This window comes from Agelaius phoeniceus, chromosome 19 (genome assembly GCF_051311805.1).
Source record: "Agelaius phoeniceus isolate bAgePho1 chromosome 19, bAgePho1.hap1, whole genome shotgun sequence".
Taxonomy (NCBI): domain Eukaryota; kingdom Metazoa; phylum Chordata; class Aves; order Passeriformes; family Icteridae; genus Agelaius; species Agelaius phoeniceus.
This window is the reverse complement of record NC_135283.1, coordinates 420,995-489,443: the sequence shown is the minus strand read 5'-3', so window position 1 is coordinate 489,443 and position 68,449 is coordinate 420,995. Positions and strand designations below refer to the sequence as shown.

General features: G+C 58.5%; 2 protein-coding genes across 2 annotated transcripts; both read left to right on the top strand.

Moving 5' to 3' along the window:
- Positions 1–21,724: 21,724 nt before the first annotated feature.
- On the top strand, positions 21,725–27,397 carry TEKT3 (tektin 3). The gene is made up of 7 exons (XM_054645278.2): positions 21,725–22,300; positions 22,810–22,893; positions 24,160–24,230; positions 24,414–24,557; positions 25,751–25,973; positions 26,474–26,628; positions 27,166–27,397. The coding sequence occupies exons 1-7, from the start codon at positions 21,725–21,727 to the stop codon at positions 27,395–27,397; spliced, it is 1,485 nt and encodes a 494-aa protein (XP_054501253.1).
- A 7,047-nt stretch (positions 27,398–34,444) lies between these two features.
- PMP22 (peripheral myelin protein 22) lies at positions 34,445–52,049 on the top strand. Its single transcript, XM_054644962.2, has 5 exons — positions 34,445–34,556; positions 35,556–35,655; positions 36,825–36,915; positions 45,799–45,939; positions 50,878–52,049. Exons 2-5 carry the CDS (start codon positions 35,578–35,580, stop codon positions 51,042–51,044), a joined length of 477 nt encoding a protein of 158 aa, XP_054500937.1. The 5' UTR covers positions 34,445–34,556; positions 35,556–35,577; the 3' UTR covers positions 51,045–52,049.
- Positions 52,050–68,449: the final 16,400 nt, after the last annotated feature.

Here is a 68,449-nt window from a genome sequence, read left to right as displayed (position 1 = left end):
CAGGCAAACAGCCCCTCTCCTGTCCTGTCCTGGCTGCACAGAGGCTTTTCCAGGGTCTGCTTTGTGTTGAACCGTTCCCACACTGCTCCTCCTCAGCCTCAGGTGGATGGCCAGAGCTATTTACAGGCACTGCTGTGGCAGGAAACGCTGGAGGAAGAGGTTGGAATCATCCCTGGAGAGCCAGGAGCAGCAGCTGAGGTGGCTGGGAGAATATTCCTGTTTCCCTTGGGTGTGTGGAAGGGTTTGCTCGTGCGCTGGACTCTGTGGGAAGGTGTCCCAGGACACCTGGGACAGTTCCTGCAGGTGGGGAACCCTGTCCTGGCCAGCTCCAGGCTGATGGAGGTGCCACGGGCTGCTCCTTGCTCTCCTCTTCCTCCCAGGAGCAGATTTTGCTCTCGTGTTCCCTGCAGCAGGGTCAGTTGTGTGCAGCTGGATCATCCCTGCAGCTCAGGGGTCCTGCAGCTGCCTTGGAAATGTTCTGGCAGTGCAGCTGAACGCTGCAAAAGGCCAGGGCTCTGAAGGATCCCAGGCAGGGAATGATTTTAGCATTAAAAAGTAGTTGGGAATGCATTATGTCCTTAGTGCAGGCTGAAGCTTTGCTTCTCCAGGACAAATCAGAGTAAAATGGAAACAGGCGAAACCAAGTGTTCTGAAAAGCACAAAGGGGGGAAACCCACAATGAAAGCAAGAGAGAGAAAAACCCAAACCCCAAACCCCCAACCAACCCCAGACTTGCTGCCTTTGGCAGTTCCTAAAATGAGTTTTTCGGTAACTCCACTTTATGGGAAATGTTGATTTTCTGCTGTCACTGAGGATAAAAGGGGCCTCCCAGAGGTGCAGATGGCAGCGTGGTGCTTTGTCACTCGTGGGCATTCCCTGAGCCCCCAGGGCTGCCACGAGGGGCTGGGGGGCTCTGGGGCACCATGGGGCTCCTCACCCAGCTGAGCTCTGTGTTCCAGGCAGGCTGAGCCCCTGAAATACCCCCAGAGGGTTCCTTGGGGCCCAGCTGGGCAGGGCACGTCCTGGGGCACAGAACCCAGGGCTCTGCCTCCCTCCCAGCCCTGCCCAAAGCTGGGGCACTGTGCCAGTGCTGGGGGTCCCTGCTGCTCAACGTGCCTGGCTCCACAGACAGGGCTCCTGCCCTAGAGGGGCTCAGGGGGCTTTGGGGTGGGGAATTGAGGGGATTGTCCCACAGACAGGGCTCCTGCCCTAGAGGGGCTCAGGGGGCTTTGGGGTGGGGAATCGAGGGGATTGTCCCTGCCCATCACAGGGGTCCTGTCCTCAGGCAGCTCAGGGGGCTTTGGGGTGGGGAATTCAGGGGATTGTCCCTGCCCATCACAGGGGTCCTGCCCTAGAGGAGCTCAGGGGGCTTTGGGGTGGGGAATCGAGGGGATTGTCCCACAGACAGGGGGTCCTGCCCTAGAGGAGTCAGGGGGCTTTGGGGTGGGGAATTGAGGGGATTGTCCCACAGACAGGGGCTCCTGCCCTAGAGGAGCTCAGGGGGCTTTGGGGTGGGGAATTCAGCGGGATTGTCCCTGCCCATCACACGGCTCCTGCCCTAGAGGGGCTCAGGGGCTTTGGGGTGGGTGGAATTGAGGGGATTGTCCCACAGACAGGGGCTCCTGTCCTCAGGCAGCTCAGGGGGCTTTGGGGTGGGTGGAATTGGGATTGTCCCACAGACAGGGGCTCCTGCCCTAGAGGGGCTCAGGGGGCTTTGGGGTGGGTGGAATCGAGGGCATTGTCCCTGCCCATCACAGGGGGCTGGAGCTTTAAGGGTTCCCTCAGCTCAAGCATCACCACAATTCTGCTGGAGAAAACCTCCTCATGCCTGGCTCTGGGGCTGAGCTCAGGGTGCTGGAAGCCTCTTGGAGGAGCCCTGGCCCTCAGCTGAGGCAGGGCAGGGCTGGGACAGCCCAGGCTGGGCTGTGCTGAGTCACTGGTGTGGCATCACAGGGCAGGGAGAAGCTGCCATTCCTGCCTCCCCAGGCCCTGCTCCATCCCCCAGGACACAAAGGTGCTTTTTGCCTGTCCCAGCACCGTTCTGGGAGCTGCTGAGCTGCTCCAGCTCTCCCAGTGACTCGGCCCTGTAGGAGCTTGGTATGATGTCAATGTTTTGAGTGGGTGAAGCAGAGGAGGCAAAAATAGACATTTAGACATTTTTCCAGTTATGCCTTTTCAAAAATGAATATTTATAGCTCGGTGCTTCAACACAGGCTCTCTTTGTGAATCTGCTTCCAATTGCAGCCCAGCACATGCCCCTGCACCGTCGGGGTGTGTGCGGGCAGCCCTGGGCCCCTGCCTTGGGGAGGGGGAACCTCTGGGTCTGCTGCAGGCCCCAGGCAGGCAGGGATCCCTGCCCAGGGAGCGGGCACAGAGTGCCCTGCTCATCCCAGGACAGGCAGGGATCCCTGCCCAGGGAGCGGGCACAGAGTGCCCTGCTCATCCCAGGACAGGCAGGGATCCCTGCCCAGGGAGCGGGCACAGAGTGCCCTGCTCATCCCCAGGGCAAAGATCTGCATCCCCTGGCACACAGTGCCCTGCTCATCCCCAGGGCAAAGATCTGCATCCCCTGGCACAGAGTGCCCTGCTCATCCCCAGGGCAGCCAGGGATCCCTGCATCCCCTGGCACACAGTGCCCTGCTCATCCCAGGGCAGGGATCCCACAGGGAGCTGGCACACAGTGCCCTGCTCATCCCAGGGCAGGGATCCCACAGGGAGCTGGCACACAGTGCCCTGCTCATCCCAGGGCAGGGATCCCACAGGGAGCTGGCACACAGTGCCCTGCTCATCCCAGGGCAGGGATCCCACAGGGAGCTGGCACACAGTGCCCTGCTCATCCCAGGGCAGGGATCCCACAGGGAGCTGGCACACAGTGCCCTGCTCATCCCAGGGCAGGGATTCCTGCATCCCCTGGCACAGAGTGCCCTTATCATCCCAGGGCAGGGTCCCCAGGCAGGCAGGACCTGCTCCATCCCTGGCATCATCCCACAGGGATCTGCATCCCCTGGCACACACGGACTGCCCTGCTCATCCCAGGGCAGGCTGCAGCATCCTGGGCTCTGAGCCTGCATTTCTGGGACTCTGGAGCAGGATGAGGAGGGTGGTGAGGAGGGTCTCTGATGATGAGGAGGGTGGTGAAGAAGGTCTCTGATGATAAGGAGGGAGGTGAGGAAGGTCTCTGATGATGAGGAAGGTGGTGAGGAAGGTCTCAGATGATGAGGAGGGTGGTGAGGAAGGTCTCTGATGATGAGGAGGGTGGTGAGGAAGGTCTCTGATGATGAGGAGGGTGGTGAGGAAGGTCTCCTCAGGTCACTCCTTGCTGGCTGTGGAAGGCCCAAGTCACTACATTTCACTGTGGAATTTGGGTAAAGGGCTTCAGCACAGTTCTGAAATGCTTGGAGCCTCTCTCAGGGCGTTGTTTCACCCCAGCCACCTCTGAAGCTCTGATCCTGCTTGCCAGGAGCTGCTGTCACCAGCTGGAGCTCTCCAGGTCCTGCTCTCCCTGCAGCAGGAAGGGGAGCTGGGCTGTGGGTGCATGTGAGGAGGTTCCAAAGGTCAGGGTGGCTCTGCAAAGCCTTGGAGGAGCTGTGGGAGCTGTTCTCAGGCAGGTGAGGAGGTTCCAAAGGTCAGGGTGGCTCTGCAAAGCCTGGGAGACCTGTGGGAGCTGTTCTCAGGCAGGTGAGGAGGTTCCAAAGGTCAGGGTGGCTCTGCAAAGCCCTGGAGGAGCTGTGGGGGCTCTGCCCTCATGGGGCTGTGCCCTCATGGGGCTGTGCCCTCACTGTGGCTGTGCCCTCATGGGGCTGTGCCCTCACTGTGGCTGTGCCCTCACTGTGGCTGTGCCCTCATGGGGCTGTGCCCGCACTGGGGCTGTGCCCTCATGGGGCTGTGCCCTCACTGTGGCTGTGCCCTCATGGGGCTGTGCCCTCACTGTGGCTGTGCCCTCACTGTGGCTGTGCCCTCATGGGGCTGTGCCCTCACTGGGGCTGTGCCCTCATGGGGCTGTGCCCTCATGGGGCTGTGCCCTCACTGAGGCTGTGCCCTCACTGGGGCTGTGCCCTCACTGGAGCTGTGCCCTCATGGGGCTGTGCCCTCACTGAGGCTGTGCCCTCACTGGGGCTGTGCCCGCACTGGGGCTGTGCCTGCACTGGGGCTGTGCCCTCACTGTGGCTGTGCCCTCACTGGGGCTGTGCCCTCACTGGGGCTGTGCCCTCACTGTGGCTGTGCCCTCATGGGGCTGTGCCCTCACTGTGGCTGTGCCCTCATGGGGCTGTGCCCTCACTGGGGCTGTGCCCTCATGGGGCTGTGCCCTCACTGGGGCTGTGCCCGCACTGAGGCTGTGCCCTCACTGGGGCTGTGCCCTCATGGGGCTGTGCCCTCACTGGGGCTGTGCCCTCATGGGGCTGTGCCCTCATGGGGCTGTGCCCGCACTGGGGCTGTGCCCTCATGGGGCTGTGCCCTCATGGGGCTGTGCCCTCATGGGGCTGTGCCCGCACTGGGGCTGTGCCCTCATGGGGCTGTGCCCTCATGGGGCTGTGCCCTCACTGGGGCTGTGCCCGCACTGGGGCTGTTCCCTCACTGGGGCTGTGCCCTCACTGGGGCTGTGCCCTCATGGGGCTGTTCCCTCATGGGGCTGTTCCCTCACTGGGGCTGTGCCCGCACTGGGGCTGTGCCCTCACTGTGGCTGTGCCCTCACTGTGGCTGTGCCCTCATGGGGCTGTGCCCGCACTGGGGCTGTGCCCTCATGGGGCTGTGCCCTCACTGGGGCTGTGCCCTCATGGGGCTATTCCCTCACTGTGGCTGTGCCCTCACTGTGGCTGTGCCCTCACTGGGGCTGTGCCCGCACTGGGGCTGTGCCCTCACTGGGGCTGTGCCCTCATGGGGCTGTTCCCTCACTGGGGCTGTGCCTTCATGGGGCTGTGCCCTCACTGGGGCTGTGCCCTCATGGGGCTGTGCCCTCACTGGGGCTGTGCCCTCACTGGGGCTGTGCCTGCACTGGGGCTGTGCCTGCACTGGGGCTGTGCCCTCATGGGGCTGTGCCCTCATGGGGCTGTGCTGCTGCCCCTGGCCAGAGCTGCTGCCTGGCTCTGGCACTGCCCCTGTGGTGCTGCTGCCCGGGGCTGCCTGTCAAACCTGGCTTTGGGGTTTTGGGACACCTTGGAGAGCAGCCAACAGAGGGGTGGTCCTGGCCCGTGTGGGGGCAGAACTCCCAGCTGGTTCTGGTGATGGGAAGAGCCTCGTGGGCAGGAAGGTGGGGCTGATGATGCTGCAAGGCTCTGCAGGGCGTTCAGGGCCGGGCAGGGTCAGTGTTCTGGGATCCAGGAGGATTTGACTCCTGCGCCTCAGGGGCAGGAGGGATAATCCTGGTGAGCAGGTGGGTTACAGCCTGGCTCCGAGGGGTGCTCCCAAAGCAAGGCCAGAAATCCCCATCTCGCCTCAAAGCGCTTTTCCCCGAGCCCTGGGCTGAGCCCTGGGCTGTTCCCCGGGCTGCTGGAGCAGGACAATGCCCCCACAGAGCCCAGCCCTGTGCCAGTCCTCAGCTCCCCACGCTGCTGCAGCGTCCCAGCCCTCCCTGCTGCCATCCCTGCCTGGCTCCAGCAGCCCCTGCTGCCTCAGCACTGGCATTTGGATCCTCCCCTGCACTGGCAGCAGCCACAAAGGTCGAGTTGAGGAACAATAGCACTGAAAAGCAGTGACTCTTCCTCTGGAAAACGCAGATCAAAGAGCCAGAGAGCCACAGAAGGGGTTGGGTTGGAGGGGACCTTTGGGAACATCAATGCCAGCCCCTGCCATGGCAGGGACACCTCCCACTGTCCCAGTGCCCAGCCTGGCCTTGGGCACTGCCAGGGACCCAGGGGCAGCCATCCTGTGCCAGGGCTGCCTACCCTTCCAGGGAACTTTGGAAATTCCCAATTCCCAATATCCCATCCAGCCCTGCCAGGGCACAATTCCCAATTCCCAATATCCCATCCAGCCCTGCCCTGCTGTGCCGTCTCTCTGCCACATGTGCCTGCAGCAGCAGCACCACCACCACCCCATTTCCTGGAAGATGCTGCAGTGATTAAATCAGCATCGATCGATGCTGGGAGCCGGGAGTGGCTGAGCCGAGAGCCGGGGCTGCGAGAGCTCTCGGGGGGAGCTGCAAACCTGGGAGGGAACCAGAGCAGCAGAAGCTCTCAAAGGCTCAGAACCAGGGGCGGCTCTGTTGGCTGCCAGGCCCCTTGGGCTGCAATAATGGCAAAGTCCAGCCCCAGGAGCTCCGGTCCTGTGCATTGGGAGCTGATGGCAGCCAGCCGGCCCCAGAGCTGTGGTTCGCCCCTGGAGGATGCTCTGCCCCTGCTCTGCCCCTGCTCTGCCCTGCTTGGTGCCTGGGTGGGCTCCAGAGCTCTGATTCACCCCTGGAGGATGCTCTGCCCCTGCTCGGTGCCCGGGTGGGCTCCAGGGCTGTGATTCTCCCCTGGAGGATGCTCTGCCCCTGCTCTGCCCTGCTCTGCCCCTGCTCGGTGCCCAGGGTGGGCTCCAGGGCTGTGATTCACCCCTGGAGGATGCTCTGCCCCTGCTCAGTGCCCAGGACTGCTCTGGGGACATTCCTGGTGTGGTCACACTCAGCTTGGCCATGCAGAGCAGCTCCAGTCTCCCTTGGTTTGTGCTGGCTTTAACCTTAAACGGCTCCACTTTCCAAGCTTTGAGGGCCCCCCAGGGTCAGATCCAGCCCCTGCCCTGCCCCAGGCCTGAGCAGAGGCTCCTGCTGCTCCTCCACACCGAGACTGAGAGGTGACATTTCCGAGGGGCAGAGTGAGACTTCACCCAGAACTGAACTTCCCTGCAAGTTCTGGCCAGGCCCTTTGCTTCCAGCACTGCAAATGAGGCAGATCAATTATTGTGAAACAGAAAGTGGAAATTGCTTTCCTGGCTGCTCTGGCTTCGTTCCAGCCTCTCAGTTTGCAGGAAAGCGTTCCAGCTGATGTGCTCCACGCAGAGACTCCTCTGGGATCAGAGGCATCCCACTTGTTTCCATGCACATCCCTCCAGCCCAGCCCAGCCCTGCCCACGGCTGTGCTCGTGTTCCTGCAGGGCTGCAGGTGCTGGGGACGCCCTGGGGGCAGCCTGGGGACAGCTCTGAGCTGTCCCACGTGCCGTGCTGTGCTCCCTGGGCTCTGCTCCCCAGGACAGGGCTGCAGGTGCTGGGGACAGCCTGGGGGCAGCCTGGGGACAGCTCTGAGCTGTCCCATGTGCTGTGCTGTGCTCCCTGGGCTCTGCTCCCCAGGACAGGGACTGGAGCAAGAGACCTTCCCCACCAGCCCAGCTGCTTTTCCTGCAGCAGCCCAGGCTGGGACTGGCACAGGTTTCCTGATGGAGAAGCAGAGCCAAGAGTGAGCCCTGCCTGGGGGGACATTCCCAGGGGGAGCCTCTGCCCTGCTCCCCCCTCCTGCAGGGAGGAGAAACCTTTCCAGGGCTATGTCACAGGAGGGACGTGCTGAGGAGAGGCTTCACTGCTTCACACAGCCATGTTCTGGACAATTTCCAGCAGAGTTCTGGTGGTGAATAAGCACTTTTGCCCTGGAAAACTCTTCCTCCCCCCTCCCTGGGGCAGCACAGTTCCCCAGTGCCAAGGGCCGCATTGCCTGAGTTCCAGGTGTGCCACCTCCCCTCCTGCCGCCTCCCCATCCCTCCCTGGCACAGCTCTGGGGGTCTCCTGGGGCTCTGGGACCCTCTGCCAGCCCCACACCATCCCCTCGGTGGGGCTGTCCCCTGCTCCTGTGCCTGGTGCAGCCTGGGGTCACTGAGTGCAGCTCTCTCATGGCCTGCCCGAGGTCCCTCACACGGGGCTGTGTCACCTGCTCCTTTCCTTGGGGGGTGTCCCGATGGTCGCTGAGGCTGGGGCTGGTTCAGGATTCCGTGGGGCCCCAGACACATCCCAGAGGGCCCCTGGGTGCTGGGAGGTGCTGCTGCAGCCAGGCTCCGCTCAGCCCTCGCTGCTTCTCCTGTTTCCCTCTGGGGCTTTCTGGGCGTTTGGTGCAGTTTGGGCAGGATTTGGGAACAGCACCTTGGAAAGGGAGGGAGGGCAGGGGAGGGCTGCACACACAGCCCTGGAGCCCCCACTGCAGCCCCTCAGCAGAGCCATTGCCAGCTGCTCCCAGACAGCTCAGAGAACCCGTCCAGTTCGTTTCTCACTTTGGGTTTCGCTCTTGAGCCTCCACAGTTTTCTTGCAGATTCCAACCAACTTGGATAAATCTTTTTTCCAAGCTTTTTTCCCCCCGAAGTTTCCTCGCATCGAGGGGAACAGAATCTGGGGTCTGAATTCTTTCCTTGCCCAAACAATCAGTTTGATATTGACTCAAGCACAAATATGCTCTCTGCAATCCAAGGTAAAGAGCCACGGAGCCAACAGCTCCTTCCAAGAGCTTTGTGGTGTAGGAATGAAGGAGCAGCCCCCGAGCCCTGCCTGGCACTTGGGAGCAGCCACTCCAGTGCCTGCCCTGCCCCTGCTGCTCACCAGAACTGGGCACGGGGCTCCTGGTGAGCAGCACAAGAACGGGGCTGAGCCTCCCTGGAACATGAACGGGGCTGAGCCTCCCTGGCACATGAACACATGAACGGGGCTGAGCCTCCCTGGCACAGAGATGGGGCTGACCCTCCCTGGCACATGAACAGGGCTGACCCTCCCTGGCACATGAAAGAGGCATCAGTGGGAGCCCCAGTCCTTCCCTGGGTTCGTGGCTCTGTGTCCCCGGGGCTGCTGGCGCCGTGTCCCCGGTGTCACCGTGGCTGGTGGTGGCAGGGCTGTGTTTCCGTGCTCTCAGAGGCAGCGTTTGCTGCGGCCCTGGCAGCCTCGGCGCGACCTTCTCGCGTTACAGAGCTCCGTGTGCCTGCGAGCTATGAACAGCCCGCGGTGGGGCTGAACTGCAGCCCGCAGAGCCCCGGCTCTGCCCGGGGATGCTCCGGCTCCTTCCGAGGGAGGGGAGCGCGGGCAGCGGGGCGTGCGTGACACGGGAGGGACTCTGGGTGTGTCAGCGTGTGTGCCAGCGTGTGTGACACTGTGTGTGACACTGCAGGGATTGTGTGTGCCACGGGAGGGACTCTGGGTGTGTCAGCGTGTGTGACACTGGCTCTGTGTGTGCCATGGGCTCAGTGTGTGGGTGGGGTGGCACACCGTGGGCTTTGAGGGTGGGCTTTGAGGTCCCTCCCAACCCAAACCTCTCTGGAATTCCAGGATCTCCCGTGCTCCTGCCCTGCAGCACCAGGGCTGGGAATGACAGGGACCGGGGTGTCCCTGCACCAGGGGTGTCACTGCATTGAGAATGTCACTGCACTGGGGGTGTCACTGCACTGGGAATGTCACCATGCAGGGAGTGTCACCATGCAGGGAGTGTCACCATGCAGGGAGTGTCAGCAGCCAGCAGCACTGTCCTGGTGACTCAGGAGGGGCTGGGACTCGTGCCCAGACTCCGGCTGTAATTATCCCTCTCAGTCACTTGTGCAAGGCTGATAACAACGGATAAGAGTGCAGTTACTGCTCCCCATTCTGTCCGGGAGAGCTCTCCTGGCTTTGGGGCACGGATCCCATGGGGGGTGTGTGCTGGGAGGGTGAGACTGCCACAGTTTGATTCAGCCATTCAGAATAACACTGTTAATTGCAGAAAAATCACAGCCAGTTAAATGTGACTATTATTCCATTAGAAACTGTTTTGATGAAAATTGTTTGGAGGCAGGTGAAGCACAGTCAAGTCAAAAGAAAGCTCACAATTTTTACTTTATCTCTGTGGGGTTATTTTTCCTTGCTCATTTACCTATGGGATTTTTTTAAAGGTGTTTTCAGAGCGTTGCATAAAGGCCCCACCAGAACACCCCAGTGCCATCAGCTGAAATCCCAAGTCCAGGCTTGTTTAATCATGAGGAGAAGCAAAAGGGGATGGAATTGCTCTGAACCTTTTTTCATGCGAACTTTCAGGAATAAGAAGTTGGAAGAACATGGTCTCAGTTTCTGTCTTTGCTGCTTACCTGTGGCACAGCATTTTAACTGCAGCACATAAAAGATGGGTGGGGGTGTTGTGGGGATGAGTAGGATGGGAGTATCTCAGATATTAAAGACACTAAAAAATTATTCTCAGGATAGCTTTCCATATGAACCAGCAGGTTAATTGAACCTGAGCCATGCAGTAGAAATGTGCTGAGTCCAACAACATTTTACAGCAGAAGGGAAAAAAAAAAAAAGGTGGAAATATTTTGTTTGGACAGTATAGAAGCTCCGGCAGAAGCCGAATGTTTCTGTTCTGTCATTGAATTGATTTCATGTCATGTAGAGTGTGAATTTTCATGTTTTGTCTTTCTGGACCAGGTCACTCCTCACACATGAAGCGATTCAGGAAGGGCTCAGCAGGGACAGGATCGTGGGCAGAGGCACCGCAGTGAAGGCCCGGACTGGCCCGGAGCTGCTGCAGGAAATGTTCGTCCTTGGCCTTGGCACCAGGACCCCAGCTCCCGGCGCAGAGTCAGAGTCAATGTCCCCCTTTGGGCAGGGTTCCGAGGCAGTGGAAGGCACAGAGTCAGAGTCAATGTCCCCTTTGGGCAGGGTTCTGAGGCAGTGGAAGGCACAGAGTCAGAGTCAATGTCCCCCTTGGGCAGGGTCCCGAGGCAGGGGAAGGCACAGAGTCAATGCCTCCCTGCGGGCAGGGTTCCGAGGCAGTGGAAGGCACAGAGTCAGAGTCAATGTCCCCCTTGGGCAGGTTCCCGAGGCAGGGGAAGGCACAGAGTCAATGCCTCCCTTCGGGCAGGGTTCCGAGGCAGGGGAAGGCACAGAGTCAATGTCCCCCTTTGGGCAGGTTCCGAGGCAGTGGAAGGTGCAGAGTCAGAGTCAATGTCCCCCTTCGGGCAGGTTCCCGAGGCAGTGGAAGGCACAGAGTCAATGTCCCCTTTGGGCAGGTTCCCGAGGCAGGGGAAGGCACAGAGTCAATGCCTCCCTGCGGGCAGGTTCCCGAGGCAGGGGAAGGCACAGAGTCAATGCCTCCCTTCGGGCAGGTTCCCGAGGCAGTGGAAGGCACAGAGTCAATGTCCCCCTTCGGGCAGGGTTCCCGAGGCAGTGGAAGGCACAGAGTCAATGTCCCCCTTCGGGCAGGGTTCCCGAGGCAGTGGAAGGCACAGAGTCAGAGTCAATGTCCCCTTTGGGCAGGTTCCCGAGGCAGTGGAAGGCACAGAGTCAATGTCCCCTTTGGGCAGGTTCCGAGGCAGTGGAAGGCACAGAGTCAATGTCCCCCTTTGGGCAGGGTTCCGAGGCAGGGGAAGGCACAGAGTCAATGTCCCTCTTTGGGCAGGGTTCCGAGGCAGTGGAAGGCACAGAGTCAATGTCCCCCTGCGGGCAGGGTTCCGAGGCAGGGGAAGGCACAGAGTCAATGTCCCCCTGCGGGCAGGGTTCCGAGGCAGTGGAAGGCACAGAGTCAATGCCTCCCTTCGGGCAGGGTTCCCGAGGCAGGGGAAGGCACAGAGTCAGAGTCAATGTCCCCCTGCGGGCAGGGTTCCGAGGCAGTGCAAGCGCAGCTCCCAGCCGGGATGCTGCCTGCGTTAATCATTCCCTGCAGTCAGATGGAGCAGGAGATAACTCGGGGAAGCTGGAAAACGCCCCTGCCCTGAGCCATTCACACCGCGGGCCCCTCCCAGGACGGGGTGGCTGCGATCCCTGCTCCAGGAGCGATGGGAACTCCTCTGATCATTCCATGAGAAACTTGTGCTCACCTTGAGAAAAACAGCAGCAGCAGCAGCACCTTCCCAAAAAGCTTTCAAGGAGGAAAACAACTTTCTGTTTCTAATAAGGGCCTCCACCATCAGCTGAGCAGGCTTTATTTTCATTTTTCTTCTCCACAAAAGTTTCCATTGTGTCCAAAAGCCATTTTCTGTCAAAAGGGGTTTTGATGGAAAATATTTTACTAAATCTGTTTGCAACTGATTCAGAGCTGTGCCAAGACAGAGGGAAGGAGTGAACCCCTGAAGCTGCTCCTGGGCACGTTAAAGGGAATGTCCCAGACTCCCAGGGCCCTGGAGGGTGTTTGGGTGGTCCTGGTGGGGCTGGGCTCATCCCAGCCTCGGGCAAATGTTAAACCAACAAATAAATCTGCTCGGCTCAGCAGCCAGGGCTGAGCCTTGAGCTGGGGCGAAGCTTTTAAAAATCACCAGGAGTATTTTCTTTAAAGGAAGGAAGGATCTTAATTCCAGCATTCCAACCCAAAATAGACATCCCTAAGAATAGCCCTTCCCCATGGCAGGGCAGGATGCTGCCAGCAGGAAAAGGGGAAACCAGGGGTGCTGGCCCTGGACAGGCTGGGACTGGGATGGGGTGCTGGGGCTGGGATGGGGCTCTGGGGCTGGGAAGGGGTTCTGGGGCTGGGATGGGGTGCTGGGGCTGGGATGGGGTGCTGGGGCTCAGCTTTGATCAGGGGGATTGGAGCCTCCAGCCCCATGGGGACAGCTCAGAGCTGCTCCCGGGGCAGGGAGGGGATGCCCCAGGCAGGCTCTGTGTCTGTCCCTGGGGATGCCCCAGGCAGGCTCTGTGTCTGTCCCTGGGGATGCCCCAGCCCAGCTCTGTGTCTGTCCCTGGGGATGCCCCAGCCCAGCTCTGTGTCTGTCCCTGGGGATGCCCCAGCCCAGCTCTGTGTCTGTCCCTGGGATGCCCCAGGCAGGCTCTGTGTCTGTCCTTAGGGATGCCCCAGGCAGGCTCTGTGTCTGTCCTTAGGGATGCCCCAGGCAGGCTCTGTGTCTGTCCCTGGGGATGCCCCAGGCAGGCTCTGTGTCTGTCCCTGGGGATGCCCCAGGCAGGCTCTGTGTCTGTCCCTGGGGATGCCCCAGCCCAGCTCTGTGTCTGTCCTTAGGGATGCCCCAGGCAGGCTCTGTGTCTGTCCCTGGGAGTGCCCCAGGCAGGCTCTGTGTCTGTCCTTAGGGATGCCCCAGGCAGGCTCTGTGTCTGTCCCTGGGGATGCCCCAGCCAGGCTCTGTGTCTGTCCCTGGGGATGCCCCAGGCAGGCTCTGTGTCTGTCCCTGGGGATGCCCCAGGCAGGCTCTGTGTCTGTCCTTAGGGATGCCCCAGCCAGGCTCTGTGTCTGTCCCTGGGGATGCCCCAGGCAGGCTCTGTGTTCCCAGGGATGCCCCAGGCAGGCTCTGTGTCTGTCCCCAGGGATGCCCCAGCCCAGCTCTGTGTCTGTCCCCAGGGATGCCCCAGGCAGGCTCTGTGTCTGTCCTTAGGGATGCCCCAGCCAGGCTCTGTGTCTGTCCCTGGGGATGCCCCAGGCAGGCTCTGTGTCTGTCCTTAGGGATGCCCCAGGCAGGCTCTGTGTCTGTCCCTGGGGATGCCCCAGGCAGGCTCTGTGTCTGTCCCTGGGGATGCCCCAGGCAGGCTCTGTGTCTGTCCCTGGGGATGCCCCAGGCAGGCTCTGTGTCTGTCCCCAGGGATGCCCCAGCCCAGCTCTGTGTCTGTCCCCGGGGATGCCCCAGGCAGGCTCTGTGTCTGTCCCCATGGAGAGAGGCAAAGGCAAAGGCATCCCTGGAGTGGCGGGGCTGGGCAGCCTGGCCCCGCTTGCAGGGGGAGTTTTCCTGGGTCAGGAGCTGCCAGAGGGGCTGCTCTGGCCAGGGAAGGCTCATTCCCAGCCTCATTCCCATCTCTTGCAGTCTGAAAAGCCCAGTGCTGGGGCAGCCCAGGCTCCACGGAGCTCAACAGGAGACCAGAGGGATGGGGTCTGCATTCCCACCCCCGTTCCCTACAAGGTGCAGTTTTGCAGCATTTGAACATTTTCACTTGGATGTTCCCCTTCTGGGGTCACTTCTCTGTGCAGGTGGGAGCTTCAGAGAGGAGTCTTGGTTTGAGGGATGAGTTTCTCCAACAGCTTCATGGCCTCCAAGCTGTGGCTTTGAGAAAACCCTGAATTTCCATGGAAGTCCAGTGAAACAATAAAACCTGACAGCAAAGGCAGCTCCTTCACCCCATTTCCTTCCTGCAGGGGCTGGCAGTGCAACTGCAATTTCCCAAGTTCTAAACACCCTCAGAAGCCTGGGCTCAGCATCTCCTGCAGGTTCCAGCTCCTGCAGCTTGTGCCTGCCCCTGGGACGTCCCTCCCAGAGCCTTTGGGAGCTTTTCCGTGCAACTTCAGCGTCCCCCTGCACTGAGCTTCCCCACAAATCCCTCACTGCACTCTGGTGATGCTCAGCACTCAGTAACACCAACCCAAGGTTTGCATGAGCCTGTGCCAGACCTCAAATATCCCGATTTTGGCTTTTCCAGATTGCATCTTTAAGTTGTGAACAGCATTTTGAGGGCTGCATGTGCCTGCTGGGGGGTGGCATTTGTCCCAGTTCGTGTCTGCAGGGAAAGTGTCCCCATGGGAGCTGCTTGTGATGATTCCCTCAGCGCTCAGGGGGCAGAAAGGGGAAATTCTGGGGCAGAATTGCCCCTTTCCATGATGATATTAAATGTATAAGCAAGCAAATGAGCTGGCTCTGCTTTATAGCCCAGCTTTACAGCTGAGATTATTTATATATCAGGTGAGAGGAAAAATGTTGGTGTAAAACCAGGCAAAACCCACTGGGTTTGGCCAATTACTCACTTGGTTCTTTGGGGCCTCTCAAATAAAACTCCAGGCTGGTGTAATGAAACCACAAACCCCAAATCTGAGAGAGGCCTCACCCAACCCCTGAATCTCACACTCTGGAAAGGGGGGAAACAATCAGGTGGGAAAATGTGAGCTCCACCAGGCTGCAAACCTGAAACCTTCTGGTGCTTGTTTGTGGACTGTGGGAGGGCTGGTTCCTCCTGCCTCCTGCCCTTTCTGAGGGATAAACCCTGCACAGAGACAAGAGGAAAAGCATTTCCCATGGGGTAAGGCCTCAAACACAACTCTGTGAGTGCTGAGCCCTTCCAGGGCCCAAAGGGGCTCCAGGAGAGCTGGACAGGGACTGGGGACAAGGGATCCAGGGACAGACACAGGGAATGGCTGCAGAATGACACAGGCAGGGATGGATGGGAGATTGGGAATTGGGAATTGTTCCCTGGCAGGGCTGGATGGGATATTGGGGATGAGGAATTGTTCCCTGGCAGGGTGGGCAGCCCTGGCACAGGTGCCCAGAGCAGCTGGGGCTGCCCTGGATCCCTGGCAGTGCCCAAGGCCAGGCTGGACACTGGGGCTGGGAGCACCTGGGACAGTGGGGGTGTCCCTGGGACAGTGGGAGGTGACCCTGGGACAGTGGGAGGTGTCCCTGGGACAGTGGGGGTGTCCCTGCCATGGCAGGGGTTGCACTGGATGGGCTTTGGGGTCCCTTCCAAACCCTTCCATGATTCCAGAACTGTTGGCGATTGCAGATGATCAGGGCAGGCAGATAATGCAATAATTTCTCTGAGAAGTGTGGGGAAATGCAGATTTCCTGGCGTGCTTTTCCTGCTTTTATGATGTATTGCAAATGTCTTCTGGTCATTCTTTGCCCTGCTGTCTCTATCTGTTTTTATCTGCTCTCATTGTTCCAAGGGGCAGCCAGGGTGGGTTGTTTTGCTCTGTCCAGCTGATGGCTGAGGGTGCACCGCGCTCCCTGCCCACCCCAGGCTCCTCTGTGTGAGGAATTTCGGGGTGCAGGACCCTCCTTGCCCAGCCTGGAGCTCCTCACCCCCTCTGTCACAGCCTGGAGCAGGTGTCTGTGCCCTGGATTATCAATGGGGAAGGCAAAACTTGGGAAGGAGCTGTGGGAGACAGAGGAAGCCTGAGAGGCTGGGCTGTTGGGGATGCAGGCGAGAATCCCAGCTCAAACCCCTGTGAAGGAGAGCCCTGAGTGATTTCCATCCCTTCCTGCCATCTGAGTGACATCCACCTCTCCAAAACCAGCCAGAATTCACCTTCTCCTGCAGGCACGCGGGATACAATCACAAAACATCGTTTGCTGAAACTCCTTAACAATATTTGTCACTTCCAGGAGAAGCAGCCCATGGCCCCAGCCCTGGCTTCCATTTCCATGGGCAGCACCATGTGCTCAGCCTGGCTGAGTGGACACGGGCTCCAGGGATAGAAATGTGGTGTAACATGAGAGAAAGCATCAGCGGAGTATTTATGCAATGAAATGTTAACGATGCCTCCTGGGCCAGGGCAGGGCAGGGCAGAGAGGAGCTCTCCTCGTGTGCAGGGAGGGACAGAACAGCCCTGGCCGGGGCAGGAAAAGGGCCTTGATTGGGAAATGTGCTCTGCCTTTTCTAGCAAAACCCCACAGAGGACACCGAGGCATTTGCAGGATCTGATCTGATGGCAGCTGTCTGAATTACTTTTCAGCTGGGCATGGGAATGGCTCCCTTTGTTTTGGAGGATAAACATCCGTGCTGGAGCTCAGGGCTGGGCTGGGCACGGAGCCAGCCCCGTGTCCCCAGCCCATGGAGGATCCAGCCCTGGGAAGGGGCTGCAGGGACCATTCTGGGGCTGCAGGGGCCATTCTGGGGCTGCTGGGACCATTCTGGGGCTGCAGGGACCATTCTGGGGCTGCAGTGGCCATTCTGGAGCTGCAGGGGCCATTCTGGGGTTGCAGTGGCCATTCTGTGGCTGCAGGGACCATTCTGGGGCTGCAGGGACCATTCTGGGGCTGCTGGGACCATTCTGGGGCTGCAGGGGCCATTCTGGGGCTGCAGGGGCCATTCTGGGGCTGCAGTGGCCCCAGGGCAGCTGGGATTGATGTGGGATTGTTGAGCTCCTGTATCCATGATGCTGCAGGCCAGGATCAGGGGCACCCCTGCAGCAAAGGCTCCTCTCTGCTCCCGTCCTGGACGTGGGACACCCCCAGCCTGGGGACACCCCCAGCTTGTGCCAGGGCACAGCCCCTCCCTGCCTGGGGAAGGGTGTTGGGGTGGGGGCAGCACCTCGGCAGTGCTCAAGGGGAGCTGAAATGGGAGGAGAGACATTTGGGGCTTGGGACTAAAGGATCTTTAAGGTCCCTTCCAACCCAAACCATTCTGTGATTTTTATTGCTTTTTTCTAAAGCAATTTCCATGAATGCTGGTTTGGTTTTTTCCCAGGTGAGCTCTCTGAGCCCTTCCACACCAGGGCTGTGCTCAGCCCTCACTGTTTCCTGAGGGGCAGGAGCTGAGGCTGCTCCTGTCAGCTCTGCAGACGTTTTGATCCTTTTGCTGTCTGTGGAGTCACAGCCTGAGTACGATGACAGGCAAAAAAAAGAAAATACAGTAACTCTGCCTCCCTTTTCCAATGCAAGCCCTTTGCCAGAGCAATAAAAAACTTTAAACAATGGCCAGTCGTGACATAAACCAGCCCTGGAGCTGTCTGCCAAAATTCACCTCAAGAAAAGAGCTCCAGAAATAAACAGTAACCTATAAAAAGCCCCACAGACTCAGAGAGAGTCCTCTCGGTGTGTTAATTGCTTTCACATCTGGCTCTGAAATGAGGAGTGTGTAAGGCAAGGAGAGGCCACCAATAACTCACTGCAGCTGAGCACTAAAGCATGTGTGGAGCATCAATCACCAGAGCCATCCACCTCTACAGAGACCTCAGATGTGGGGCTCACTTTTAAATTTTGTGTTTAAACTGCCCTGAAATAATGGGGCTGATGTTAATAAACAGCACATGGCTAAGCGCTTTCACAGGTGGGATATTTCAAGGTGAATGGAGGGAGACTGGGTTCATTTCCCTTTCCCCCTCCCTCAGGTTTTGGAGCAGTTTGTGCCTGCGTTTCTTGGGCAGGACTCAGCCCCAGGGTGGGTGCAGGGTGTGACAGAGCAGGGCTGCAGTCAGGGGGGACACACCAAGAGCTGGGGTGGTTCTGGGATGGTTTCTGAGTGCCAGGGGAGTGACCCCAGGCTGTGACCCTGGAGAGCTCCTGTGGGATGCTCCCTGCAGCCCTGCTCAGGCTCCTTCCCCTCTCAGGCCAGCTCTGCCCCTTGTGTGGCTCAGGGGGCTCCTCCTGCCCCAGACCCGCTGGATGGAGCAGCTGGGGGGATCTGGGGGGCTCTGAGAGCCCCGTGCCCTGCTGGGGCTGGGGGGCTCTGGGGGCTCTGAGAGCTCTGAGAGCCCCGAGCCTGCTGGGGCAGTGCAGGCCACACCATCCCCACCGCCCTGGCCTTGGCAGTGCCCCCAGGGCAGGCAGCAAAGCCGGAGCTGCCCCAGCCCAGAGGGACTGAAAGGCTGCAGGGAGGCTCTCCCTGAGCTCAGTGTTTGATTTCTGGTGGTTCCTGGGCACTGCTGAGAGCGTCACCAGTAAATGATGACATTTTCTGAGGCCACCACTGCCGTAATTACAGGAGTGATCCCAGGCTTAACCTTGGGGATGAGCAGAGCCTGCCCTGAGCATCTGTGGTTTGGTGGTTGTGACTCACCACGAGAGCTTGGGGTGGGATTTGTGATGATTTATTCATACCACATTTATTGTTTGGAAAGCTCAGTCAAATGCTGCTCTGGTTGGACTGAATAATTCAGCTGCCAGTCTACTTTTGCTTTAGTTTTGATCTCTTTCTTGCTTTCTCTCTAAGAGCTTCATGTTCAGAGGTGAAAATCACCTCAGGGAATCATGGAATGGTTTGGGCTGGGGGGAGAACTAAAGCCCCTCTCATCCCAGCCCTGCCATGGGCAGGGACACCCCCAATTGTCCCAGGCTGCGCCCAGCCCAGCCACGCTGGGTTCTGGGGTTCTGTGAATGAGCAGCTGATCCCTCTCTGGCAGGTGCAGCATTCCTGGGAGCCAGGGGAATATTCCAGGGAGTGAAGGGAGCCAGGGGGATATTCCAGGGAGTGAAGGGAGCCAGGGGAATATTCCAGGGAGTGAAGGAGTGCCTGGGCTCTGCTGGGTACGTGCAGGCTCACAGGGCTGTATCAAGGATCTGCAGCTGGGTATTTTCAGCAGGGCAGCTTCTGGCCCAGTGTAATGCTGTATTAATAGACAGCAGAATGCAGAGCAGTGACACAAGGATTGACAGCTCTTGGCAGTAGATTTTGTACTCGGGTATCCAAATGTACCCCTTGAAATTCCAGTTTGGCCAGCCTGGGCTGCCGTGCTGGGATCTGGCACCTCTGCTTCCCATCAGCTTCCTGGGCTCAGCCTGGCTTTGTTCTTTCATTCTGAGCTGGACTGGTCGAGGCTTCAGCACAAGCTGTGTCCTCACGTGTCCACCCAAACTGGATGTGCCCCAGCACAACTGGGTGGGGACAGTGTGTAATTTCAGTGATGTTGCAGCTGTTGGAGTTGTAGTCAGAATCAAGGAACAAGGTTTAGTTACTCAAATAAATGGTGGTGGTGTAAACAGCCTGTCCAGTTCCCTGGGGTACTCAGAGATCTGGGATTCTGGGATCACAGGCTGTGCACTTGGCAGCTCCGTGAGAGTCACTGTGGTATTTGTCTGCGTTACCTGTGCCAATTCTTCTCTTTGCAGCTTTTAGGAGTGTGAGAGGAGCTCTAGGTCGGATTCTAGGAACAGGTTCCTCCCCAGAGGGTGCTGGCACTGCCCAGGGAATGGGCACAGCCCTGAGGCTGCCAGAGCTCCAGGAGCCTTTGGATATCCAGGCATGCCCAGGGTGGGATTGTGGGGGTCTGGGCAGGGCCAGGGGTCCCCAGGGATCCTTGTGGGTCCCTCCCAGCTTGGGACATTCTGTGATTCTGGTGGGATCAGTCCTGTCCCCCGTGATGTCCCCACTGTCCCCGTGCTGCCCCGGAAGGTCCTGCCCACCTGCACAGAGCACCCCTGGGCCATTTACACGTCATCAAATTATTATGGCCTAATTTAGCAAATGCTCCCAGAGCCCTGGGGTTGCCTCCCACAGTCAGTGGTGCCCCTGGCCGGGCAGTGATTCATCTGAACAGAATTAGCCAGGGGCAGGGCGTGAGAGCTGGGCTGAGCTGGGAGCGTGCAGGGGGCAGAGCTGGGCTGCTCCCGGGGTGGGTGGGTGGGTGCCCTGCTGGGGACAGGCTTGGCAGGACTTCACTGCCATCATTTCTCTGCTTTGGCTGCAGAAAAGCCAGCTGATGGCTGGATGGTTTGTTTCAGGTTGATGGAGCTGATTCCTGCCGAGGCAGGACGTGTGTCTGGAGTGACATGAAGATGTGCTGCGCTTTGTGTACACCAAGCACTCGGGTTCCATTTCCTGCAAGAGGCAGAGCTGCCGTGGGGAGCCAGCTCAGCTCAGGAGGGCTGGCCAGGGCTCACCAGAGCTGGGAAACCCTCGGTGCAGTCCCGGTCTGCAGCTGCAGGAGTTGGGGCAGTCAGGAGAAACTGAGGCTGTGAGAGGGCAGAAACACCAGCCTGGGTCCTCGATGAGCCGTGGGCACAGCTGGGCAATGAAGAAAACGAAGATATGGAGAAGGTGAGATGGAAGCAGCCACAGCAGAGCTGGTGTTCCCAGAAGCTGGGCAGAGACCCCTGGCTGAGCTGGGGTGCCTGGGTCACCCAGCGTCCCTCCAGCCCCTCCTGTGCCCGCTCCCAGACCAAGGCAGCCTTTGCTGGGCCATTCCAGGGCGGGTCAATGGCCAGGCCGGGTCACAGAGCCCGGCCAGCGTCACAGAGCCTCCCAGAACACGGCCCTGGGCACGGAACCCCGTCCATGGCAACGGCCCCACAGAGATGGGCAGTGCCAGCGCCACCCCAGAGCCGGAGACGAGCAGCAGCCCCCCCGGGCGCCCCCAGCCTGAGCCACCCAGGGGGAGCTGCGCTCGCCGAGGGAGGCCCCGCACGGCCGGTACCGACCCCAGCCCCAAACCCAGCCCTGTGCCCCTGCCCAGGGGGCTGGCAGCTCCCACCCCGGCCTGGCTTGTCCCAGGGGCGTGCGAGGGCGTTCCTCTCAGCTGGAAATGCTGGAAAAGCACTCCAGCCCCTTCCCAAGGGCTTCCCCCTCTCAAACACTTGTCCGTCGGTGTCTGAAGGGGAAGGATTTGTTGGCAGGGTGGGAGCCAGGGAAAGCATCCCCCACTGTCCAAATGCTGCTCCCTGGGTAAATAAGTGGCACGGAGGCAGGGAATGGCAGTGGCCCCAGCAGGGACAAAGGGCTGCAGGGACTGGTTTGTGGGAGCAGCACATGCAGGGGCCTTGGTGGAGCTGAGCACAGACCTCTCCTCCTTGGTGCTGTCAAGGTGACTTGGAGCCAGTCCTACCTGGAAAGGTTTTGTGCTGAATTTGGGGGTGTGAGTGTCCCACTGCCCATCCCAGAGCCTTTGGCCAGGCTGAATCCTGGGATCAGACTCACTGGCCTGGGTTGGATGGGACCATCCCTGCCATGACAGGGACACCTCCCACTGTTCCAGGGACACCTCCCACTGTCCCAGGTGCTCCCAGCCCCAGTGTCCAGCCTGGCCTTGGGCACTGCCAGGGATCCAGGGGCAGCCCCAGCTGTGCCAGGGCCTGCCCACCCTGCCAGGGGAGGTCATTAGATTGACAGGGAAAATGAAGGAATAATGGGAAATAAGGAATTAAGGAATAAGGAAAACAACAGTATAGATCTGTCATCCTTCTAAGCAGCCATAATTTGTCTCTCTCCTCATTTCAAGACTTGACACAAGATACCTACAGCAGAGCTGGTCTCAAATCCCTCCCTATCAGATGCCTGGGATGCTGTCAGAGGGGATTTGCATTCAGGAGATTTAGGGGCTGTGTGGGTGCCCTGGGCAGGGCTGGTCCCATCACACATCGGATGTTGCTGTAAGAGGTACCACAAGGACAGGAACGTTCTGAGCGAGGTTTTCCTCTGCCCCCTTTGTGCAGGACCCGCACCAGCAGCATTCCAGGATGGAACTCTACGGCTATCCCTTGAAAGCCAAGTTTAACCAGCCACGGCCACCCCCTCCCAAGGTCCTGCCAGCGACCAACGTGGCCGCTGGCTACAAGAACCGCATTCCCTATAACCCCTCCGAGAGCTTCAACATGCCATGGATGCCCAACTCCTACTACAAAGCAGCTGCCCTCAACCCCACCTTGTCTCCCCTCACCGAGAGCTTCCCGGGGCTGCCCCCCACCAAGATGATTCCTTTCATTTCCGAGAGACCCAGCGGGGTCTTCACCCGGCACACGCTGGACGACTGGCACAGGTCCAACATGACCAACTACAAGGAGTCGGAGACCACGCGGCACAACGCGGAGCGCCTGCGCGCCGACCTCACCCGCACCATCAAGGACGTGTACCAGCAGGCCAAGAGGACGCAGGGGGAGAGCACCAAGAACCTGGGCGAGCGCATCAATGACATCGAGTACTGGAAGTCCGAGCTCTGCATCGAGCTGGACGCCATGATCAGGGAGACCAACTCCCTGATGGACATGCAGAAACGGCTGGAGAGAGCCTTGGCCGACACCGAGGGCCCCTTCCAGGTAGGGACCCTGCGACCCCCAGCCCACACATCTGCAGCCTCTCAAACCTCTCATAAAGCCCTGTAACGTTGGAGAGGTTTCAAGAAGAGCCCATTAGTTGAGTCAGTGATAAACAAATCCCCTGCATCTGCTGCATCCTCCTCCAGCACATGCTGAGCACATCACTGCAGTGTTTGTTTAAGCAGATATTTCTGTATCCAGAATCCTGGCTTGGGACACAAACGCCTGTGTCTTACTACGAGGCTCTGGGGAGGTCCACACCGGGCCTGACAGGGGTCCCTGCACTCTGCTGTGGTGGCTGGGGACATGAGGGCTCTGTCCCTTTGCTTCCATGCTGATGTGGCACTCGGCTGCTGCTGTCAGCTGACCCTGCTGCCTCGGGCAGCTTTCTGCAGGCTGACATCCTGTGCCTGCCTGCACTTTCCTTTCCTGCATCCCCTGACTCAGGGACAGTCCCTGCAGGGACCCTGTCCTGCAGCCAGCGCTGATGTCACCCCTTGTCCCACCAGGTCGCTCACAAGTGTTTGCTCCATCGGGAGAAGAGGATGGGCATCGACCTGGTCAACGACGACGTGGAGAAACAGCTCGTCACGGTGGGTTTGGCACACACGTCCTGTGACCAAGCTGGTTCTACCCACACTCCCCTGAGCAAGTCTGGCAGCCCTGTTCCCTCACTGGCTCTTCAGTGCTGCTGAGAGAACCCAGCCTTCTTCAACCCCCCAAACCTGCTGGTGCTCCCACCCAGCAGCGTGTCCCTGGGACAGGCAGGACGAGCTGGAAAGGAGCCGGGTTTGTGTGGCTCATCAGGCTCCTCTGACCCCCTTTGGGGAGCCTGTGAGATGGCCCTGCCTTTCTGAGCCCTGCCTGCACAGATCTCCCTTTGTTTGTGTGATCTCTGTCTGTATCTGCAGCACATTCTGTATATTACACACACACATGGAGAGGGCAGGGTGTGCCCGACAGCTTGTCTGCTTTCCCCAGCTATATTAGTTGGGCTAATAAAAGATATTAACTCCACTTGCCCAGCTCTGCTTTGCTCAGGGCAGAGTGGCTGCAGCAGGACTGTCACTGCGTGCTCAGGCAATGGATTTGATTGGAATCATAAAAACCTGCACTCCTGCCTGTCTTTATCTAAGCTGCTTTAAATCATGAATTAAAAGCAAGCATGGCACAGCAAATGGGATCCTAATGCAGGGTACAGTGAAATATAATCACTGCAAAAGCCTCATGAAACTGGGAAGGAAATTGCAGCCCCTGGGCCTGTGAAGCCACTGCTCTCTTAGAAGATCTTTTGTTATGAGTCAGACCCTGAAAAATTAAAAGATTAGTTTGAAGGTCATGAGGGCTTAGGAAAATTATCAGAGCTGGTATCTCCATAATGCCATTTGGGTTTTTTAATGTTTGGGATGCATTTAGGCTGTGCTTTCAGCTGGCTCCTGCATTCAGGAGGAATTCAAAGTCCCTGTGTTTGGAGCACTGATCACCTGTCTGGAAACCCCCATGGGTGCAACAGGCTTGTGCTGCACCAAGGGAGCTGAGAGCAGCACCAGCCTTCCCCCAGGGGAGCTGAACCCTGCCTAGAACTGAAAACCCCTCAAACTGAAAACCCCTAAACCGGGTTTACACCACAGTCCTCTTGTCCCATACGGATGGGGTTTCTTGAGGGCAGGAAAATGCCCCGGGACTGGGGATGGGCACGTGTGGCACCACTGGGCCGTGCTCGCTGTGGGAGAAGGGGAATCCCTGCCGTGTGCCCCAGAGCAGGAGTGCCCAGCAGTGCCCAGCAGTGCCCAGGACTGCCCAGCAGTGCCCAGGATGCCTGAGCACCATGCTGACAGGGCTGCTCTGCCTTTGCCCAGGAAATCAAGATCATCAGGTCCTGCCGGGAGAGGCTGCAGCAGTGCCTGGACACGGTGAACGCCCAGATCATGTAAGGAGGGCTGGGGGCCCTCGCTGCGGGGCTGGTGTGTGTTTGCAGCTGTGCCCCTGCAGATCCCCGTGGGTTCAGCCCCTGCAGGCTCTGGGGGAGGCTCTGGGAGCACAGAGGGGCTGAGGGGAGCAGGATGGGCACAGAACCATCCCACGGCTCCATTCTGCTGTTTGTGTGCTCCAGGTGCAACAAGGAGGCCCGGCAGGAGCTGGAGAAGGACCTGGCTGACAAGCAGCTGGGCCACCACATCGACAACAAGTGCTACCAGCTGAAGAACACCTCCAGAGGCATCCACTTCTTCAAGGGCGTGGAGAGGATCGATGCCACGTGAGCTCTGGGGCCCGCAGAGCAGGAGCAGGGACTGCCCAGCCCTCTCTGGGGGCACATCCATCCCTCCTGGAGACACCAGCCGAGGGGTGCTCGCCCTCTGGGCTCTCCAGGGGGAGAAGAACCCTCTGCCCGACCTTATTAAACATTAGATCAGGGCTCAGAGCTCAGCCTGCAAACGAATTCAGCCCAGCACCTCTGCACAGCTCATTAAGTTTGTGCATGTTTCCAGAGATGTCTCAGTGCTTGCCTGAGTGCTCCTCACTGATGGGAGGTCTGGGGGCTCACCCCTGTATGGAGAGGGAGCTGAAATGACCCAGAAAATCAAGAAATGAGAGCGTGGTCCTGGGACAGGGTTCTGCTGCTTTTGGGTGCCAGGAATTCAGCTTTGGCATTGCTGTAAATGAACAGTGACCTAACCCAGCACTCACAGAGAGATGCCCAAGCGGCAAAGGGCTGAGAGAATAAATCTGCCCACACAAACCCATGAAGTTTATGGAGAGGCACAGATTGAGACAATTTTTCTAGTAGTTTGAATAATTATTCACAGCAGAGCTCAGACATATTTAGACAGGCAAATGGATTGCAGAGGATCGAGGCTGAAATTCAGAGGGGGGTAAAGTGTGCCAAGAATCAGCAGGTTTTAAATGGAGCTTATGTGGTATTTAAGTCTTTTGTTGATCTTGTTCTGGACTACTGCACAGGCAGGAACTTCATCCCAAATGCACAGACAGGGAATGGAGTGGGATCTAAAGCTTGTTTGGTTTAGTGGGACACTGAGATGGGCTGTGAGCAAAAGGAATTGACTGAAGTGTGATCTGTGTGTCCTTGTGAGGCTGGGAATTCCTTGCCACTTAATGCCTCGAAGGTGCAAATAGAGCTCCGATTGGAATCTCTGTTTTTTATGGGAGAATCTTTTGTTTGTCTGAACTTTCACAAGTTATCTTTGTGAGCACTTCATAAATATCGTCAAACAAATGGGGTCCAGCCCTCATTTGATAAATATCATCAAATGAATGGGGTCCAGCCCTCATTTGACAAATGTCATCAAATGAATGGGGTCCAGCCCTCATTTGATAAATACCGTCAAACCACCCAGGTCCAGATGTTTTAGCTCCCTGCAGTTTAATTCCCAGCACAGGTTTCCTTGCCTCGCTCTGCAGCGGGGTTCCAAGGCCGTGCTCTCCCCGCAGGGTCTCGGTGCCCGAGACGTGGGCCAGGTTCACGGACAACAACATCTTCCGCTCGCAGAGCGCGCGCGCGGCCTCGGCCAAGCTGCGCGCCAGCACCGAGAGCCTCCTGATGGGCACGGCCGACGAGATGTGGCGCCAGTTCAGCAAGGTCAACGACGCCTTCACCAGCCGCATCACCGAGATCGCCAACGCCAAGAGCAAGATCCAGACACACCTGGCCAAGGTACCGGCCCCGCCCTCCCCAGGGACGGCGCTGTCCCTGGGCTCCCTGCCCTGCTCTGCCAGGCATGGCAGGGGGAGAGCAGTGATGGGCCCTGGCTCGCAGCTCTGGCACCCTTGGGAAGCGTCTTGGGAACGGCTCACAGCCGTGAAGTTTGCAGGGGCTGACAGCACGTCCTTAAATAAGAGCCATTAAAACTTTTCCCTGATGGATGATCCATTCTTGCAAGCAGCAAATTTGGGAAGCTGGTAATCGAATAGATCCACCACTGCTCCTAAACCACCTCTGCTCCTAACTCTTCTCTGATGTGGCAGCAAGAGCAAAGAGATTTTCCCTGAAAACTCTGCTGGATCTGGGCCTTGATGTTGCAGAGCAACAGTGGCCTGAGCCCAGGGGCTGTTTATTGAACTTGGGTTTTTTCCTGCACCAGCAGGAGACAAGGGAATGATGTGATTGCTTGAGAAGATCTCTTTTCATCGATTCCTGTGTTTGTCTCACCCCAGACACGGCAGGAAATCTTCCAGCTTGAGACCAAGATCCAAGTCATCCAGAAGACCATAAGGGACAAAGAGGTTCAGCTGAAGGTGGCCCAGACCCGGCTGGATGAGCGCTCGAGGAGGCCCAACGTGGAGCTGTGCCGGGATGCTGCCCAGCTCCGGTGAGGCCGGGCTGCCAGGGGCTCTCAGGAGCATCTCTGCATGGCAAAATGGCTGTTTTCCCTAAATATTCCTTCCATAAGTGCCCTGGTCAAACCTAAAGCACTGAGCAGGTGTTCAGCATCTCACACACTGCTGGTCTTTCCATCCTCCACTTGTTCCACATTCCCTTTTACCTCTCCCAGTGTCCTGTCCTGCTGTGTGTGTGTCTCCTGTGCAGAACCCCTGCACGGGGAAATCCAGGAGGGTGAACCAACAAAGCCACAAACCCAAAGAGAAATGGGAAAGCAGAGCTGCTGGTCCCTGTTCTGGTGGCACGAGCTGCTCTGACAGACGTGGCTGAGCATATCCAGAGCTTTGGAACAAACTTCTCCACTCCTCCCCGTGGAGCTCGGGAGGAGCTCTGCCCTTGGCTCTCCCATACCAGGGCACGGGGGTGGGAATCACCTGAGTGTGCTGATGGGGGAACTCTGTGCCCAGAGGGCCCATCTGGGTGGGCACCACCCCACGGGGGTCTGACGGGTCCTGCTGTTGTCCAGCCTTGTCCAGGAGGTGAACGAGATCAACGAGACTCTGCGGAACCTGCACCAGTGCCTGCGTGCCTCCGAGGACATGCTGCAGATGCTGGTGCGCTCCAAGGGGGTCCTGGAGCACGACCTGGTGGTCAAGAACAACTCTCTGTTCATCGACCAGGAGCGCTGCATGGGCATGCGCAAGAGCTACCCCAGCACCGTGCAGATCCTGGGCTACGTCTCGGCCGGGCTCACCTGAGCGCCCGGCGCCCACGGCACGACGCGTCCCCCCTTTCCCCAGCTGCTTTGCAAATATATTGTTGCAATTTCACAACTTTGTTAGCGTCTCATTTCCTGGGGTAAACTCCGCGTGGAAATTAAATGAGTGTTTTGTTTGTTGGGTTACCAGGATGATTCTTTTTTCCTTTGTCGTTTTCTCTTTCACCGCGTGCCAGGAAGGAGCTGAAAATATCCTGTATGTCACCAAACCCACCCACGGGGATCCATCCCTACCCTCCCAGTCTGCGCTTTCAGGAGAAAAGCTGTTGTGTCTTCCTCCTTTTGAGTGTGTGTGATGTGGAGAAGGCACAAGGGGAAGTAAAGCCACTTGTCAGAATAATGAGCTGCTGACATCCAGGATGGATTTTTAATGGTGCAGCAGAAGAAACACAAACTGTCCCGGAAATAGTTGCAGTTTGTGCTGTTCCTGAAATAGAAAAATGTGCATTTTAAGCTGATTTCTAATGATAATTGTCTTGCTTTTGAAAAATGTTAAATGCCATCAAAAATGTCAGTGCTGCGGTTTTAAAAAGAGGAAGTAGACTCGACTTGGAGAAAGTTCATTGAAGAAAATGCTGTGGGTTTAATTTTGGGTTCCTGGTTTAACCTCTCACGTGTAGTTCCTTGGCAGGAGCACCAAAGCTCTTTGAAGATAAAGAGATTAATCGGTGTTTAAGCCCCTGAACCTTCTCTCCTGCTGCAAGTCCTGATTTTACCAAGTACTGGAATCTCCAGAGGGATAGGTCTTCAATCAATCTGAGGCTGAGTGTGAAAGTCATGTTGCAGTTTCTCTCCTTGGGCTATCGCAACTCTTGAGTCTTTAACCTCAGCTGCTGAGCTCAGCCTAAAGCCCGTGGGCACCAGGAACCCAAAGGGGCAGCAGCTCGAGTCCCTCCCTCCCCTGGGAATCCAGGGCAGGGACCCCAGCCCAGTGTGGGGCTCGCAGGAGCTGGGAGCCCTTTCCTCGTCTGCCAGCCCCGATGGCTCCTCCTCACCCCACGGACCCTCTGCCCTCCCTGGCCTCCCCATCCTGGCAGGATCTCTCTCCCAGCACCAGCCCTAAACAGGAAGCAATTGTCTTTCTAACCTTTTTTTTTTTCTTTACTAGCACTTCTTTTGTCGAGACTAAAAATAGATTTCCTCTACTTTGTGCGTGTCCTGGGGCTGGAGCCCGTCGGAGGCAGCAGCCACCCTTCCAAAGGAAAGAGACAGCCGTGAGCAGAGAGACTGCCCAGCTGACCTCACCCTCCCTCTCTGCCCTCCCCTGCCTCCCAAAGGAGCCAGGCCCTGCTGAGCTCAGTTTGTGTCAGCACCCTCTGGCCTTGGGCTGCCCCGTGCTGCTCTCTGCCTGTGCTCCCGTCCCCAGCCCCGGTGATCTCGGCTGCTCCCCTTGTCTGCAGACCCACTCCAGATGTGCTCAGGCAGAGCTGCCAGGCCTTTGGGCCCCAGGAGTCTGTCCCCAGCTGAGTGTGGGGCAGCAGAGGCACCCACAGCCCTTTCCTGGAAGGCTCCAGCCTTGGAGTACCCAGAGCCAAGTCCTGGCACCAGCCACAGCTTTGCCTTCGCCTCACTTCCACCTTTGGTTTGAGTCATGTCAGAAATATCTGGGCTCTGTGTTACAGTGAGGGCACACCAGGATCAGTCTCCACTTTTCTCCAAGTTTGCTTTCAGAGCTCCCCAAACACTGATCTTTCCCATGGCTAGCTCCTTTAGGGCTCTCTCCTAACTGCCAGCAATTATGTGGTGCTGCAATTACCCAGCTCCATTTTCTCTCGCTGTCCTGGCCTCTCCATGCTCCTTTCCACAGCACTGCCAAGGAGTTTCTTTCCTCTGTTTGAGCCATGACCAGAGGAATTTCAGCTTCAGCTCGTCTAATTTCTTTCACAAATACTTTCCACTTTCCTGCAGCAATTTCCCAGACGTTAGAGAATTCCCAGGTCCCTCTGGGGTTGCGTTCTCTCCACGCCAGTTTTCCATAAGTTGACAGAACTGATGTTACTTCTTCTGGCAGCTGACACCCCCCAGCCCCCCTGACACGTTGGTCAGGGCATCCTACGTGTGCTTCAGTGTGAGTGTCAGGGAGAGTTTTCTTCTTGCCTGAGGGGAGCCTGCCCTGCCACAAAGCCCTGTCAGAGGCGTCTCCAGGGACGCGTTTGGGTGCAGCTCCAGTGAGCACCAGGCTCTCCTGCACAGGGAGGGTTTTGCTTTCCATGACAGAGCTGCTGCTGAGTGAAGCTGCTCCATGTAATCCCTGCAGGGCTGGCTTTGGGATTTGAGCGGCCTTTGATGTGCTGGGGAGATGAAACAACAGCCCTGCCTCCTCCCACTGATGGCTGAGATGCCTTTGCTGCTGTGCCATTAAATGATTTCCTTTCAGAGATCATTTCTAAATCATGGCCCAGGCCCATCATCTGCCTTTCTGTACTGAGGGGATGGCTCCTTTCTCCACCAGAGCGACGTGTCTGCTTTTATTGCTATTTATTGCTGGTTTATTGCTGCCTCTATCAGCCAAGTTGCTGAGAAAGTTACTCTGTGGAAATTCCTTTGCATCTTACAACCATATTCCCACCCTTCTGCATCATTCCATTTGCATCACTGCTGCAGAGCTGGATTTTTTTAAAATTAATTGTTTACTGACTGGAGGAGAGACAATAAATTAATAAACCCAGGACGCTGTGGCTTTGTGTCAGTCCAGGATCCAGGTGAACATTCCAGGCAGGGCTAGCAAGAAACTTCTCAGAAAGGAGATTTTGTTGCTTAAGAAAACAAAAATCATTGAATGTCCTGGAAGGGTCTGATATGAATTTGGGTGAAATCAAAGCTTGCCAAAACCCATGTTAACAATGTATTGCATAACTAGTGCAGATTATTGAGCTCAAGGGAGAGAGAATTCCCCAAACAGCTTCAGCAGTCAGAAAAAAACCAGCCCTAAACTCATTGCTATTATGGAAAAAAAGGGAGAAAACTTTGGCAAAACGCTGAAGGAAAATTCGGGCAGTGTAGGATCCCAGAAATGCTTGTGCTGGCTCAGAGCACAGTGCAGCCTCTGGTGCAGCCCCTGCCAGAGCCAACAGGAGATGCTGAGATAAAAGCTGCAGAAGGCAGCAAGAACTCTGTGAGATTCTCCCAGCCCACTTTCCCAGCTTCCAGCGATCAGCATCCCAAGGACTTCCTGAGCCGCCAGGGCTGCCCTTGGGTTTAATATCCCCCAATGGATTTGTTCCACATGCGCTCGTCCCAGCTCTCTGGGAGCTCTGCAGCTTCCGCTGTGTCCCTCAGCGGGGATGCCCAGGGCAGCCGTGGCACTCTGGGGACCCTGCAGGGCACAGAGAAGGGGCCACCCCTGGCACTGCTGGGGCCAAAGGTGTAAAACTCAGCACTCTGAGCAAAGGTGTGGCTCGAAGCTGGTTTAGACCTGTGCCCTCCATCGGGTCTGCTCTGGCTGCCAGGAGAGAAGCACAAGGCAGCAGCTCAGAAAGTACCTGAGGATATTCCCAGTCCCAGCTGGGGAGCTCAGTGGGTTTTTTGAGGGTTTTGGGGTCAGTGGGTAAATGCTGGTATCCTTGAAGTCAGTGGGATTTCCTCCTGTGATTTCAGCCTGGCTCCATCAGTGTTGACACTGCCTGGGAGTGGAAAGCAAAAAGTTGGATGAAGTTGGTTTGGGGGCATGAACGCAGACAGGACCAAAGTATTTCATAAATTCTTCATGAATTGGTAGAAAACAAACCAGGAAAAATAAGTCAATATCTCCAAGATACATTAGACACCCTTTGTTACTGAAGTTTGCTGAATATAAAGTCTCCCTTTATGTCTTTTTCTGGCTGAAATATTTTTTCCCAATACCAATTCCACCTGTGTAAATGTATTTATATATTTACATATACATACATAAATCTATATACATGTATATGCATACACACACACACACGCATACACACACACATATATATATATAAATATATACACACACACATATATATATATATACACATCTGCATGTGTGCTCTTTGAGGGGCCACTCACTACAGATCTTGCACAAAGTGCAGCCAAACCATATCTTGCTCTCCTCCTGTTCCTGGTGGCACAGTCGTTTGAAAACAGGATTTTCCCCGCCTCGCTCCCTCCCCAGCCCCCAGGAGGGGTTTGCTGATGGCAGCGCAGATTTCGGCCCCTGCCCTTCGCATTTCAAACCCTCCTCGTGAATGGTCGTCATCACCAGGGTAGGGAACAGGAAGCGACTCCCTAAAATTGTGATGAGAGAGCAAAATGCGGGGTTAAACGAGTTCATCCTCACCAGGACATACAGAGGAAATGTTGCCTTTCTGTGTAGTTGGAAACGGTTTGTCTTAAGAGGGGTTTCCTTCACCTGGCCTGAGGAAAGGGCTGAGCAGAGCCCTGCAGAGCTGGGTCAGTGGATGTCACAGCTAAATGAGCATTGGATCCATCTCAGCCCATCCCTGGCACAGCCAGAGGTGAATCCTGGCTGTACACAAAACATTTTTCCAATTTATTGCGGTGCCTGCTCTGATTTTGTTGGGGGTGGCACTGCCAGCCTTGCTCACCCTGAGCCTGAGCGGGGGCAGCTCCGAGCGCTGGGGAGCACCGGGAGCTCCTCCAGCCCTTCTGCCTTGGGTGGGAGCTTGTTCCTCCAGCAAAACCCCGAGGGCTCTGCTGGGACCATCCTGAGTGCCCTGTGACCATCCTCAGTGCCCCGGGGGCTCTGCTGGGACCATCGTCACTGTCCTGAGGGCTCTGTGACCATCCTCAGTGCCGTGAGGGCTCTGCTGGGACCATCCTCAGTGCTCTGTGACCATCCTCACTGCCCCGAGGGCTCCACTAACCATCCTCACTGCTCTGGGACCATCCTCAGTGCTCTGGGACCATCCTCACTGCCCCGAGGGCTCTGCTGGGACCATCCTCACTCCCTCCTCTCCTCTCCCCCCGGGACAGGCTCTCTCCAGCACCTCGGGCTGATGGCAGGTGTGGAGAGGAGCTTTGCCCCAGCCCCAGAGCTCTGTCCCAGCACTCCCAGCAGCAGCTGATGTTTGCCCAAAGCCCTGCTCAGTTTGAGCAGTTCACCTTCCCAAAAGAAGTGTCCAAGGAGCAGGGGAGTGCTGTGCTCTTCTCTTCTCTTCTCCCTGGGCTTTCTCCACTGTTTCCAGCCCGCAGCTCTCAGCCAAAACTGGCTTTGTTACCCACAGACTGCTCTTTTCCCTGGTTTGACTGTCAGATATCTCTCCCCACGCCTAAGAAGCTGCTTTTGGCACCTTTTCAGAAGCAGAGCAGGGGTGGTTTGCTGTGCCAGGCTCACGGAGGGGCTCGGGAGCTGTCAGTGACCCCGAGCCTTCCCTGCCGTCATCCCGCTCTGCTCCGGGGAACAGCCTGGATCTTCTGTCCCGGAGCAGCAGCTGAGATCTCACAGCGGCAAACCCAGCCAGAGAATGGTCTGTACCCGAGCCTGGATGGCAGCCCTGGGGACAAGACCTTTCCAAGCCCTTTCTCTCAGCCCTGAGCGTGGGGGCTCCTCCAGGCACCCGGCCCAGGACAGCCCCCATCAGCCTCGCTAGCCGGGAATGTTCTGATGGTGGCGCAGGTGTTCCTGCCCTCTGGATGGCACTGACGGGCGTCACAGGGTGCACAGGGACGCGAGCAGCAGAGGAATCGGCGGGGTTTTTGGAGGGGAAGGGAATTGCATCCTCTGGAATCTGCTTCAGCCGCTCGGAGCTCCGCTCTCACTCTCGGCCGATGCCTGTGCCGGGACCCCTTCCGTGAGCGAGGAGCCCGTGCTGCGGGAACAGCCTCTGCTTGCCAGGAGAGAGGAGCCAAGCACGCTTCCCCTGCTCCCTTCTCCCAGGATTTACAGTCCCGGTGGCTGGATGCCGAATTCCCTCGTTCGTGCAACAATGCGGGACGAGTCTGGAGCTGGTGCAGGAGAGGGGGGCGATGGGGGTCGGTGTGAGTGCTCAGGACAGTGCAGGATCCTGGCGGGACTGTTTGGGAGCTGGGGGTGCGCTCTGTGTGTGTGGGGCTGTCTGAACACACTGGCTGTGCTCGAGGAATGAGCGGGGGCGGCAGCACAGCCACCCCTTCCCTCCCGAGCACCTGAGTCACAGCATCCCAGAAGGGTTTGGGCTGGAAGGGACCCCAAAGCCCATCCAGTGCCACCCCTGCCATGGCAGGGACACCTCCCACTGTCCCAGGGACACCTTCCACTGTCCCAGGTGCTCCCAGCCCTGTCCAGCCTGGCCTTGGGCACTGCCAGGGATCCAGGGGCAGCCCCAGCTGCTCTGGGCACCCTGTGCCAGGGCCTGCCCACCCTGCCAGGGAACAATCCCTGATTCCCAAGATCCCATCCAGCCCTGCCCTCTGGCAGTGGGAGCCATTCCCTGTGTCCTGTCCCTCCAGCCCTTGTCCCAGGTCCCCCTCCAGCTCTCCTGGAGCCCCTTTAGGTACTGGAAGGGCTCTGAGCTCTCCCCAGAGCCTTCCGCAGGCAGAACAGCCCTAACTCTGAGTGTTCTCCAGAGCTGTGGAAAATCGCACCCTCTGGATAGTGAAAAGTAGCTCAGTTCTACCTAATTTGGCTCTCGAGTGCTAAGAAAGGTCGACTCCAAGGGCTAGAACCCCTTCAGCTCAGCCAGACGCTTGTTCCCCAAATCCTGAGCCACGGATCCCGTCCAGGGCTGCGCAAACCCCCGCGATGCGCGGAGCTCTGTCCTCCCGGGCACGGCCGGTCCTGCTCACGGCGCCCGGGGCTGCCCCGCTGCGGGCACCCGCACCCTCGGGGCTGCTGGGAGAGCGGGGCACGGCCACCGCTCCCCGCCTTCCTCCAGGGCCGCCTGGGGGCTCAGGACAGCGGGCTGCTCGTCTCTTGTCCCCCCAGATCTCCTCGCTGTGGGGCGGGAGCGGCTCGGGAGCCGTGTTCGGGACGGCGAGGGCTCCGGGAGCGGTGCCCGGGGGCAGGCGGCGGGGCCGGGCGCTGTCCCGTTTATAGGAGGGCGGCGGGCGGCGGCTGAGCCCTCCCCGTGCCGCAGACGCAAACGGGGCGGTGGCCCCGGTTAAAGGGGAAACTTGACAGCGCCGCCGCCCGCTCCGCTCCGCGCCCGCTCCGCCGCCGCCAGCGCGCTCCGCTCCGCCGCGATGTGAGTACGGAGCGCCCGTCCCGCCGGGGCACGGCCACACCGGGAACGGGGCTGGGGAACGGGCACAGCGGGAACGGGACCGGGGAGAGCCCCGGGGAACGGGCACAGCGGGAACGGGGCCGGGAGAGCCCCGGGGAACGGGCACAGCGGGAACGGGGCCGGGGAGAGCCCCGGGGAACGGGCACAGCGGGAACGGGGCCGAGGAGAGCCCCGGGGAACGGGCACAGAGGGAACGGGGCCGGGGAGAGCCCCGGGGAACGGGGCCGGGGAGAGCCCCGGGGCCCCGCAGCCGAGAGGGAGGGCAGCAGCACCCCCGCTCTGGGCTCTCCAAGGAGAGGGGTCAGGGCAGCCCCCTCCCCTGTTCACCGAGGGGGAGACGGGCTGGGGAAGGTCCCCCCCGGCTCGGGACAGGGTCCAGGAGAGGCTCTGCCGGGGGAGCCGGGGGTAGATGGGCTGAGAGCACCCTCGGAGAAGAGGGGAGGTGATGAGCGCGGTAAAATTCCCCCCGGGGTGGGGGCCGGTTGAATCACCCACACTGCTCCCATGGGTGGGTTTCCCTGCGTAGCGGGGCTGGGGCCGCCCCTCGGGGGCCATGAGCCGGGCCCGAGCCCTCCCGCCCGGCGGGACCGGGAGCGGACATTCCCTTGGGAGGAGAGGGGGACCGGGAGCGGACATTCCCTTGGGAGGAGAGGGGGACCGGACCCCTCCCGGGAGAGGGGCTGGGGGACCCTCTTGGGGACCACCCCCTTTGAAGGTCTCCGGGGAGGGGACTGGGCGGAGGCCCTCGGTGGGACGGGGAGAGCAGGCTCGGGGGAAGATCTCGGGGGGCTCCGGGGCAGATCGGGGAGCGGGCAGAGGGCTCGGACCCCTCTCCGTCGGTGGGGCCCGCGGAGAGAGCCCGAGCGCCGGGCGGGGCAGAGCGGAGCGTTCCCGCTGCCCCCGGCCATACGCACGGACAGACAGACACACGCCCTCAGCATCATCCTTGTCCCGCTGCAGCTCTGCCTCCAGCACCGCCAAGATGCTGCTCCTGCTGCTGGGGATCATCGTGCTGCACGTCACCGTGCTGGTGCTGCTCTTCGTCTCCACCATCGTCAGTGTGAGTTGGGATTTCCCCGCTCCGGGCTAGCGCCGGGCCCGGCCGCGGCGTGGCAAGAGCACGAGGGGTTATTTTTGTTTATGGCTGGTTTTACAGCCTGGCTGTCGGCAGGAGGCCTTTACGGGCTGGGCGCTGGTCTCAGTAACGATGGGATTTGGGAGCCTGGGAGTTTGCACTGTCAGGGGAAGCTGGTGGGACGCTTGGCTGTGCTCTGTGGTGGTGCTCAAGGCATCCACGTTGGTACAGAGACACGAGGGCTGCTGGAAACCATCTCCTCATCATCCCCAGGCTGGTTCACATCGAGGAGCAGCCTCGGAGCACCCCAAATCCCCTCCTTTGGGGTGATGCTGCTCTCCCCTTTCATAAGAGAGCTCCACCTGCTATTGAGCTCCAGGCACAGGACCAGAGCAGCCAGGCCGAGCAGAGCCTCCGGACGGGGCTGGCTGGGCACTGACTCCTCGGCACAGCAGTCCTGCTCCCCAGCTCTCCTCCCCTGGGCTGGGAATGAGGCACAGCCTCCTTTCCTAACCCAGCTTCCCAGGCTGACTCTGTGTGAGCAGCGGCAGGAGCGAGGGCTGGAGGCAGCTCCGAGGCTTCCCAGCACCGTCCCGGGGCTGCAGCCCAGTGAACACGTCAGCTGCTGGGGAGAGGCTGGAATTGGCTTTGAGGCAGCTGCTCTGTGGAGCTGGTGGCTTCCAAGCTTGCTTCACCAGGGGCTTCTTTCCCGGATTATTTTTTTCTTTTTTTTTTTTTTTTTCTTTTTGTGGTAACAGTCACGGAAAACGTTACAAAAATCTTCCGAGCCGTTAGGAATCACGTGGAAGCATTCAAATATCCCGGCCAGCCAGCGGGCGAGGCCGGCCAGGGGAGGGAAGCGCGGCCCCGGCGGGACTCGCTCCGTGCTCGAAGAGCATAAAGAGCTTCTGTTCCTGCGCCGCGGGGCTGAAGCGGTTAAAAGCAAATACCGGGACTGACTTTCCAAACCCCTGTGGACGGAAAAGCGCGTCCCTGGGAGCGCCTGGCCGGGCAGGGGCGCCGAGGCTGCGGCTGCTCGGTGCCGGAGCCTGGGGGGACGCGGTGGCGCTGGGGGGACACGGCCGGGGTGCGGGGGTGCGGGACCCGCTCACGGGCTGTGTCTGACCCGCTCACGGGCTGTGTCTGTCCCGCAGCAATGGCTGGTGAGCGGCGAGCGCGCGGCAGACCTGTGGCAGAACTGCACCACCGGCAACCACTTCCAGTGCACGGCATCCTCCTCCAACGGTGAGTGCCCTCGGATCGGGGCTGTGTCCTCCTGGATCGGGGCTGTGCCCTCCTGGAATCGGGGCTGTGCCCCCCCATGGATCGGGGCTGTGTCCCCTGGAATCGGGACTGTGTCCCCCCCATGGATCGGGGCTGTGTCCCCCGGGATCGGGGCTGTGCCCCCCCCCCATGGATCGGGGCTGTGCCCCCCCCCCCCATGGATCGGGGTTGTGTCCTCGGGATCGGGGCTGTGTCCCCCCCATGGATCGGGGCTGTGTCCCCCCCATGGATCGGGGCTGTGTCCCCCCGGGATCGGGGCTGTGTCCCCCCCCTGGAATCGGGGCTGTGTCCTCGGGATCAGGGCTGTGCCCCCTGGATCGGGGCTGTGTCCCCCCCCTGGATCGGGGCTGTGTCCCCCCCCTGGATCGGGGCTGTGTCCCCCCCATGGATCGGGGCTGTGCCCCCCCCCCCGGGTCGGGGCTGTGTCCCCCCATGGATCGGGGCTGTGTCCCCCCCATGGATCGGGGCTGTGTCCCCCCCTGGGTCGGGGCTGTGTCCCCATGTATCAGGGATGTCCCCCCCATGGATCGGGGCTGTGTCCCCCCCTGGATCGGGGCTGTGTCCCCCCCATGGATCGGGGCTGTGTCCCCCCCATGGATCGGGGCTGTGTCCCCCCCGGGATCGGGGTTGTGTCCCCCCCATGGGTCGGGGCTGTGTCCCCCCATGGATCGGGGCTGTGTCCCCCCCCATGGATCGGGGCTGTGTCCCCCCCATGGATCGGGGCTGTGTCCCCCCCATGGATCGGGGCCCTGAGAAGACCTGATCCAGAGGACACCTGTCCCCTACCTGGAAATCTGTGCTGGTTTTGTGCTGGCACGGGCCGAGGTTTGGGCACAGCCCTGGCCCCGGGGTTTGCTGCGGGGGCTGAGCTGAGTGCCCCCAGGGCACTCAGGGGCACACCGGGGCTGCACGGCCTCCGCGGGGCCCCGCTGGTGAAGGCTGGTGTGTCACACTGTGTGACACCACCCCTGAGCTGGTTGCTGAGGTCAGCAGGGGAGGACAGTGTGCTGACACACCGTGACGTGACGCGCCCTTCCCAGGGTGACCAGTGGCACCAGGAGCACAAAATCCGTGTCCGAGAGTTGGGCGAGCCCGTGCCTCAGTTTCCCTGGAAGACACAGCTAATGCCAGTGGTGCTGGGGCCAGCTTTTGTATTGTTAGCCTGGTTTTTGCTTTCCTGGGAGAACAGATTGTCCCAGGGCAAGCCCCAGTGCCAGAATCCCAGCACCATCCCTGGGACACGGGCACAGCGATGCCGTGTGGCCCTGGTGAGGCTCACAGCCACACGGGGAGCAGTCCGTGCTCCTGGAGGGTGCCTCAGGGGAGGGTTTTTGGAGGTTCCCATCAGAACCCCCATCCTTTGGGAGCACAGCACTCGCGTTCCGCCCGCGGGAGGCGGTGCCCTGCTGTGTCCCCAGGCTGTCCCCGCTGTCCCCGCTCTGGTTCCTCGGGCAGCTCCCGGCCCCGCACAGGTCTCTGCTGACGCCTGCTGGTGTCCGGGCCAGCCGGGAGCGGCTGGATCGCATCCCGAGCCCCTGGAGCCGGGCCCGCATCGGCCGGGCCGGCTATTGCCGCGTCGGCAGCTCCGCTGCAGGGCCAGTCATGCGAGCTGCGAAAGTGCTGAGCCCCCGCTTGTGCTGAGCCCCCGGTTGTGCTGAGCCCCCGATTGTGCTGAGCCCCCGATTGTGCTGAGCCCCGGGTTGTGCTGAAAGGCAGCGCCTGCCCCCAGCAGCCCCGGCGCTCTAAAGCCTCCCCAGATCTTTGGCTTTTCACGCCCGCACCGCTCTTTCTGGATGTTTACAGGACACTCTGTCAGTGCTGAGAGAGCCCTGTCCCAGCTGTGCTTGGGTGGTTTCCGCACACCCGACGGTCCTGCCGGGCTGGGAGTGTCCTCTGCCCGTTCCCAGAGCCTCTGGAGCCTTTCCAGCGCTGATGTTTCATCATTAAAGGGACAATGGCCACGATGATCCTGTTGAAAATGCAGCTGAGCCTCAGCTGAGTTGGGGCGACAGCCCTGATGCAGTGGCATGGCCCATGGACATTTGTAACGTCCCTTCCAACACAAACCAGTCTGGGATTCCAGGATAAAGTGCCCCAGTGAGCTGCCCTGTGAGAAGAAGTTCACTGTGCTCTCTGGCAGCTCTCACTTATCCAAAGGCTCTGCTCTGGCATCAGGACAGAGGGTTTTGCTTGGACAAAACAGCAAGGGGAACAGCAAGGAATCCTTGTCGGGAATTTTGGCAGCACTTCCAGTCTTTACACGGGGGCAGGTTTTGCTTTGGCCATCACGGTGGCCTCTGGGGTGTGGTTATTTGTTCTTCTCTTTTCAGAAGGCAGTGGGACTCAGTGAGTGGAATTTGGGAATTAGATGGTGCTGGGTCGCCTGTGCTCATCATGGATGGGGATTTTTGGGGGGTGGTGATGCTGTGGTGCCCCCTTGGTCTCAGCTGAGCCTCCCCTGTCCTTGTCATACAGGGACCCTTTTCTTAGTGACCTTGGTGTGTATATCCAACAAGAAGCACAACTATTTAATGCAGGTGCCAGCAGGATTTGCTCTGGTGTTTCTGGGGAGGCTCTGGGCTGTGCTCCTCGCCCTGCAGACCCTCCCGTGGGCATGGAGCAGTGCCAGGGCTGGGCACAGCACTGCCAGGCGAGCACTCAGCGCTCTCAGCAGCCCCTGGCAGGCTCTGGGCTGTGCTCCTCGCCCTGCAGACCCTCCTGTGGGCATGGAGCAGTGCCAGGGCTGGGCACAGCGCTGCCAGGTGAGCACTCAGTGCTCTCAGCAGCCCCTGGGCACAGGCTGGGCTGGGTTGGGCTCGGTGGGGCTGAGCTCCCAGCTCCCCAATTCCCCGTGGCCCTCGGTGTGTGAGGGCTGATCCATCCCCGCAGGAGCCCCGGGCACGTTCCCACTCCCTCTCCCTGTACAACGCCTGCTTGTCGCTTTGATTTCTGCATCTGCTGTTAGATAATGCCTTTTTTTTTTCTTCAAGAGGCCGAGAACTATGGAAAAAATGTAGCAATCGTAGCTTGGTTTGCGCTGTCAGACATTCCTGGAGGAGCCTTATCTGAGGAATCCAGCGAGCGCGGCCTGTGGGCCGGCAGGGCCCCGTGCCAGCCCGGCCCAGCAGGGCTCTCCGGGAGATTCCAGCCCAGATCCCCACACTGCCATGGTCCCTCCTCCAAAAATGGCCTTTTCCTCCCTCAGCTGGATGCTCTGTGCAGGAAGGAAGGTTCCTTTGCTGCTGTGTTCTCTCTGGTTGTGGCGGGAGTGCTGAAAGCGGGGAGGCCGTGGGGCCGTCCATGGGATCCCCCCCTCCTGCAGTGCCAGGAGATGTTTGTCCTTCTGTTGTCTTCTCCCCTAAATTCACTTTTTCAAAACTTAAATTCATTTTGCTTGGTTTTTTCTTGCTAGACCATGATGCAAAAGGTACAAGGGTTGATCTTTGCTGTTTATAGCTTAGTTTATTCGTTATTATTTCATCTTTCCCTTGTGGTACGTAGTCTCTATCACACCAATGGTGTCTTTTCTATCGCCTATACTGGGCCTAGTAAATGCTTTAGTTGAGTGTAGGGAGTAGCTTTGTTGTTCCAGGTCATATTCCAAGGCAACTTCTCCTTTGAGTGGCCTGCCCACAGGCAGGCTGGAGGTTTGGGGGTGTGTTAAAGGGAAAAGGAGACCCTAAACCTTGGCAAGTGCCCAATCACTGGGTGCTGGGGGCTCTGGGATATCCATGCTGGTTTGCTGATGTGGTGGCCACAAGCAAAGCCCAGGTGCTCACCCAGAGCAGACATTATTGATGTTAATAATGGGTGACACCAGCTTAACCCAGGCAGGGCTGAGCCCTCTCTGCCAGCCCTGGGGGACTGAAACTCATCCCTTGGTGCTCTGAAATCACCTGAGGGGCACTCACAGGATCCCAGATGGTTTGGGCTGGAAGGGACCCTAAATCCCACCCAGTGCCACCCCTGCCATGGCAGGGACACCTCCACTGTCCCAGGGACACCCCCACTGTCCCAGGGACACCTCCACTGTCCCAGGTGCTCCAGCCCCAGTGTCCAGCCTGGCCTTGGGCACTGCCAGGGATGCAGGGGCAGCCCCAGCTGCTCTGGGCGCCTGTGCCAGGGCCTGCCCACCTCTGGGTAAAGAATTTACTCCTAAAATCTAAAAATCTCCTATTCCAAGAGAATATTTCATATTTCAGATCAGTTTGTCCCGTAACTTTCTTGCCTTTAATAGGAAAGGGATTTCCTATGCTTAAAGCCAATTTTTTATTGTTGCTTGTTCTTCTTACAAAGAGCATCTGCTAAGGAGAGCTTGGGAGCTGCTGCTGAGTTTTTCTCAGCTGCCCCAGATGTCTTTGGCTCCCATTTCTTCTGTGAGACGAGGGCTCAGACAGCCTTCCCTGCCATATTTGTGCTCTGGCCCACAGAGGAACAGCAGGAAGAGGGCAGCATGTGGCCAAAGGATGACTGCCAAGCCAGAAGAAGGGGTGGGGGTGTCCCCTGCAGAGTGTGGTGCTGGAAAACCCTTCAACCTGCTTCTTCTGGGCCTTGGTGAGCCCCCTGGATGTCCCTGCGGGCTCAGGCTGAGTGACCCTGCCCTAGGTCTGTGGGCCAAGGCCCCACTGCTGCCCACTCCTGCTGCTGGACTGGCCATCCCTGAGCCTCGGGAGGATCTGCAGTGATGGATCTGCCACCTCAGCACAGGCCAGCAGGAGGCCAGAGCCACCACCACCACCAGGGAGAGGAGCTGCCTTGGGCTTTTGGAGCTGCTGCAAGGAGCTTTTCATGGTGCCAGCAGCTTTCTGCTGCCTCAGCTGCATCAGGAGTGCCTCTGCAGGATGTGAGCTCCTGTGGGATGTGGCAGCTCTGGATCTCCTTCCCTCATGGACTTCTTGGATGGAGCTTCAAGGAGAAGGAAAGAGAGGAGAGCCAAGAGGAAAAGAGGAGGAGAGGAGAAGACAGAGGTTTGAGGGGTTCATCTCCATCTGAAGGAGCTCAGGAGAGGAGCAGGAGGCCTTGGAGGACTCGGAGCTCTGTGTTCAGTCCCTGCCTCCCGCGGCCCCAGGGCTCCCCTCCTGCTCATCCCCACCACCCTGGGAGCTCCTTGGAGCCCCCTTTGCCTCTGGGATTGCCAGCAACACCCAGATCCAGCACAGCCTGCTGGCTCCCAGGCCATGGAGATGGGAGGACTGGGAAGGAGCAGCGGGAATGTCTGGCTGGGCCACAGCAGGAGAAAGCTGCACTGGAGCTGCACTGGAGCTGGGCTGGCCCTGGAGCTTCCCTGGGATAGTGCAGTGCCTCGGCTGGACAGAGGGCAGGAGGGATCCCTGTGGGACAGGAGAGGGGTCTCAGAAGGACAGGAGAGGGTCCCTGCAGGAGAGGGGCTTCTCCTGGCAGCCTGGGCTGCTGCCTCTGTACCCGCGCTGCTCCTGACCCTGCTGAGACCCAACTTGCAGCATGGAGCAGCAGGTGTTACAGCTGGGACATGAATTGCCCTCCTTCCCTCCAGCTTTGGCTGCGTTATGTGCTGCAGTTACCTCCTTAATGGATGTTTTCTTCTCCAGAAGTGGTTGCTTTTTAAATGCACAGTGTACACACTTGGCAGAGGGAAAGCTCCATCTGCAGAACATTCCCATCAGCTGCAGATCCCAGCACAGAGGGGTTTTAATGCCCAGCACTCATTTAGGGAGCTCTTACAGCAGTGGACAAGCTGAGCTCTAAAAAGTGTCTTCAGTGTGCACTTTGGTTTTCACTTTGGTGTGAATTAAACCCTGGGGAGGTGATGCCTGTCCTCCAAGGCCTCTGCTCCTGCACAAGGGCACGTTTCACTACCCTGTCAGTCCTGTCAGGGCATAAAACCCCTCTGCAAACAGGGCTGGGGCTCTGCTGCCCAGGCTGGGCTGGCTGCTCTCTGTCTGGGAGATTGAGCTGCAATTCCTGCTCTGGGCTCCAATTCCTGCTCTGGGTTTCTTTCTTTCCTGCTGGATTTTAGGGCAGTGAAACATGGTCTTTATCTTCCCAGGGCTGAAGTCTTCTCCCTGCTGTTGTAAGCAGTGCTGTGAGCACATCAGGGCCTGCAGAACTTCAAGGAAAATTCAAATTTGCTCTGTAAGAACTCCTTGCCTTGTGCCTGGCTGCCTTTGTGACAGGGCTGTGCCCACTCCCGCCGTGCAGGGTGTTATCTGTCCCTTCCACGCTGCTTCCTTTCCTCCTTCCTCCTGAAGAACGCAGATATAAACACAGAGCTGAAGAGATGCAGGGGAAAAATGGGATAACCAGCTCGCTGCCCAGGGGAAACCACAAATAACAGCCTGTGAGTAAACAGTGCTGACAGCCCAGCTGCAGCTCTGGGAAACTTGCTGTGTTTGGGATCCCGAGGGCTGGCCATGGCACCGACAGCAAAGGGTTAAAGGCACGTGGGGCTGAGCCCGCAGAATCCCCACCTGCAGTTATAGGGGTGGTTTTAAACGCATTAAAGGCAATTAGCTGTCCTAATCCAGCTGGAGTCTGTGGGCAGCTGGCGTGGAGTTAATGGAGCTCTGGAACTCGCGGGTCTCAGTCCTGGGCTGGGATTCTGCCCTTTGTTTTCACAGAGAGGTCAGCACAAGTCAGCAAAGGGCTGGATGTGAGCTCAGAGCTCTGGGCTGCGGGATCATCTCCTGCTCTCCCTGCTGCCAGGCTGGCTGCCCAAACCCTCTGGCCACGGTGGGCTCCCCCCTCACGCTGCCTTTCTGTGCCTCTGACACGGCTCTTTATTACAATGGGATTCTGCAAAGCCCCTGTAAATCATTTGCATTCAGAAGCAAAAACCGGGCAGGGGAGGCGGATGCAATTAAAGGGCAGCTCAGCTCAGCTCAGCTTTCCGTCTAGACAGCCCTCTCCTAAAATAACCAGCAGTGGGAGCATCCACCTCGAGCAGAAAGGCTCCTCTCGGCCGGATCCCGTGGCCTTTGCATCACAAAGGACTCGGCTTTCTGGTCCGAGGGAGCTGCAGGGCTTGGCTCCGAGCTGGGAGAGGGTGGGAGGAGGGCTCAGCTTCCCCTCTCAGCCGGGATGGGAGCCCTGTCTGTGCTGGGCAATGGAGGCAGGTGCCCTTCAGCACTGCACATCCTCCAGGCACTCGGAGCTCTGACCTGAGCAAGGATTCCGGATGATTTTGGTGGAGCTGGAGCTGCCTCATCCCATTCCCACTGGTGGAGGACAGCCAGAGCTGCAGGGGCAGGTGGGGCTGAGGCAGGGGGGGTTTCCCTGCTCAGCTACTGAGATAGGAAATGCATTGGACGTTTTGTGTGCACATTGCACTGAAATCCACTCTGGCATTTCCTGTGCACAGGGACCCGCTGTGCTGGAGTGAGGGAAGGCCAGCACTGGAAATGGGCAGTGCCAGGAGGGGAAGGACCAGGCTGGCTGTGGGGAGCAGGGGCTGCTCTGGGGGGCTCCAGAGCTTTGGGAGCAGGGGCTGTGTCTGCTCCATTGCCTGAACACCCAGAGACAAGAGGCAGAGGGCCGGGGTAGAAATCCTGCTCCAGAGTCAGACACAGACCTGGCTGAGTGGTGCAGGATGCTCCTGCAGCCCTGGGTTTGCTGGCAGTGCCATGGGTCACCCCTGCCACCACGGCTGTGCCTCACCCTCGGGGCCAAACCCCGCTCTGCCCTCCCCGAGCACAGCTCACAGGGGTTTGGGGGGGCCTGTGGTCACTTCTGGGGCAGGCCTTGCCCTGGGCAGTCCCGATGGCCCCGTTTGCTGCTCCGGAGGTGGCTGAGCTGAAGGACAGCTTTGTTTGGAAGTTTTTCCACTTCAGCCATTTGCTGCAGGGAGCCGATTCTGCAGGCAGGGAACTGAAATCGGTGGGAGTAAAAGTGTGGCAGAGACATGGGGCTGAGTCTGAGGCCTCAGGGCTGCCTAATGAAGGATCCAGCCCCAAGCAGGATTTTTCTGCCTTTCACTGGGTGGTTTGTGCCTCAGTTTACCTGCACTGAGTCCTGCATTTTGATTTCAAACCTTAGAAGGGAAGGGGAAGGCAGAGGTTTCTGTGAGCACTGCCTCTTTCTGTCAAGCTGCAGCAGCTCAGGGCATGGGGCTGCATTTTGCTTGTTTATTTATATTTTTTTTACGTGGGGTTTACACACCCACTAGGCCTGGAAATAGCTGAGCAGTGACTCACACGGGCTGGTTTAGCTGGTCTGCTCTGGGACACAGCTGCGTTTGGCAGCTGGGGATGACTTCCAAAAGGTCCAGCTCCACAGGGGCACAGGGTGTTTTCCTCCCTGTGTGTTTACTTGCCCTCGGAGCTCAGCCAGCGTGGTGTCCCAGAACTCATGGCTTTGGTGTTTGAGGCACAGCTGAGCAGAGTCAGTGCCCATGGTTTGGTGTTTGCAGTACAACAGAGCTCAGTGTCCATGGTTTGGTGTTTGAGGCACAGCTGAACAGAGCTCAGTGCCCATGGTTTGGTGTTTGCAGTACAACAGAGCCTGGTGCCCATGGTTTGGTGTTTGAGGCACAGCTGAGCAGCCAGGGCTGGGCACTGAGCTGGGGGTGTTTGAGTCTCTGTCTGCAGGTGAGGCTTTTGTCTCTGCTCTGTTTTGTGGCAAACACTCCCAGGGCAGTGCCAGGCCTGTGATCTGTTGCATTCCAGCAGCTGGGCCATGGCAGCCCCGTGGCACCCGAAGTCCTGCAGCACTGTGCCCGGGCTGGGGGTCTCAGCAGTGGGACAGCGCCAGGCACAGCCCCCAGCTGCTCCCAAACCCACGGGAGCCAGGCTGGGCTGGTGGCACGGCCATGGGCACAGCAGGGCCTCCATGTGCCCGCGCTGAGGCGTCTGTGTGTCTGTCTGTCCCCAGAATGGCTGCAGTCTGTCCAAGCCATGATGATCCTCTCCGTCATCTTCAGCGTGCTGTCGCTGTTCCTGTTCTTCTGCCAGCTCTTCACGCTCACCAAGGGCGGCCGCTTCTACATCACCGGAGTCTTCCAGATCCTGGCAGGTCAGTGGGGCCAAGGGTGCCACTGCCACTGCCATGGGCCCTGGTGCCACTGTGGCCAGGCTGTGGGCACCCAGGGGCCTGGAGAGGGGAACAACTCCTAGGGAAGGGAAGGGGAGGGAAGGGAAGGGAAGGGAAGGGAAGGGAAGGGAAGGGAAGGGAAGGGAAGGGAAGGGAAGGGAAGGGAAGGGAAGGGAAGGGAAGGGAAGGGAAGGGAAGGGACAATTCGGGGGTGTTGAGGATGGGATCCTGGGATGAAATCCAGCTCCTGGACTGTTGTGCATCCAGGCTCTTCTGCCCTTGCACAGGGAAGGTGCCAGAGGTTTCTGCCCCAGCCAGGGAGGCTCTGGAGGGACAGGGTGCCAAAGCTGGGGGCAGTAGATCACAGGGATGCTGGAAGCAGAGCTCTGCCTGTGCCCCAGGGTGGGATGTTAGATGTCCAGGGTGGCTCTGCTGGCTCTGGGACCCTTCACCAGGCTGGGTGAGGCTTCCACAGCTGCTGGAGGGGTGGGGAAAGTCGTGACAATCCTGTTTTGGCAAAAGAGGGCTCGGTGATTATTTATAAACTTGCCATGAGGGGGCCTGGTGCTTTCCCCATGAGCACAGAGCCCTGGAGCTGCAGGGTGAGCTCTGGCTTGGGCTGTCAGCTGCTATTTTTAACTCTTTGAGAACTCAGTGCTGGAAAGGAGCCATAGCTCATGTCCTAGGCTGCAGCTCCCCGAGCACTGATGTTGTAAAGCCACTGGCTCTGTTTATGTTTCCACATATGAAACCAGTGGAGAGGATTTTCAAGAGTTCAGGCTAAAAAATGTAATTGTGCTTCGAGATCCTGGCTGCATTAGGACAGAGTGTCTGGGGAGAAGACTGATTCTTTCCTAGAGCTTTAGATGTTAGACTAGAAGCCACCCGAGGTCCTGCTATTTTATCAGTGGAAAAACTCATTCACTGAGCTTAGACTTTAAACTGTCTGGCCATCCTCTAAGCAACTGGCCTTCCCAAACCCTGGTGAAATCCAGAGCTAAGCTTTATTGGCTTGAACTCCATGATGAGTGGATCTGCTTGGCCACAGTGCCAGTGGAGTTCAGATCAGTTCACCACCTCTGGAAAAAGAGATGTATGGAAACCCCTTAGAGCCACGGAGCCAAGGAGAGGAAATGGGCATTAATAATGCAATTACCTGCAATTACCTCTGTTAGAGCTTCTCTAATAGACCTGGGAGCAGAAGGCTTCTCTCTGCTGGTGAGCCCTCACTGTCAGAGGAGGAGAGCAGGGACTGCAGCCCTCCTGTCTGGTGTCCCCAGGGGATGCAGGGTCAGACCTACAGTCTCCTTGGGCTGTGGGGTAATGGGTTAATGCCATGCCCAGCCAGTGTGAAGGACAGAGGACGTGCGTCCTCCTTGCATCCAGATTCCCTGTGGCCAGGGAACTGAAGGCAGAGCTCTGGATCAGGTGGGCACTGCTGGCTGTCCTTGCTCTTCTCCCTGCCAGGGCTGGAGGAGGAGGCTCAGGCCAGTTTTGATCCTTGTGGCCCTCAGTGCCAGAGTTGTTGGTAGGAAACAGGGCATGGCTGTGCCAGCACTGCCAGGAGATGGGGACAGCTTTGGTCACAGGAGCTGAGCCCGTTCTGGTCTCCCTGCTGCTGTGGGAGCCTGGCCAGGAGCACTGGGCTCTGCTGGGTGCCAGAGCTGGGCAGAGCTGCCCTGAGAGCCAGGGAGGAGGCCAGGGGCCGGTACCCAGTGCAGGGACCCCAGCCAGGAGAGGGGAGGAAGAGAAGGGTGAGGCCACTTTGGTGTGTGATGCAGCAGCCAGGCAGGATCACCCCCAGCACCTCCTCACAGCTTGGAATCACCCCCAAAGCCCAGCTGGGTTTGTCCTGATGGGCTCACGGGCACCAAAAGGCCCTCAAAGGCTCCCCTGCATCCTCGGTGGGTCCAGCATGTCCATGGGTAGCTCAGCATGGCAGGGATGTGGGTTTGGGCCCCTCGGGGTCTGACCCAGCTCCTGCATCCTTCTCATCATCACTTCCATCTCTTCCCTCCCACCCCTCTCCCCCCAGAGCTGCTGGGCTGCAGAGGGGGCTCACTCTGCAGGGCTGTGCCTGCCCTCATCCCACAGCTCTTTGCAAACACCTGCCCTGGGGAGCTGCCCTGGTCCCTCTGCAGGGCTGGGGCTGCTCTGGCACTGACAAACCCTGGGAACAAATGTCGGGAAGCGTTTGCCCTCCTGGCCTGCCAGAGCAGCACGCTCCCAAAGCCAGGCTCTGCAGGGATGGTGGCTGCATTATTGCTTGCAGCTGGCTGCAGCTGGGCCTCCCTGCCCAGCTGTTGTGAGCCCAGAGCAGGGCAGGTGCCCCAGCAGTGCAGTGCAGCCATGGCCAGGCTCCTGCTGCAGACAATTGCTGCTGTATCTGGCCTCTGGAGGTGACTGGGCCACACGCCCGTCCCCTGTCCCCAGACAATGGCTGTGCTCTCTGTGCCCGGGCCGGGCAGTGGGAGTTGGCTCCCGTGCTTGGAGAATGGAAACTGCTCCTTAATGAAGTGAATTCCCACTTGCGCACTTTCCCTGAACAAAAGGAGCAGTGTCGAGTGGAACTGCAGCTCAAATATCACCGTGCTGAGATGTAGGTGGTCCTGAGGGCCGGGCAGGGGATGTGGAACTCGGCTCCAACAACAGCCCCACGACTGGATAATAGAACTGCTGGGATGGACTCAAAGAGCTCGTTTGGGGCAGGAATAGAGGTGGCTTTGTGTGCGCTCTGGGCGGTGCCCACCCCTGGTGGGGCTGTTTGCAACAACAAACCCTTAAACACTGCCCACGGGGGCTGGGCACCCCTGGGACCCCCACGGCCCTGGATGGGCACGGGGGCCATGAGGGATGAGCCGTGGGCATGGAAGGGTTTGCAGGGAGCTGGGGTTTGTGGGGACCAGGGTTTGCTGGGAATGGGGTTTGTGGGGACCAGGGTTTGTGGGGACCAGGGTTTGTGGGGACCAGGGTTTGTGGGGACCAGGGTTTTCAGGGAACAGGGTTTTCAAGGAACAGGGTTTGCTGGGAATGGGGTTTGTGAGGACCAGGGTTTGCTGGGAATGGGGTTTGCTGGGAACAGGGTTTGTGAGGAACAGGGTTTGTGGGGACCAGGGTTTGTGGGGACCAGGGTTTACTGGGAATGGGGTTTGCTGGGAATGGGGTTTGCAGTTGAGCTTCTGGTGCAGCTGTGAAGGATGGGGGATCCCAGCCAGAGCATCCTGAGGCCCAGCTGGGTTTGGGGTTTTTGTCACCTAGAGAGGTGATACAGACACCTTGCTTTGAAAGCCCAGCTCTGAGTGTGCCCTCCTGCAGCACTGCGGGGAGGTGGCTCAGGCCAGGCTTTACACAAGGCACCAGGGGAGCGGGGTTGGTGTGGAGCAGCATCCCTGGTCTGCCTGAGGGATGGCTTAGCCCAGGTGGTGCTCCAGAGCCTCTGGCTTTGCTTGCTGAGCGTGGCAGAGACATCCCTGCTCCCCTCCAGCCAGGCCAGAGCCCACAGCATCCCCTCCCAAACCTCCCAGGTGACGGGACCCGAGGGGGCAGAGCAGAGCCAGCCCCTGTGCTGGTGCTGGCTGCTGCCTTGTGTCACTTGGCTCCCAGCAGGGACTGTCCTGTGTGTCACTGACTGTGCCCCGTGTGTCACTGAATGTCCCCTGTGTCACTGACTGTGCCCCGTGTGTCACTGACTGTCCCCTGTGTCACTGACTGTCCCGTGTGTCACTGACTGTCCCTGTGTGCCTGGGGCTCCCAGCAGGGACTGTCCTGTGTGTCACTCACTGTCCCATGCTGTCACTGACTGTCCCCTGTGTCACTGACTGTGCCCCGTGTGTCACTGACTGTCCCATGTGTCACTCACTGTCCCGTGTGTCACTGACTGTCCCATGTGTCGCTGACTGTCCCGTGTGTTACTGACTGTCCCATGTGTCACTGACTGTCCCCCGTGTGTCACTGACTGTCCCATGCTGTCACTGACTGTCCCATGTGTCGCTGACTGTCCCGTGTGTCACTGACTGTCCCATGTGTCACTGACTGTCCCCCATGTGTCGCTGACCGTCCCCTGTGTCACTGACTGTCCCCTGTGTCACTGACTGTCCCGTGTGTCACTGACTGTCCCGTGTGTCACTCACTGTCCCGTGTGTCACTGACTGTCCCGTGTGTCACTCACTGTCCCGTGTGTCACTGACTGTCCCGTGTGTCACTGACTGTCCCATGCTGTCACTGACTGTCCCATGCTGTCACTGACTGTCCCGTGTGTCACTGACTGTCCCCTGTGTCACTGACTGTCCCGTGTGTCACTGACTGTCCCGTGTGTCACTCACTGTCCCGTGTGTCACTGACTGTCCCGTGTGTCACTGACTGTCCCATGCTGTCACTGCCTGTCCCGTGTGTCACTCACTGTCCCGTGTGTCACTGACTGTCCCATGCTGTCACTGACTGTCCCATGTGTCTCTGACTGTCCCATGTGTCACTCACTGTCCCGTGTGTCACTGACTGTCCCGTGTGTCACTGACTGTCCCATGCTGTCACTGCCTGTCCCATGTGTCACTGACTGTCCCATGTGTCACTCACTGTCCCATGTGTCGCTGACTGTCCCGTGTGTCACTGACTGTCCCGTGTGTCACTCACTGTCCCATGTGTCGCTGACTGTCCCATGCTGTCACTCACTGTCCCCTGTGTCACTCACTGTCCCATGTGTCACTGACTGTCCCGTGTGTCACTCACTGTCCCGTGTGTCACTGACTGTCCCCTGTGTCACTGACTGTCCCATGCTGTCACTGACTGTCCCATGCTGTCACTGACTGTCCCATGCTGTCACTGCCTGTCCCGTGTGTCACTCACTGTCCCATGTGTCACTCACTGTCCCATGTGTCGCTGACTGTCCCGTGTGTCACTGACTGTCCCCGTGCTGCCTCGCAGGGCTGTGCGTGATGAGCGGCGCTGCCATCTTCACCGTGAGGCACACGGACTGGCACCAAGCCTCGGAAAGCACCTCCTACGGCTTCGCCTACATCCTGGCGTGGCTGGCCTTCCCCCTGGCCCTGGCCAGCGGCATCGTCTACGTCATCCTGCGGAAGCGCGAGTGACGCCGCGGGACGGGGCCGCGGCACCGTGACCTCCTCACCAGGGACGGGGCAGAATAGACGAGAAAACGGAAAAGAAAATTAACCAAAAAACCAGAAAAACAAAAAAAAAAAAGGAATCAACCCTCCCATCCAAACCAAACCCGACCGACCCCCAGAGGAAACACTCAAAGGGTTCCTTGTTAATTGAAGATGTATATAGTATCTATGGTTTAAAAAACCTATTTATAACACTTTTTACATATATGTACATAGTCTTGTTTGCTTCTGTTGACCATGCGCTGTTTTAAAGCCTAAAGCAAGTGCCTAAGGAACTCTCACTCCTAACAGTGTAACAGAGCGCAGTGATTTCTCTCTCATGCAAAATCCTCTTTGAGCTGACCTCTCCTGCCCTGTCCCGGCCCGTCAGAGCCCCCAGCTCTGGTTTTAGGCTGGCGTGGATCAGCCATGCCTGGTTCCACAGCCAGGGCTGGGCCCTGCTCCTGCCACATGCTGTGATCCACAGGGCACGTCCAGATCTGACGGGAGACGCTTCCAAAAGGTTTGAAGGATTTTGGAGCAAAGGCTTTGATTGCCCCAAGTGCCTAAATGACTTATGTGCCTAAGTCCCACTGCCTTGCCGCCACACCCGCTGGGAATTTGGGCTTTTAAATCACTTAGGCCGAGCTGCAGCCCAGCCCGGGCCCTCCTCCCTGGCGCGGCTGCCGGGGCCGGGCTGTGCCGAGCGCTGGGAGCTGCTGCTCCCAGCCTGGGACGTGCTCTGCCCCTGCCGTGGAGCTGAGCTGCCCCTGAAATCCAATACCACATGTATGAAATGGTGCTATCTATTTACCATTCCTTACCCTGCTACGCCATTTAACCTTAGTCACTGGAAATTCAGTTAACGACCTTGAGGTAAACAACCAAGCTAGAAATGAGAAATAATTCTGTGTAATATAAATGAGCTATAACTGCTTTTGTACTTAGATTTGCTCTTACTATTATTTTTAATAAAGCATTTATAACCAAGATTCCTTTTTCCCCTCCGTGGTGCAGAGGAACAGAAGCAGCTCTGGCCGGAGCCCGTGAGGCTCTGGCACCAGAGCAACATGTGAGTCCTCTGTATTTCAGCAACGAGTCTGGCCATGAATGGAACAGGCACCAGCACAGACCCCAGGCTGCCTCTGAGGACTCCAGACACTGTTGCTTTTTTTGGTTAATCTTGGGGTTTTTTGGGGTTCTACTTTTTTTTTTTTTTTTTTTTTTTGCTTTGCCTTTCTGATTTTATATCGACTGTGTGGACTAAGAAGCAATGAAATAAAAGTCAGAATAACTCAGGTGCTTCTGCTTGTTTGGGGGGTTAGAGCTGGACTCTGCTCCACCAGCCTGCTTGGCATCACAAGCCATCCACAGCCATCCCATGGCATCATGGAATCACAGAGTGATTTGTGTTGGAAGGGACAGCAAATCCCATCCTGTTTCCCTGGCTCTCCAGTGGGGCTGCAAACACACAGCACAGCTCGGTGGGGATGGGAGCTGCTGGGTGACCCCTGCACCAGGGGGCTTCGGCACCTCCTTTGCCCATTTCCCCTGTTACCCCCCACCCCGTTATCCCCCATTATTTCCTGTTATTCCCCCCGTTATTCCCCCATTATTTCCCCCATTATCCCCCCGTAATTCCCCCCATTATCCCCCCGTAATTCCCCCGTTATCCCCTCCATTATCCCCACATTATTCCCCCCATTATCCCCCATTATTCCCCATTATCCCCCCCATTATTCCCCGATATCCCCCCCGTTATTGATCCCGTTATTCCCCCCGTTTTCGCCCGTTATTCCCCTCGTTATTCCCCCCGTTATCCCCTCCGTTATTCGCCCGTTATCCCTCCGTTATTCGCCCCATTATTCCCCCGTTATCGCCCCCATTATTCCCCCCGTTATTTCCCCCCGGTATTGATCCCGTTATTCCCCCCGTTATCTCCTGTTATCTCCCCCCGTTATTCCCCCTAGTCCCCCCGTTATTCCCCGTTATTCCCCGTTATTCCCCGTTATTTCCCAGCCCGTTCCCGTCGGTCCCGGCCGAGCGCGGAGCGCGGGCGCCCTCCGGTGGCTGCGGGCGGAGCGGCGGCCGCGGGACCCCCGAGCTCCGCCGGGCTGGGGACAAACAGGGCCGGGCTTGGGGACAAACAGAGGCGGGCTTGGGGACAAACAGGGCCGGGCTGGGGACAAAAACGGCCGGGCTTGGGGACACTGCCTGGCTTGGGGACAAACAGGGCCGGGCTGGGGACAGGACCGGGATCCAGGGGCAGCCCCAGCTGCTCTGGGCACCCTGTGCCAGGGCCTGCCCACCCTGCCAGGGAACAATTCCTGATTCCCAGTATCCCATCCAGCCCTGCCCTCTGGCAGTGGGAGCCATTCCCTGTGTCCTGTCCCTCCATCCCGTGTCCCCAGTCCCTCTGCAGCTCTCCTGGAGCCCCTTCGGGCCCTGGCAGGGGCTCTGAGCTCTCCCCAGCAGCAGCAGAGCTTTCCTTTTCTCTTCCTTTCTCCAGGTGAGCCCCCAGCTGTCCCAGCCTGGTCCCCGGGCCGCTGCCCGATCAGCTGTGAGCACTCCCTGAGCTAAATGAGCCCGAATTTCAGCGCTCCCCGGGGCTCCAGCCCAATTAAATTCCAAACAGCCCATAAAGCAGCGAGCAGAGCACAACAGCAGCAGCGCGGCACGAAACGGCAGAGGGGTGAAAAAAATATTCGGGAAGTTTCTTTAATGTGTGTTGTGTCATAAAAGCAATTGTTTAAATGGCTTTTGCGGCGTTCTCAGCAGTAAATACTCCTGGAAAATGCGCTCAGCAGATCTCATCTCCCTCTTTCATTTACTGCCTTGTAAATTGAAAAATTACGGTGGGAATTGAAGCTGTGGGTGCCCGGGCACGGCTGCGGCTCCAGCCCCGCTCCGGCCGGGCGGGGGCGGCCCCGGACCGCGAACGGGAGCGCGGGGCGGCGGCGGGGCCGGGCCGGGCCGAACCGAACCGAACCAAACCGGGCCGAACCGAGCTGAGCTGGGCTGAGCTGAGCGGGACCGAGCCCAGCCGGGCCGAGCCGAACCGAGCTGAGCTGGGCTGAGCTGTGCGGGACCGAGCCCAGCCGGGCCGAACCGAGCTGAGCTGGGCCGAGCTGGGCTGAGCTGTGCGGGACCGAGCCCAGCCGGGCCGAGCCGAACCGAACCGAGCTGAGCTGGGCTGAGCTGGGCTGAGCTGTGCGGGACCGAGCCCAGCCGGGCCGGGCCGAACCGAACCGAACCGAACCGAACCGAGCTGAGCTGGGCCGAGCTGGGCTGAGCTGTGCGGGACCGAGCCCAGCCGGGCCGAACCGAGCTGAGCTGGGCCGAGCTGGGCTGAGCTGTGCGGGACCGAGCCCAGCCGGGCCGAACCGAGCCGAGCTGGGCCGAGCTGGGCTGAGCTGAGCGGGACCGAGCCCAGCCGGGCCGAACCGAGCTGAGCTGGGCCGAGCTGGGCTGAGCTGTGCGGGACCGAGCCGAGCCGGGCCGGGCCGAACCGAGCTGAGCTGGGCTGAGCTGAGCGGGACCGAGCCCAGCCGGGCCGAGCCGAGCTGAGCCGAGCCGGGCCGAGCCAAACCGAACCGAGCTGAGCTGGGCTGAGCTGGGCTGAGCTGAGCGGGACTGAGCCCAGCCGGGCCGGGCCGAACCGAGCTGAGCTGGGCTGAGCTGAGCGGGACCGAGCCCAGCCGGGCCAAGCCCTGCCCCGAGAGACCCGGGATATGGGATACAGGAGACAGGACATGGGATACGGGATACAGGACCTGGGATATGGGATACAGGATACACGACCCGGGATATGGGGCAGGACACAGCTCGGCCCCAGTGCCAGCTGCAGCAGCCAAGCCTGGGTGAAGGGGCTCCCTCTGCAGAGCTGCTCCAGCCCTGGGATCCAGCCCTGGGATCCAGCCCTGGGATCCATCCTCTGCTCCCACCCCACAGATCCAGGCTGAGCTCTGGGATCCATCCTCTGCTCCCACCCCACAGATCCAGGCTGAGCTCTGGATCCATCCTCTGCTCCCGTCACTGATCCAGGCTGAGCTCTGGATCCATCCTCTGCTCCCACCCCACAGATCCAGGCTGAGCTCTGGACCCATCCTCTGCTCCCACCCCACAGATCCAGGCTGAGCTCTGGATCCATCCTCTGCTCCCACCCCACAGATCCAGGCTGAGCTCTGGATCCATCCTCTGCTCCCACCTCACGGATCCAGGCTGAGCTCTGGATCCATCCTCTGCTCCCACCCCACAGATCCGAGGCTGTTCCTGCCTCTCCAGCCTCCCTAAGCTCCCAGCATTAACAGGGCACTTCCCCCAGGCTGATGAAAGGATAAAAGCTCCGTGTTGTCCCTGGTTTATTTGCTTCCCGGGGGATAATTCAACACATTCAGCTTTCCCCAAGGCCGAGCTTTCCTGGGGGAATCTTTGGCTGGCACTTTGCAGGTTGGTTTTATTGCTCCTCTGCAGGCACTGGGTGGGGAGAGGCTTTATTTTAAAGTCCTTTAACTGCTTCATTACAGTCTTTGTCGGTCCTGTCTCCTTTCATATCCACTTTTTCAGCTTTCATTTCCCAGGGCTCCCTCTTATCTGCCTTTGGAGGCAGCCCTTGTAAAAAAAAATTAAAAAAGGAAAATCAAACCTCAAAGCTGTGTCCCTGGGCTGCTTTCAGAGAAAGGCCCCTGCCCCCTTTCAAACCTCTTTGGGGAGGAATAGATCCCAGCCCGGCGTGCGCCACAGCCCCAGGAAAGCCTTTGAAGTCAATGAAACCAAATTAGTGTCTATGATGTAGATGGGCAGAGGAGCCCTGCTGTGTCCCTGGGCTGGCCCTCGGTGCAATCCTTAACCCCTGTCCCTGCTCCCCCGCCTCTAATTGACCGTGAAGCACCTGGGGGTGGCTTGGGGGGATCCCATCTGCCCCGGGCAGGGCGGGATCCCCGCTCCGAGGGGACGGGGGGGTTTGATGGGCTGAGCAAGGCTGGGATAATGAATTACCTCCCACTCCCCCTTCCTTGTGCCCAGTATCCAATTCTGCTGCTTCTGCTCTCTTGTTCCCCTTTAAAGAGAGTCCCCCTGAGCCAGGGGTATCCCAGCCCTGCCCCAGAGCCCGGGGACATCCCAGCCCTGCCCCAGGGCAAGGGGGGCAGGTCCTCAGGGGGGTTCCCGGCCCCCCGACACTGTGACAGCCCCTGGGGGTCCCCAAAGGCTCTCCCAGCCCCCCGACACTGTGACAGCTCCTGGGGGTCCCCAAAGGCTCTCCCAGCCCCCCGACACTGTGACAGCCCCTGGGGGTCCCCAAAGGCTCTGCCAGCCCCTGGCGTGCCCCACCCAGCGCTGCAGGGCCAGGCTGCCTTTGGCACCAACGGGGCTGAGCTGCACTGGGTTTATTGGGTCGGGACAGGTCGTGGTGGGGATTTGGGATGTGTGGGGGGGATTTGAGGGTCCTCTGGCCCTGTGGGGCTGGGAAAGCAGCACGTGGTGCCCTTGCGGGTTGGGCAGGCTCAAGGGAAGCCCAGGGATATTTGCATATGCAAATTACACCTGTGAAAGAAATGATTTATGCTTCTCTCCCCTGTCCTGAGGGCCTGCCTGGATCCCCCTGAGCCGCCACCTCCACCATTTGGGGTTCACCAACCCACAGCAGGGTCACCTGCTCCTCTTCCTGAGGGGTCTCAGAGCAAACCCTGGGGACCCCGGGACAGCTGCCACGGTGCTGGAACAGCTTCATGCGGTGGCAGCGGCGTCCCGAGGGCTCTGGGCTCAGCTGGTGGCACCAGCGGCGTCCCCGGGCACCGAGGGACCAGCGGGGCTGGGCTGGGCAGGGCAGGGAGCAGGAGCGTGAAATCTGCTGGTAACGCTGCAGGGCAGCCTGGCAGGGTCCTGGGCAGGGCAGGGTGTGCCCAGTGCCAGGGCAGGGTCCTGGGCAGAGCAGGGTGTGCCCAGTGCCAGGGCAGGGTCCTGGGCAGGGCAGGGTGTCCCCAAGGCCAGGGCAGGGTCCTGGGCAGGGCAGGGTGTGCCCAGTGCCAGGGCAGGGTCCTGGGCAGGGCAGGGTGTGCCCAGGGCAGCCTGGCAGGGTCCTGGTCAGAGCAGGGTGTGCCCAGGGCCAGAGCAGGGTCCTGGGCAGGGCAGGGTGTGCCCAGTGCCAGGGCAGGGTCCTGGGCAGGGCAGGGTGTGCCCAGGGCAGCCTGGCAGGGTCCTGGTCAGGGCAGGGTGTGCCCAGTGCCAGGGCAGGGTCCTGGGCAGGGCAGGGTGTGCCCAGGGCCAGGGCAGGGTCCTGGGCAGGGCAGGGTGTCCCCAGTGCCAGGGCAGGGTCCTGGGCAGGGCAGGGTGTGCCCAGTGCCAGGGCAGGGTCCTGGTGAGGGCAGGGTGTCCCCAAGGCCAGGGCAGGGTCCTGGCCAGGGCAGGGTGTCCCCAGGGCCAGGGCAGCCTGGCAGGGTCCCCTGGGCTGTCCCGGGGTGCTCAAGGCAGCGATTTCGGTCCCGCAGGTGCTGGCGTGCACAGCCTGCACAGGGCTGCACGTTTCATCAGCGTGCCTAGAAATAAATAAACCAGGGCCAAAGGAAATCCTGCGGCACGGAGCGGAGAGGGGAGCAGAGCCAGCCCCGAGCCCGGCGCTGGGCGAGAGGGGGCGGTAGGGACCCGCAAAGCCGGGATGGAGCTCAGAGCCCGGGATGGAGCTCAGATCCCGGGATGGAGCTCAGAGCCTGGGATGGAGCTCAGAGCCCGGGATGGAGCCCAGAGCCCGGGATGGAGCTCAGAGCCCGGGATGGAGCCCAGAGCCTGGGATGGAGCTCAGAGCCCGGGATGGAGCTCAGAGCCCGGGATGGAGCTCAGAGCCCGGGATGGAGCCCAGAGCCTGGGATGGAGCTCAGAGCCCGGGATGGAGCTCAGAGCCCGGGATGGAGCCCAGAGCCTGGGATGGAGCTCAGAGCCCGGGATGGAGCTCAGAGCCAGGGATGGAGCTCAGAGCCCGGGATGGAGCTCAGAGCCCGGGATGGAGCCCAGAGCCAGGGATGGAGCTCAGAGCCCGGGATGGAGCCCAGAGCCTGGGATGGAGCTCAGAGCCCGGGATGGAGCCCAGAGCCAGGGATGGAGCCCAGAGGCCGGGATGGAGCCAAGAGCCCGGGATGGAGCTCAGAGCCCGGGATAAAGCTCAGAGCCCGGGATGGAGCCCAGAGCCCGGGATGGAGCTCAGAGCCAGGGATGGAGCCCAGAGCCTGGGATGGAGCTCAGAGCCCGGGATGGAGCCCAGAGCCTGGGATGGAGCTCAGAGCCCGGGATGGAGCCCAGAGCCTGGGATGGAGCTCAGAGCCCAGGATGGAGCCCCGATCCCGGGATGGAGCCCAGAGCCCTGACAGGACACAGGGGACAGCAGAGCCAGGCTCTGGGACAGCCAGAAACCCAGTCATCCCTGCACTGAACCAGCACACAGAGCATCCTCCTCCTCTCCTCCCCGGGCTGGATGAATAAAGCCAAACCCAGGCGTTAGGTTTTGCTCATTCCATGTAAGGACCCCCAGGCAGGAGCATTTTTACTTTATAGCCGCAGTTCTGTGGCTGAGGATTCTCTCCAGCACAGAGCAGCTCAGACTGTGCTCGGCCTGGCCAGCACAGCCTGTGGTGCTGCTTTTTGGGGTGACCTGGTTCATTTGCAGCACCAGAACCTGGTGCTCAGCCCTCGCTGGGACTCTGTGGGGAGCTTGCACAGATTTCATCCGTCCTGGACTTCTCTGAAGGATGCCATGGTGGGGTTTAATCCAGGGCAGATGGAAGAGCCAAGAAATCTGCATGAAAGCAAAGGATGCCTCCAGCCAAGGTGTGCAGTGAAGGGATTTCGGGCAGGTGAGCCTGGCTCCAGGTCACACGGGGGTGTCTCGGAACATCAGGCATGGTGTGAGACTCCCCCGCAGGGAAAACATGGATTTGTACCCAGGAAATGCAAGGAGGGACCTTTCAGCCGTGAATCAGAGCAGCAAAAGGAATTTCTCCTTGCCGAGGGTGGTGGGAGGAATTATTGGTGCTTTTAAGTGGTCTTAGTGAATTCTTGAAGTGCTCAAAGCAAAGAGACACAAGGAGAGGAAGCAAATGACAAGAATAAACCCGACTGGCATCTTCCCAGGGATCTGCAGGATTTCCTGGTGTGCCAGGGCTGCCAGCCACTTGTGCCTTGGCTTTGAGCCTCACAGGGTGGGCAGGGCCCTCGATGAGCATCCTGCTGCTCTGCCCAGGGCCTCTCATCCCACCGAGACAGGCTGAGCTCTCCCAGTGGAACTGGGATCAGCCCCAGGTGCATCCAGCAGAATCCAGCCCTGCTGCAGCCCAGGGCAGCAGGGCCCCTCTGCCTGCTGCAGCCACCAGGGCTGGACTGAGGCTTCCCCTGCTGCCTCCTGGGGTGGCTGCAGCCCAGCAGGGCCCTCCAAACCTGCCCGGGGGACAAGGGCTGGGCATCCCCAAGTGCTTACATATTCCAATCACCCCATCTTCTGGGAGATAATACTTTTAATTTTCGCCACACAAAGAACATGTCTTGAACCAGAAGGGGTTTGCCTAATTCATCATGCTTGCTCTGCGCACAATACCTGGGCTGACAAGCAGAACATTTTAAAATGAGAGAAGTGGACATAATTAATGCTCATGAATTGCAAACGCTTCTTTATTAAAGGGCTTTTGCTTGCCCCGGGACCATCTGCTTCATATCACTGGGCCGGGGTCCTCAGGCTATAATAACTTGCAGCTTTAATAATTTTACCTCTTAATTAAAGCTCATCTCAAAGTGCAGGAGCACAGACATGTTCCAAGCCCAAATCTGATTTTTAGCGGAGCAGGCCTTGAGGGATGGGTGATAGAATTTGCATTTTCCCTTTGCTGGGTGGAGCTGCTGCCTGGAGAGGAGCCCAGCCCCGGGGTCCTGCACGGTGGGGATGAGGGGCTGAAGGCTCAGGAGCTCTGCTCCCGCCTGGCCACGGGCCCAGGGCCTGCGTGGAGGGCACAGGGGTCCCTGCTGCCCTCCCAGCCCCCAGGGCATGGCTGGGGCTGGCCTGGCTGCACCCCAAGGCTGGGGCATGGGCAAAGCTCCTGCCTGAGCACTGGGAGGCCGCTGCAGCTTCCCCTGCAAGGGCAGCCCGAAGCTGTGCCCCAAAGCCAGGCGGGTGAAGCCCAGGGCTGCAGGGAAGGTGGTCCCAGGCTTGGCCTGGTGCCCCTGCAGCCTTGGGGCGCCCCCTGCAGCGGAGCCCAACCCTTCCCAAAGCTGACACCATCCACAGCTGCTGGCCCCACAGATCCAGGTGACCTCTGGGGGGCTGGGATGAGCTGACAGCTCATGAAATCCAGCGGATTAATTCCCACTTCATTGTGCCAGACACGAGGCCCAAGGTCGAGCTCCATTGAGAAAACTGGGGGTGAATTAATGCCCTGCACTTCACACACTGAGGTCTTCTTGTGGACAGAACTTTTCATTGGAAGTGTTTTAATTATTTATGTGTTAATTGAGTGCTGTAGAACTTGATTCAGTGAAGGCGCATTAAGGAGGAAGAGTTTGGGTTTTGAATGACACTTTGTTTGTCCAAACTGAAAAATCAATGAATAACCTAAGAACCACAGAGACGTCTTGATCCTCTCCTCTCCTCTCCTCTCCTCTCCTCTCCTCTCCTCTCCTCTCCTCTCCTCTCCTCTCCTCTCCTCTCCTCTCCTCTCCTCTCCTCTCCTCTCCTCTCCTCTCCTCTCCTCTCCTCTCCTCTCCTCTCCTCTCCTCTCCTCTCCTCTCCTCTCCTCTCCTCTCCTCTCCTCTCCTCTCCTCTCCTCTCCTCTCCTCTCCTCTCCTCTCCTCTCCTCTCCTCTCGAGGAGAGCCACGGGCAGGGTTTGCTCTGGGATAACCACGGGCAGGGTTTGCTCTGGGATAACCCTGGGCAGGGTTTGCTCTGGGATAAGCACGGGCAGGGTTTGCTCTGGGATAACCACGGGCAGGGTTTGCTCTGGGATAAGCACGGGCAGGGTTTGCTCTGGGATAACCCTGGGCAGGGTTTGCTCTGGGATAAGCACGGGCAGGGTTTGCTCCTGCAGAAACAGGGGCAGGGTTTGCTCCTGCAGAGCTGCTGCCCATCCTGCTGAGTGCTCCCAGAGCAGGAAGGGGCTGCAAACACTCAGCATCTGCAGCAGAGCCAGGGCACCACGATCGAGTCGTGTCTTCCCTTTATGTTCTTGGAAGTTCTGAGGAAAACATTTATTTTAGTCGTTGCGACAGTTTCCCTTTGTTTTTGCTTTGCTGACCGAAGCAGCTGCTTTTCAAAAACATTTTAAAGAGCAGCCTTCTGGTTCTGGTTACAGAAAACAAAACAAACAGCTGCTTTTCTGTAACCAACATTTACTTTAATGAAAATTCTTGCTTTTAATGAAAATTGGAACAAATGATTGATCATAGTTTCGTTGGGGTTTTTTTTCCCTGCAAAAATTGTAATTTCCAATGACACGTCTGCAGCCAAATTTCCATTTGGATGGGGAGAGCACAGCCAGCTCTGCCGCTGAGTTTCTGCCTGTCTGGGCTCTCCCAGCAATGAGGGGATGTCTGTGTGGGTCTGTGAGGGCGAGAGGGTGCAAGGAGTGGCCCAGGGGGGCTCTGCTCCTGCTGGCTGCAGTTCCAGCTCTCGGAGCACAGCTCAGCAAGGAGGGCACTCGTGGAGAGCAGCTGTGACTGTGCTGAGCCAGGCTGCAGCTCAGAGTCCCACTCACTGGTTATAACCAAGCTTTGCCCCTCGAAGGGAATCCCCCGTGAAAGGGGATGGACAAAGTCCTGTTTTCCTCCCTGTAGTGCCCGTAGTGCTCGGTCCCTTTGCTGGAGGCACGGGAGCTCCTGGCAGCTGCATGGGCAGGCTGGGCAGGGCGGGCTGGGCAGGGCAGGCTGAGCAGGGCAGGCTGAGCAGGGCTGTCCCCACAAGCTGTTGGTGTTGCTGTGTCTCTCAGAACCTTCAGTCGTGCTCCAGGAGAAGGTTCCCATCACCTCTGTGCATTCACCTTCTGTGCTTCCCCCCCTGTGCCCAGTGTCCTCCCAGCCCCTGAAATGGGTCCCTTGGACAGAACTGGGGCCCTGACACAAAATTCCGGACAAAATAACAAGTTAGCAGGAAGAATATGGCCCATATTGAGCTCCAGACCGTGCCCAGCTTCTTTGGGCTTTTCACCTCTTTGGGGATGTCAATACTGGGCATGGGATGAACCACCAGGCACTGAAAACGCCTCGGGCTGTTCAGATCTCCAATTCTTTATCTCCAGTGATGGTTCTGGACCTTTCGAGGGCTGCTGGGCAGGAGCCCTGCTGGAACGGCAGGGGACACCCCTGTCCCTGCTGTCCCTGGGGCTGGGAGCCTGCAGCAGCTCCTTGTGGGGCTGCCGGGAAGGTTTGGAGCTGAAATTTGAGTCTTCCCTCTGTCCCTGGGCTGGGAACACCAGAGCCAGCCCAGGGGCTCAGGCAGGGCTGGCTCTGCCACCCTCTGGGCACACCCAGGGACATCCCCAGCCCCTTTGGGCACACCCAGGGACCCAGGGGCATCCCCAGCCTCTCTGGGCACACCCAGGGACATCCCCAGCCCCTTTGGGCACATCCAGGGATCCAAGGGCTTCCCCAGCCCCTCTGGGCACACCCAGGGACCCAGGGGCATCCCCAGCCCCTCTGGGCACCTGTGCCAGGGCCTCTCACCTCACAGGCACCCAACAGAGGAATGTGAGGCACAGAGAAATGACAGAAGGCAAATGAATCTTCCCATTTCTCTCCAAATGAGTTATTAATCATATCTCATTTACATATTCATTAACCATAATACACACCATATTTTTATTAATGTGGCAAAGAAACAATTACAGGTGAAAAATGGGTTGTCTGTTTATTTTATACGAGGGTCTTGTTCCTCATTTGCATGAGTTAAAAATGGATGTTTTTTCCTTGCCACACAAAAAAGAAACTGGTGGGATGTGTCCCAGCCCACGGAAGGAGGTGTTTGGAGGAGCAGCTGGGATCAAAGCCCCTGCACTGGGGGTTTCTTCTCCCTGGCCAGGAATGGGCTGCACCGAGTCAGTCCTGGCTGGGACAGGGGGAGCAGCCTGGAGCAGGGATCTCTGAAGGGCTCCAGAAGGTGCCTTGGGAAGGTTCTGCAAACCAGCACAGAAATCCTCTCTGGGCATTTCCACTCAGGCAGGAGAAGTGTGGGAGCAGAACAAATGAATATTCAAAGCCCAGCTCTGAAGTGATTATGAAGGGGAGCCATCCAATGGTCAATAGCTTATTTTATTCTCATGGAAGTGAGATGAAGTTTTGGGTTAAAATGCTTGAGGAGCTGCAGCCCCAAGTCCTTCCCACTTCCCTCCCTGCAGTTTCATGATGAAAATTCCTGGATTTCCATACATTTTTGGGTGAATCAGGCATGAGTCACTCAAAGGGGAAACTTTGGTTTTTCCATTGCCATTTCTTTGGTCCAGAAGGTTAAGTTGGACTTCAGCAAAATGATGTGGCAGAGAAAAAATACACTGTTGGTTAAAATCTTGAGTTATGGGTTCCTGTGGGTGAGCTGTGGTGTTGGGACTGCATTGGGAATGAGGGGAGCTCCCCTTGCAGCCCCAGCAGGGCTGGGTTACATGGACACCAAATCCTCTCTCCAGAGGACACACATCTGTAAGATGTGTGCAATTCCCTTCTCCAGAGGACACACATCTTACAGATGTGCACAATTCCCTTCTCTAGAGGACACACATCTTACAGATGTGTTCAATTCCTTTCTCCAGAGGACACACATCTGTAAGATGTGTGCAATTCCTCTCTCCAGAGGACACACATCTCACACAGCTCTAGCAAAGCTGCTCCTGATCTCAGGGCTCAAATTTAACAATTACAGCAAAGCTGCCTTCCTGCAGTTGGGACCAGCAGATGCCAACACTGCACCAACCACAAAAACACAGGAACATCACCCATGTGATGGTGGGACCTGCTGGAAACCAGTGGGCATTGCTGCTCTCACTTTCCAAAGGGGAAACTGAGGCAAGAATGCCTCTAAGCAGCCTGGGGTTTGAATGAGGGGATCTTTAAGGTCCCTTCAGCCCATTCCAGGATCCTGTGACTCTCTTTGGATGGCAGCTCTGGTGCTGATGTGCCCACGCAGGAGCAGCACAGCTGTGCCTGGGCTGCACCAGCTGCTGCCACCACAAACGGGGCAGGGCTGTGCCTGCGACCCCGAGGGCTCTCCAGGGCTTTCTCTGCCTTTCTTCTGGCCAATCCACCACCCCTGGCACAGGCTATCACCTTCCTTATAAAGCTTGTGGTTACTGGGCTGCCTGCATTCCAAAGCTTCCCTGAGCCTCCCTCCACGGTGCCACCTCTGCCTCAGGACCTGACTGCCTGTGGCCTGGTCAGGTGTCACCCTGATTTTTTAAGATTTTCTGAGCCTTCTGATGTTTACATCCTTGTAGAAAACTTTCTCGCACACTTTCTGTAAATAACTCATTGTTTTGCATTCTTTTATGGAGGAGGAGAAATTTGATGGACTGTTGGTTTGTCCAGTGTCATTGGAGAGGTGGCACTGCCACCCTCCAATCCACTGTCACTGTTGGAAATCTATAATGTTGGAGTCAGAAAATAAACTTCCTTTTATTCACCTTGAGAGCAGCGGTGTGCACTCGTGTTTTCTCATGTCCTACAGGGGCAGCGAGGGGCTCCCAGCCCACAGGAGCCTGTGTGGGCAGGGTCAGCCCCTTCCCTGCAGGGCTGTGGCAGCAGTGCCTTTGCAGTCAGCTCCAGGAACGCGCCTGTGCTGGGTTTGCTGCCGAGCTGTTCCCAGAGATTCAGCAGCAGTGAAGCCGGGGCTTCAGCTCTCATCAGCTCCATTCCTGCATCCTTGTCAGCCCTGCTGAGCCCATCTCCCCCTGGCCACTGCACCCGAGCATTCCTTCCCTCCTTTGCTTCCATCAGGGCTTTCCCTCTCTCCAAGCCCTGAACGCCCTGGACCGCGAGGAGCTGGCGATGGCACAAACACAGATGCGTTCCAAGGGAAAATGTTGAGGCTTCTGCGTCATCCCAGGGCACATCTGGGCTCCCAGGGGCCCAAATACCAGCCCTGCCCAGGCCAGGGGAAGCAGGAGGAAGAAAAATAAATGTGATGACAGTTGGGCTCTTGCAAATGAGTCGTGGTCTGAAAGAAGCCAGAATAAGCACCTCGAACACGGGGCTGGAGCCGGGGAAGGGGGAACGTGCAGCGCTCACACTGTGGGGGCAAAGGTCTGCAACATGAGCAGCCCTGCTCAGGGAGGCAGATTTCCTGCCTAGAAATTTGGTCTCCATCTCCTTTGCAATGAGGAGTTAACTTGGGTCTGAACAGCACAGTTTGGGGTTTATTGTCCTCTAATGCCACCGAGCAATTCCCTGGGCTGCTTTTTCCAGCCTTTTTAGTTATTCCCTTTCGTCTCCTTCCTGCACACCCCGAGTCTCTGGGTGGTTTGTGCTCACTTGGCTGTGGCTCAGATCCCCGTGGCCCTCTCCATTCCTCCAGCATCTCCACCGGGTTCCAGTTAACTTCTGCTCCTCCAGAAACCTGGAAAACTTCTCCAGCAATGTCAGGAAGCTCCTGCAGTTGATATTTATTAAGGCTTTGCTGCCTGTAAGAAATGTCAAAGCCAACCCAAGCAATTGATGGGTCTGATCTGCTTTGCTCCCTGCTTTCTTGGCTGGGTTGAGATTTGGCTGGAAGGAATGAAATCTGGAATTCTCTTTTGAGCAGCAGCACAGCCAGTCCCAGCTTCTGGCCACAGACAAAATAAAGGCAGAGCAGGACCAGGCAGGAGAGCCAGGTTTGATTCTCACCTGAGCCCTGCCTGTCTCACCTGCACTCTGGTGGCTTCCAGGGCTCCTTCCCAACACTGCCCAGCCAAATCCATGGCCAGCAGCAGCAGCAGTGGGTTATTGATGCACCATCTGCATCCAGAGCTACATCTGCCCCTGCCTGTGTGGGAGCAAGCGCAGCTCCTGCCTTCAAAGCAGAGCCAGGCTGCCAAGTTCAGCACAGCTCCTCCTGTCCACTCGGCCTGGAGAGGGTTCTCTGTCTGCTGCCATCCCCTGCAAATCCTTCTGACCACAGCTGCCCTCCCCACGAATCTGCCAGGGCGCACAAACAGCCTCACCCCACACTGGGTGCCTGGTTAATCCATGGAAGGATCTGGGGAGCTGTGTCAGAGCTCTGGCAGCTCCAGGGCGCAGGGCTGGGCTGCCAGGGGGAGCCTCCAACCAAAACCCTTCACACGCTTCTCCTCCAACCAAAACCCTTCACACGTTTCTCCTTTAACCAAAACCCTTCACACGTTTCTCCTTTAACCAAAACCCTTCACACGTTTCTCCTTTAACCAAAACCCTTCACACGCTTCTCCTTTAACCAAAACCCTTCACACGCTTCCCCTCCAACCAAAACCCTTCACACGTTTCTCCTTTAACCAAAACCCTCCACACATTTCTCCTTTAACCAAAACCCTTCACACATTTCTCCTTTAACCAAAACCCTTCACACATTTCTCCTTTAACCAAAACCCTTCACACGTTTCTCCTCCAGCCAAAACCCTTCACACGCTTCTCCTTTAACCAAAACCCTTCACACGTTTCTCCTCCAACCAAAACCCTTCACACGCTTCCCCTCCAACCAAAACCCTTCACACGCTTCTCCTTTTACCAAAACCCTTCACACGCTTCTCCTCCAACCAAAACCCTTCACACGCTTCTCCTTTAACCAAAACCCTTCACATGCTTCCCCTCCAACCAAAACCCTTCACACGCTTCTCCTTTAACCAAAACCCTCCACACATTTCTCCTTTAACCAAAACCCTTCACACGTTTCTCCTCCAACCAAAACCCTTCACACGTTTCTCCTCCAACCAAAACCCTTCACACGCTTCTCCTTTTACCAAAACCCTTCACACGCTTCTCCTTTTACCAAAACCCTTCACACGCTTCTCCTTTTACCAAAACCCTCCACACGCTTCTCCTCCAGCCAAAACCCTTCACACGCTTCTCCTTTAACCAAAACCCTTCACACAGGTTTCTCCTGCAGGGAAAGGGCTGGGCTGGGGGAAATGTGGGAACAGATGGCAGAGCTGCTGAATCACCCTGGCCTGGGCAGGGCTGGTGAAGGATGGCAAACCCTGGCACACTGCAGGGGCAGGGGGAGTGTGGGAACCCAGCACATCCCTCTGGCTGGCCAGGATGGCCAGGACCCCTGCCAGGGGGCTCAGAGACCTGGCACTGGGGCTGGGGTCACTGCTCCTGTCCTCTCTCCTCAGGGAATTACATTTCCTGGCCTCCCATCAGAGCCTTTCAGCCCTGACTCTCCTGCTTGTGTGGGTGCCCAGAAGACTGTGAGCAGTGTTCTGCTCTGTTCTGTTCTGTTCTGAGCCTGTGAGCAGTGTTGTGCTCTGCTCTGTTCTGAGCCTGTGAGCAGTGTTCTGCTCTGCTCTGTTCTGTTCTGTGAGCAGTGTTCTGCTCTGCTCTGTTCTGTTCTGTGAGCAGTGTCCTGCTCTGCTCTGTTCTGTGAGCAGTGTCCCCTCCCTGGCACTGCTGCCCAGGGCCAGGCTGTAGGGCAGCAGTGCCCAGCTTGCCTGGCAGGGAGCTCAGCACCGGGCTCAGGTGACAAATCCTGTGTCACACCCCTGACAGCCACTCACACCTGGGGTGTAACGCAGGCCAAGGCTGCACAGTCTGCCTGATGAGGCCTCTATGGAGACGGGAATGAGGGCTGGGCTCAGGGGCTCCCTGGAACCCCAGCCAAGGCAGGCGAGAGCCTTTGTCCCCCTGCCCTCCGGACCTCACTGCGCCCTGGCGAGTCCTGGGGAGGACAGAGCTGTGCCTTCTGAAGGCAGGAGCAGAGGGAAACGCTCACATTTTCCCACAGGCTGCGGCCAAGGGGTGCTGAGCTGTGAGGTCATGCTGGGGGATGCCTGGCCCATGAGCTCACTCTGGGATGGGGAGGGAGCAGGTGGCTCTGAGCCCCCCTTGGAAAACCACCAGAGACCTAGGGAGGACAACACCCAGGGAAAGGGAGTGGGGAATTTTCCCCTAAAGTAGAAACTTTTTCTTTTTTTAAAACTGAGGAAGCAATTATCAGCAAAACGGGAAGCTTATGGTTGAAAACCATTTGGGTTTTTTTCAAAGAACATTTCCAAATGGAACATGGGAGTGTTTAAACAAACACCTCAGAGCAAGACACAGCTTGGAAGCGGCGTTTAGGGGCAATGAAACAGCTCTAATCACCCTGGTCCACTGCTCCTGACAAGGGAGATGAGGAGCTGCTGAGCATCCCTGTCAGGGGGGCTGAGCTCCGTGCCTGACCAGGGAGCTCTGAATCTGTCAGCAGGGGCTGCCCTCCCACCTG

Bases quoted from the DNA above. Each gene is read 5' to 3' on its own strand.
- TEKT3 (XM_054645278.2), top strand. From the start codon at position 21,725: ATGGAACTCTACGGCTATCCCTTGAAAGCCAAGTTTAACCAGCCACGG. The intron at 22,301-22,809 runs GTAGGGACCCTG...TTGTCCCACCAG, and splicing joins ACACCGAGGGCCCCTTCCAG to GTCGCTCACAAGTGTTTGCT. The intron at 24,231-24,413 runs GTAAGGAGGGCT...TGTGTGCTCCAG, and splicing joins ACGGTGAACGCCCAGATCAT to GTGCAACAAGGAGGCCCGGC.
- PMP22 (XM_054644962.2), top strand. From the start codon at position 35,578: ATGCTGCTCCTGCTGCTGGGGATCATCGTGCTGCACGTCACCGTGCTG. The intron at 35,656-36,824 runs GTGAGTTGGGAT...TCTGTCCCGCAG, and splicing joins TCGTCTCCACCATCGTCAGT to CAATGGCTGGTGAGCGGCGA. The intron at 45,940-50,877 runs GTCAGTGGGGCC...GCTGCCTCGCAG, and splicing joins AGTCTTCCAGATCCTGGCAG to GGCTGTGCGTGATGAGCGGC.